We start from the raw sequence: 70,000 nt of genomic DNA, 5'->3' as shown, positions 1-70,000 counted from the left end.
TAAAATAAACAGTATGTGCGACTGTACCCGTAACAAAACCGCTGGTCATTGTGCAGAGGATAATACAGAATTATATTTTTTTAGGAAATGTTGATTTTAAAATGCAGCAGAAATAACACCATGAATATTCCAGCCATTTGAATAAAACATCATTTGAAAGGAAGCTATATGCATGCAACCACCACTCGATTTCTGTTTTTATTTAGGCCGCGTATACATATTCATGCATACAAAGTATCACTTTTTTTCCACGATACGGATATTAAGAGTAACATGGACATTAAATATTTAAATTCATACTTGATGGGAAATGCAAATTGAATAAGTGATCATGGAAAGAAACAAAAGTCATTTATGGATTAGGAAAATACCGAACGATTATTGCGAAGCGATTTTTTTCGACGTCCCTATTAGCGTCCCAGAGCACACAAAATGAAAACACAGTTTGGACAAATATGGAAACATTTTGACAAGAAGATAAATAATAATGAAAAAATTAAATCTTTTCTACTGTGCATGTGTAAAAGGGACCTAATATGTCAACGGGCATAACGTTCTGCTCACATCACCTGAAATCATTTGAATCTGATCAAGCACTTATGATTTTTAATAACAGGCGGCGCCAGCCTCTTCTGCGGTGCTCGAATGGCATCACAAAAGTCGATATAATGTTATTACAAGAGTTGGCTGTTGACAATGATCAACATTTTGTATTTGCAGCCAAGGAATAACAACCATTATGGGTCAGGGAACTTCTAATTCTAGATAGAAAATGAAGTACCATTTTGTTATGCTGAATATCAGGTTTTGCACATGTGTATATACATGTGTATATACATGCTCAAGCTGAACAGTGAACTTATCAGTATTCTGTCTATGTGAGAAGATTACACCGTAATTTATTTATATGTAGTAATTATTTACAAAAAAAAAAAAAACTCTCTAGATCGTTCGCAAATCTCATATTGCTCACAAAATCGTTATTTTGGAATCACTACAAACTTATCATCAGTTACCTAAATTCGTTTTCAATGCAAATGAAAATATCACTCCAAAAAAAATGTAAGTGAATAAAGTTACATGCTCAGGAAATTTCCTGGATTTAATTGTCTCTATATCCAACAATCCTAAATCTTTATCCAAATACAAATATCTAGCAAGATAAATGCTAACGGCATTATAAGGTTTTTTGTTTGTAAATACATTCAGCTATTTATGGAATAGTCACCAACGCACAAATCTAATTTATAAATGTCTACAGCGATTTTTCTAAAATAAATATTGCACTGCAAGAATGTTGAGGATACTGGGCGACCTCGATTTACGCAAATTAGGCATCTGGAATGATGCCTGGCCTCCTGGAAAGTTTTTTCTTGGCTTGTAGTGCTGAATACAGAATATCGGCAAGGCTACGAAACATCAGCACCAGGTTACAGAGTTTGTTTTTCTATATACAGTCATTCCAATAACAAAGCAGTGTCAACTGAACAGACCCCTTAAAGCAAAAGTTATATGTACTGTGATGGCTTTTGTGGAAGTGATATACATTGAGGAAAAATCGAGTAAACTGAAAGATAAGCACATTTTAGTTTTAGCTAAAAAGCACATGGAATTAGTGTTAGCTGCAGAATATCTCGGCTATACTAAAGCTAATTCTTGAGAGCCTAAGCTAAAATCTAAAATCTATTTACAAATTTTCAAATTTATTTAAAAATTTTCTCCATACCATCAAAATCACGCTGAAATTAGACAGCATGGTAACGGCAATTCCTGACTGTGGGTATTTTATGTGCCGTTACGAAGTTAGGACCAAGGTACATTCATTCTACTACTATTACTACTATTACTACTACTACTATTATTATTATTATTATTATTATTATTATTATTATTATTATTATTATTATTATTATTATTAATCAGAAGATGAACCCTATTCATGAGGAACAAGCCCACAGGGGCCACTGACTAGAAATTCAAGCTTTCGAAGAATATGGTCCTTATTAAGAGGAAAGATAAGGTAAAGGGAAATACAGAAAGATCTCACTCATTAAAACAAATTAATTAATTAATTAATAAATGGATAAAAGTGTATTTAAATGCAAGGGGAATAGCATTACGGTACTAGTGCATTGCATCTTCGCGTGAACTTTTGAAGTTCCAATTGCACGACATCCTCAGTAAGGAGACTGTTCCACAACCCAACGGTTGAGGAATAAAATACCTCTGGAACTGAGGAGTTCATTCAATATTTACATTCACCAACAGTGACATAAAGCCAGCTCGGGCTGGACGATTGCTAGTTTAAACGATGAGTTCGTTACCCATAGACTATCAGTATTAAGGACAACAAGTAAAAAATGCGCCGAAATTTCTTCGACGCAATCGATTTTTCCTGTACAGCGTATAAGCAAGGCCACCGAAAACACACCGCTCTTTCGGTGGTCTCGGTATAATGCTGTATGAGCCGCGGCCCTTGAAACTCTCAGTCGGCCGTAGTGGCCTGTTCTATATCGTTGCCAGAAGCACGATTATGGCTAACTATAACCTTGAATAAAACAAAAACTACTTAGGCTACAGGCCTGCAATTTGGTATATTTGATGACTGGAGGGTGGATGTTCAACATGCCAATTTGCAGCCCTCTAGCCCTAGTAGTTTTTAAGATCTGAGGGTGGACAGAAAAAGTGCGGACAGAAAAAAGAGCGGACAGAAAGGTGCGGACGGAAAAAAGGCGGACGGACAGGCAAAACCGGCACAATAGTTTTCTTTTCAGAAAACTAACATGAGAGTAATTATTGCATTTCAATGAACAGGTTATCTTTTATCGCAGGAAAATTAAAAGCATCTACAGAAACTGAATAAAAGCGAAGTGGAGGTGAAATGGAAAATCTTAATTTCACGCACTCTAATGAAAAAAAAAGCCAGAATTGCTTTTGTAAGAAAACTACTGTAAGTTACTCTGCATTGCAAAGCATTACAATGGTCTGTCAACAAACCGCTTATAACCGAGATTCTGATTTAGACTTAAAATCTTCCCAGCGCCATCTCTCGGCCAAAAATGCACTTAGACTTACGACTTGATTACCAAAAGACGCAGAATTAAATGGGCAATCTCATGAGCTATGTAACTCAAAACTTCAAATTTTTGAGTTACGACAGTCTTGTAATGAAGGAGCGAGATGCAAAATATGCTTTACCAATATAAATAAACATTTCACCTCAATTACGAATATTTTTGGAGCGTTTTTACCTGTCGCCATGAAAGTGAATAGTGAACCACTTAAATGTGAATAAAGTTCATAAAGATATATTAAGAGACTAATTCTGAATTATTCTGGTTTATTCCAATAATATGAAAATTATATCACATACAGCCTGATCAAATTATTTGGTCAATGGTGATTAACTGAAATAATATAGTAAAATAACAATCTATAAAAGGGGTATATATATATATATATATATATATATATATATATATATATATATATATATATATATATATATATATATATATATATATATATAGAGAGAGAGAGAGAGAGAGAGAGAGAGAGAGAGAGAGAGAGATTCTCAAGTTTCACGTTACTTTTACGTTTTCTGTAACACACTACCATTTTCTTTTACAGAATTTATGGTATTCTATTATATCTTCTGAGTCTGTCCTATTTACCTTGTTATGCCTCTGTCCTCATTGTTTCCGGAAGGTAAATTTACGTTTAAAAGTAGATGCTATTACCAGCTTAAGCTGCCTCTTTCTCAAGACTGCTCATTAATCCTTCCACTCTTCATTCATGGATCATTTTCCTATCCTATACCAAAACATAAATAGCTACTGTCCTTTCCCTGACTCTCACAACACTCCTTCCATAAGAAAACTAACTGCACAGTTACGAAGAAAATTTTACGTCACACCAGTTACTCTTCCCTCTATACATTCCAGCTCATGCTTCGCCTCAGTCAAAAAACTGAATTGCTCTCTACAACTTCACTTCTGGAAGACATAATCACTTCGCAGTCCGCACTGCCTGCCTCTCGATTATTGTATACGAATCTTTTTCTATGTCAATATAAGACAAATGCAGACTTTTCCTTTAACTCTTAGCAGGGGCGTCATTTAGGGGGGTCTGGGGGCAACTGCCCCCAAAACTCAGTTCCCCAGCCTTCTGCCCCCTCACCCCACCAAGCCCCAAGAAGTAACAGCAGCTGGTTTTCCATTACTCCTACCGAAATTCAAATGTGTAATCACATTAAGTTATATCTTTCTATATCTACCTATTTTACGTGCTTCAAAAAGCACATAAAACAGCTCAAAATAAAAATAAAAACCCAGGTGATTAGGCTCGCTTCGCTCGCCAACCCCCCGCCCCCGTCAAAAATCTGAAATGGCGCCCCTGACTCTTAGGCGTATCACCTTGGCTAGACGATTCACAAAATTACTAGAAAAGGGATCTTAAAATGATACTGCTAATTTTTTTAGATTGACTGATTGACTGATTTATAGATTTGAGGCATGCACGCCAAGCGCTGGGCAACTATGGCCATTCAGCTCTTGAAATAAAACATTGAGCTAAAATTCATTAAAACTATAAATCAATTTAAAACAAATAGTGTAAAAAGTTAATTATTTCCAGGATTATTTCGCCTTAAAACTAAATTTAAAGATTTATAGATTTGAGGCATGCACGCCAAGCGCTGGGCAACTATGGCCATTCAGCTCTTGAAATAAAACATTGAGCTAAAATTCATTAAAACTATAAATCAATTTAAAACAAATAGTGTAAAAAAGTTAATTATTTCCAGGATTATTTCGCCTTAAAACTAAATTTAAAGATTTATAGATTTGAGGCATGCACGCCAAGCGCTGGGCAACTATGGCCATTCAGCTCTTGAAATAAAACATTGAGCTAAAATTCATTAAAACTATAAATCAATTTAAAACAAATAGTGTAAAAAGTTAATTATTTCCAGGATTATTTCGCCTTAAAACTAAATTTAAAGATTTATAGATTTGAGGCATGCACGCCAAGCGCTGGGCAACTATGGCCATTCAGCTCTTGAAATAAAACATTGAGCTAAAATTCATTAAAACTATAAATCAATTTAAAACAAATAGTGTAAAAAAGTTAATTATTTCAGGATTATTTCGCCTTAAAACTAAATTTAAAGATTTATAGATTTGAGGCATGCACGCCAAGCGCTGGGCAACTATGGCCATTCAGCTCTTGAAATAAAACATTGAGCTAAAATTCATTAAAACTATAAATCAATTTAAAACAAATAGTGTAAAAAGTTAATTATTTCAGGATTATTTCTTTTAAAACTAAATTTAACGATTTATAGATTTGAGGCATGCACGCCAAGCGCTGGGCAACTATGGCCATTCAGCTCTTGAAATAAAACATTGAGCTAAAATTCATTAAAACTATAAATCAATTTAAAAAATAGTGTAAAAAAGTTAATTATTTCCAGGATTAAAACCTTTAAAACTAAATTTAAAGATTTATAGATTTGAGGCATGCACGCCAAGCGCTGGGCAACTATGGCCATTCAGCTCTTGAAATAAAACATTGAGCTAAAATTCATTAAAACTATAAATCAATTTAAAACAAATAGTGTAAAAAAGTTAATTATTTCCAGGATTATTTCGCCTTAAAACTAAATTTAAAGATTTATAGATTTGAGGCATGCACGCCAAGCGCTGGGCAACTATGGCCATTCAGCTCTTGAAATAAAACATTGAGCTAAAATTCATTAAAACTATAAATCAATTTAAAACAAATAGTGTAAAAAAGTTAATTATTTCCAGGATTATTTTGCCTTAAAACTAAATTTAAAGATTTATAGATTTGAGGCATGCACGCCAAGCGCTGGGCAACTATGGCCATTCAGCTCTTGAAATAAAACATTGAGCTAAAATTCATTAAAACTATAAATCAATTTAAAACAAATAGTGTAAAAAAGTTAATTATTTCAGGATTATTTCGCCTTAAAACTAAATTTAAAGATTTATAGATTTGAGGCATGCACGCCAAGCGCTGGGGCAACTATGGCCATTCAGCTCTTGAAATAAAACATTGAGCTAAAATTCATTAAAACTATAAATCAATTTAAAACAAAAAGTGTAAAAAAGTTAATTATTTCCAGGATTATTTCGCCTTAAAACTAAATTTAAAGATACGGAAGCGCCAGTAAGATTTTACATCAGCATTTGGAATGGGATGAAACGAATTCACTAGGACTTACCTTAAGACAACTGATGAGGTGACACTATAACATATGGCTGTAACTTAGCTCTTGCCGGTTACAGCGCCTGAAACATTGTGTGGATTAGTTTCAGAATTAAGATCGATTATTATATCATGGTTGACAATCAGTAACCATCTGGTAACCTTAATCACCAGTTATTCTTCTCTAAAAGGAACATATTTACTCTACGGATCGGGGTAAAATTCTCAGAAAAGTTACACTGGTTTAGGTTAAGTTAGTTATATATTTATGTCACATATATGCCTCGCAAATGGTGACAATACCATCAAGTGGATTGTTTGCCCAATACCAAATAACTAATTGGAAAACTGAAAATTTACATTATGATACTTCTGATGTTCTGAATAACTGTTTGCTTCCTCATTTTTTACTAAACAAAAAATTACTACAAGGCAATTTATAGCATCATCATCTCACTCACCTGCAAACTTTTGTTGTTAGGTTGCTAAGCCAAGCGCTGGGCACCCTCGGCCATGCAGCGATTAAGACTGAAAAGAGGTAGTTAGAATTGAAATGAATATAGAATTTAGGCCAAAGGCAAAGCACTGGGACCTATGAGGTCATTCAGCGCTGAAACGGAAACTGACAGCAAAAGGTTTGAAAGGTGTAACAGGAGGAAAACCTCGCAGATGCACTATGAGTCAATTGTTAGAAGAGGGTGGAAAGTAAGACGGAAGAAAGAGAAGATGAAAGGAGGTACAGTAAAAGGAACGAAAGGGGTTGCAGCTAGGGGCCGAAGGCACGCTGCAAAGAACCTTAAGTAATGCCTACAGCGCACCGCATGAGGTGCACTGACGGCACTAACCCGGCTACGAGGAAGAGGCAGTTAGAGTAGTTGGAAATAAAATGAACCAGTCAATGAATGAGATGGCGTACAAGAATCCAAAGGTGGAACTGGAAGAAAACCCCGCAGTTGCACTAAGCAGGAACAGTCGAGAGAGACTGGACATACTAGCGTAACTAACTGAAGAAAATAAGCGGGGTAGGCGGTCAAATAAAAGGCTAAAGAGTGGGGTCAGCTTGGAGCCGAATTGACTTAGCAAAAACCCTTTAGCAATGCCTACAGTGCACCGCGTGGTGCACATACGGAACTTGCTCACTACGCGGCTTTAAATGGATTAGGAATGGAATGTAGAGTTTAGTCAAAAGGCCAAGCACTGGGATTTAACATGGACTATTTTTGCTTATTTTAGGTACTCAGACCACTTTTACCTTTATTTTCACCATTATAATAAAAACTAAAAAGCAATTCCACAGAGTTGTAAACAAGTGTAGCAGAGAGAGAGAGAGAGAGAGAGAGAGAGAGAGAGAGAGAGAGAGAGAGAGAGAGAGAGAGAGAGAGAGAGAGAGAGAGCAAACTACATGTTGAAGAACTTTATTACATCATCTTAATTTCTACTTTGACATTGAAAAAAAAGCAACACCTCCCATTTTTATTCCCAGATTAAAATATAATTATACACTGAAAACCAAAATTATCTCTGTTTTCTTACTTTATATAATATTCTTAATTTATCTTTTGGGATGGCTGGTTGTTAACTACAAGATTCTACTAATGGTGATTTATAAATATAAATAATTTATATTTTACTGTTTCCTCAGCATTCAATTTAATAAACAACCATCCTAGTTCCATGCAAACAGCCTTAATACCTAGTTGGAGTGCGAATTTTAAATCGATAAGTATCGCAAATTCAGGCTTTAAGGCCAAGCATTTTGGCATTTTCAACTATGCAGGCTTAATAGAGCCGAAGTGGTTGGACAGCAAGATAAAGAGAGCCAGTAAAGAAATGAGATGAAGTAAAAGGATATAGAGGTGGAACTGAAGGAAAATCCCACTATTGCACTGATTAAGGAGATCGGACAGTAAGCCGAAAAAAGACAACAGGAATACAAGAAGAGTAAAAGTAGAGCGGGTGCAGATAGATGCACATAAGGAACTAAAAACACATTTCTACCGACATTCGTTCTCTTAAGTTTTCAAAGTATGAAATTGTAATCAGATGAATTACGATTTTTTTTTTTGTAGGTTTGTGAAATCTAATTAAATTCAAAATCAATTTGCGTCCACTAACGAACACACTGATGCAAAACCAACTGTAATGTCAAACAGCTTATCATTGTTACTTCTAAGTTTTTAGATTTCCATTAGTTTTATTATGCTATGTCAAACATTAGTTCTTTTTGACTTACGAATCCATACGAGACTTTTATAAAGTACTTTTGATTAGACCATAAGTTGTGTATGCTGAGGTGTAAAAAGTTCCAATGTAAATCATGGTCGTTTCTTGCAAACTTCTTTGTAACTGGACTTAACCTTTCTTTACAAATAATTTTATTTTCAAACCACACTTCATATAACTCCAGGTGAATAATAAATTAGTACAAATTACAGGTCTCAAAACTTATACAGTCAATTTCTTTGCACCCAGAAAATCCTAGTAAATGTCTTATAAATATTTTTAAGTGCTAATTCAATACCACTGTCTTTTAAATACTCTTATTTATCAAAAGTAATTCTTCTCACGTTAAAAAAAAAGCCAAAACAAAAACTAATAGCTTCAGGGTTCAAAAAACTTAAGTCCATAACTACTTTGCATTACTGCTTTTAGTATTGTTGCCAACTGGTGTGCACATATGAAAGGACTATGTAGGTCCAGAATTTGAAAGTCCTCTCAGCTGTACTGCTCGAAAACCATTAAGTAATTTTAAAACATTATCCTGTCAAGTTCTATCATAGCCTGAGCAGTTCCAACAAACGAGTGAGTATTTGTAAGAGCTGAACATATACAGGATCAATTTTCAATCTGAAACTTTTCTTATTAACCCAACCAAATCTTGAAAACAACACGAAGAAAATTCTGACAAAGCAACATATTAAATGGTAAAAAATGCTAGACACTGATAACCAATTTTTAAAGTTTTATGACCACTGAATATTTAATGGCCATTGGTAACGAAATGCTAACAGATTAGGCAGCCTTCGGAAATAAAAATGCTATCAAGTCAAAGTGGACATTTCCAAATAAAATGCTTACAAGAGGACATCCGTAACAAAATGCTGACATTTAAATGGACAATGGTAACAAAAAATCTAAAATGCCAGCTAACAAGTGGTTAATGGTAACCATAATGCTAATTAACAAGTTAAGAGGCCAATGGTAACACCAAATGCTTTTGTCATGTGCACAAACGTACAGTACACGTTCATTGATCAAAGATTCCAGGAAAAAGTGTTTATGTCAATTGGTCAGGTATAATTAAAATCTACATCAAGCTCTGAGATTAAAACTAGTCAGAAAAAGATAGGTCTGTTTAGTTAACTATTAATGTCAAACTCATTTAGCAATGTCTTTGTGATGAATTAGTTAAGTCAACTCATACTATGAAAAGATAAAAAAAAAAATTATGGCAAGACTATGAAGTCAATTGTCTTACTCTGAAACATGTTTTAGAAGATAAATTCAAGGTAATGAGTGAAGAGGCAAAAGTAAAACTGACTAAAGTTGGAATTCGAAACCGAAAAACCAAAAAGAATTTGAATCATAAACATCCCGAATAAAAAATTAATTTGCATAGGAGCTAACGCCTTTTTTCTTTAGCGATACTTAAGAAGTCCGAAATACTGCAGATCAAAATAGTCACCATATGAACAGTATAAGAATTCGCTTACCATTAAAAGTTACATTAAAATGTTTAAACTCTAAAACCAAATAACAGTCAACTATATTATTATATTCATGTATTGTATGATAGAAATTAAAGATTATTAGTTTTCATTTAAACAATAATAGGTATATTAACTGCTAAAAATACACTTTTCTTGCCAGCCATATGAAAATAAAATTAAGCTGAAACAAAATGAAGGTGAAATAAAATCAAGCTGAAATAAAATTAGCTGCAAGTTAAAAAAAAAAAAAAACACTCTCATGTCCCTCCCCGTAGGGTCAAAAGACCTACAGTCCTCCACCCCTACAGGGGCGGTGGCCCTGTAAGGGTGGAGGTAATAGTAAAAACAGTTTGCATACCCATTCAACAATGTATAGCTCACCTTTTCTTGCATAATTGATCGTGAAGTGCATAATTTTCAATTTTCACTCTTGTAATTCCAGAAGTGTATAATATTCTGTTTTCACTCGTGTAATTCCTGGAGTGCGTGGTATTCACTTTCACTCGTACAATTTGAAAGAATTTGTCCAGGCTCCAAAAGTCAGTTTTCCAGTTCACAGGCATCTAAAAGATTAAAAATGTGAGCATAGTACCCCGTATTATCATGCATACAATGAAGACATTTCTTTTTAAAGTACAATCCATCTCACTTTTACAGTATACAAAAATGATAGATTTTAAAGAATAAAATAATGGGCAAATGTGCACATGGCCACTAAATGATTCGTAGGAGTCCAATAGAAACTACAGCAACACTTTATAATTCTCCAGAGCTTGAATACAAGCTTGAATTTTTGCTGTGGAACTAAATTTGACCTGGCCCATTAAATAAAGATTTATATTGTGTTGCATAAAACAAACGATAAAACATTTTACAGAAAAAAATTTAAGGATTTAGTATTAATTTTATTTTGGGTCATCAAAAACTTAATCGCCTTTTTTCATTAACAAGTTTATGAGGAAGTACATGTAAGAGGGTAACTATAGTATACAAGATACTACCAAAACCAATCTGCAACGAATATTAAGGCAAAATATATTGAAACAAGAAACATTACAAGAATATACATCAGTCGTTATACTATTTTAAACAAAATTCAAGAAAAATTAGTTAGGTCAGTGCCAACCACAACATAAAGCAACAAGAAGACATTGTGATAACCACCAGAAATGTTATGGATTAGCTCAAATCTGACAAACCTGACGCTTAAAAAATAAATAAATGAACAAAACATATTGACACCTTGCGTCTGCCGAGCTTGACAAGGTTTTCAACCATTTTGGTTAACCTTCTACTGCGCAGCTCTTACAGTTCCCACGCAATTATAGAGCAACATTTGTGATAGACTGTAAACGGCAGACTAGCCTGCAGCCTTTTTCCCAAAAGTTTAAACAGAAAATGGACGATGAGATACGTTCCAAAGTTTAACGACCCACGACACCAATGCAGTTACCAGTCCGCTGTGACTGCAGCGAAACCAGGTTTGCTGACGTCACCAGCATGGACAATATAGTAAAAATATACATATATATATATATATATATATATATATATATATATATATATATATATATATATATATGTATGTATGTATGTATGTATGTATGTAGTATGTATGTATGTATATACGTATACATATATACATACATATGTATGTATATATATATATATATATACATATATATATATATATATATATATATATATATATATATATATAGATATATATATATATGTGTGTGTGTATATATATATATATATGTAGGACGATATATATATATATTTATATATATATATATATATATATATATATATATATATATATATATATATATATCCGGACAAAGACGTAAACAAATACGTTGTTTTGTATCTTTGTTTGGGAAACTGAAAAGAATCTATCGATGCTTCAGCACTGGGAGATAGATTCTGGAATTTATGTGTATTTGTGTGTCTATGCCTACCTGAGAGAGATGAAGAGTAAATGAATATATATATATATATATATATATATATATATATATATATATATATATATATATATGTGTGTGTGTGTGTGTGTGTGTGTGTGTGTGTCTATGCCTACTGAAAAAAAAAGATTAAATGAAATATATAATATATATATATATATATATATATATATATATATATATATATATATATATATATATATATATATATAATGTATATAATCAATATGAATTAGGCTCAGCATTGAGAAAATATTCCAGCTTATTATGACATATACTCTACCTTATCTAGTTTAACCAAAGACTGTTCTCATTTCGTTGGCAAAAACATATGATTCAAGTGTGATATGCCCAATCACCAATATAGTAAGTTATGAGCCATCCCAAAACCTTACACTTCTTGTTAATAAGTCCATTAATCACACGAATACGTGCCTTAAATACCATTGAGTTGCTTAATGTTAGCAGTGCGAATTAAGAAAGAGGTACATAAATTTGCTGCTAATTTCGAGGGGTTGCTTTGAAGGCGAGGAAACAAATTCTGAGATACAAGATCGAATGAGTTTTGCCTATAATTTGAGGCAAAGCTATTTAGAAACTATTAACTTACTGTTCCAGCAGCCACTTTGGCGCTCCGTAGGCCTTGTCCTAGAAGACCTAGTTCTGTGTAAAGCTTACATACCACCTTCCGTTCTGTACTTTATTTTATCACTTTGTTTCAGTCAATAATTGAACCTTGGGATTTCGTCAAACCATCAGTCCTAAAGCAGATTTCAAGATTTACTTTTCCTGGTCATGTTTTCCATCAGCTTTCGTGTGAGAACTGTCCTTGCCTTATAATACATGCCAGTGGTGTTATATTTTGATTTGAGTGAACTGGCTCAAAATAATGGAATTGGAATATAGAATTTAGGCCAAAGGCCAAGAGCTGGGACCTATGAGGGCATTCAGCTCTGAGAGGGAAACTGACAATAAGAAGGTTTGAAAGGTGTAACAGGAGGAAAACCTCGCAACTGCACTTTGAAACAAATGTTAGAGAAGGTGAAAAGTCAGATGGAAGAAAGAGAATTTGAACTGAGGTAAAGTAAAAGGGATGAAACAGGTTGCAGCTTGGGACCGAAGGGATTTTAAAAAGAACCTCAAATAATGCCTACAGTGCACCACGCGAGGTGCACTGAAGGCAATACCCATCTACGCAGAATCAAAATAATGGAGGAATACTTAAACGTCCCATCTATCTCTTGTTCTGTTAAGAGCACTATTCTTTATTTCACTGTATACCATCTTACTCTTGAGCTCACGAGCCTTGAACCTTCAAACCACTCAATTAGGATTAACTCACACGACATCAAATAACCAGGTGACAAATTATCACCCTAGAGGATGCCATATGCCCCTGAGAGAATCGAACTCTCGACCCCTGGTTTACAAGACCAGTGCTCTGCCCCTGAGCTAAGGAGGCTATATGTCCATAATAAGATTACGAACATCTGGTGCTTATCAGAGATAATCTAAAGGTACAAGTAACTCCAGTACCCCTCTACGCAGATTCAAAATAATGGAGGAATACTTAAACGTCCCATCTATCTCTTGTTCTGTTGAGAGCACCATTCTTTATTTTCACTGTATACCATCTTACTCTCCAAACCACTCAATTAGGATTAACTCACGCGACAGCAAATGACCAGGTGACAAAATATCACCTAGAGGTTTGCCCCTGAGAGAATCGAACTCTCGACCCCTGGTTTACAAGACCAGTGCTCTGCCCTGAGCTAAGGAGGCTATATGTCCATAATAAGATTACGCACATCTGGTGCTTATCAGAGATAATCTAAAGGTACAAGTAACTCCAATCAATACCCCTATACGCAGAATCAAAGTAATGGAGGAATACTTAAACGTCCCATCTATCTCTTGTTCTGTTAAGAGCACTATTCTTTATTTTCACTGTATAACATCTTACTCTTGAGCTCATGATCCTTGAACCTTCAAACCACTCAATTAGGATTAACTCACGCGACATCAAATGACCAGGTGACAAAATATCACCCTAGGGGATGCCCTTTGCCCCCTGAGAGAATCGAACTCTCGACCCCTGGTTTACAAGACCAGTGCTCTGCCCCTGAGCTAAGGAGGCTATATGTCCCTCAAAAGATTACGACCTTCTGGTGCTTATCAGAGATAATCTAAAGGTACAAGTAACTCCAGTATCCCTGTACGCAGAATCAAAATAATGGAGGAAAACTTAAACGTCCCATCTATCTCTTGTTCTGTTAAGAGCACTATTCTTTATTTTCAGTATACCATCTTACTCTTGAGCTAATGAGCCTTTAACCTTCAAACCACTCAATTAGGATTAACTCACGCGACATCAAATGACCAGGTGACAAAATATCACCATAGAGGATGCCCTTTGCCCCCTGAGAGAATCGAACTCTCGACCCCTGGTTTACAAGACCAGTGCTCTGCCCCTGAGCTAAGGAGGCTATATGTCCATAATAAGATTACGAACATCTGGTGCTTATCAGAGATAATCTAAAGGTACAATTAACTCCAATACCCCTCTACGCAGAATCAAAATAATGGAGGAATACTTAAACGTCCCATCTATCTCCTGTTCTGTTGAGAGCACTATTCTTTATTTTCACTGTATACCATCTTACTCTTGAGCTCATGAGCCTTGAACTTTCAAACCACTCAATTAGGATTAACTCACGCGACATCAAATGACCAGGTGACAAAATATCACCCTAGAGGATGCCCTTTGCCCCCTGAGAGAATCGAACTCTCGACCCCTGGTTTACAAGACCAGTGCTCTGCCCCTGAGCTAAGGAGGCTATACGTCTTTTGTAAGATTACGAACATTTGGTGCTTATCAGAGATAATTTAAAGGTACAAGTAACTCCGCGGTCTAGCCACAGGGTATTCTTTTAGGGGATACCAAAGAAGTGAGTAATATTAAAGGCAGTCTTGACTGGTTGTATAGGGGACTGTCTAGGTTATTCATTAAATAATAGAATTTTCAGTCCTTTCAAGTTAAAATACAGGAAGTGGAGCAAAGAACTAAATAAATCAAAGTAAAATTAAATGGAAAAGCCAAATCAAACAAAACCTTTTTTCATCGTTGAATTTAAGCGTCCATAGCATAGAAACGGGACTTACAAGAAATGCATATACAAAATTCATAACATGCTAAGTAATATAAACACGGAGGTGTCAGATAAATCATAATAATTCAGTTATGTTTTTACTCTTTGCTTTTTGGGAAAACAGACCAAACAAATAAAAGGGAAGTTACTCAAATATCTGTTAAACTATAGTCATCATAATGAGTTAGCTCCTTTTGATTCAAACTTATGTAATGATAGAGCGATCTGAGACCACAGCGAAATGACACCTGTTCTCGCACGAGTTGTACAACACCTGTGTCCTGGATGACATAGGTAAGCTGCGTTTGTCGAAACAGGTGTTCATAGAAACGTATATATGTGCGTATTATATGTTCGGAATAATAATAATAATAATAATAATAATAATAATAATAATAATAATAATAATAATAATAATAATAATAATAATAATACTAATAATAATAATAATAATAATAATTATTATTATTATTATTATCATTATTGTTATATTATATTATTATAATAATTATTATTATTGTTCATAAAAATCTCCTATGGCATGAGTCACTAAAATCGTGAAGAAATCCACAGTGGTGCAAATGTAAATATATATTAGAAATATATATTTCTATATAAATTTCTAATATATATTTACATTTACACCATTATGGATTTCATCACCTTTATTATTATTATTATTATTATTATTATTATTTTTATGTTTATTATTATTTACTACTCAAAAGTGAATTGCTAAATGATTTATTTATTTATGTTTATTTTTGAATCGTGCTAGAAGAGAGACAGACAGAGAGAGAGAGAGGCAGAGAGAGAGAGAGAGAGAGAGAGAGAGAGAGAGAGAGAGAGAGAAACTTGTCTAGTAATTTTTTACATTGTGATTTTACACTGAAGTTGTTCACCTGCTCAGTATTTGAAATGTTTATTAATTCACAGCCAACCATAAAAATGTTCCTCTTCCATTTATTTTTTTTTAATCGTGCTAGAAAGGCTTACAGACATACAGCCAAGCAGAGAGACAGGCAGACATATGAGCTGGTGCATGGTCAGACGACAGCGGACTGATAGAGATTGGAAAATGTGAAACTTTGTCCAGTAATTTTTTCTAAATTGTGATTTTGCCATGCTGGTGTACACTGTGATGAGCATGTTGAATATGGTTAAGCACCTCTCTCTCTCACTCTCTCTCTATACATACAGTATATATATACATATGTATGTATATATATATATATATATATATATATATGTATATAAATATATATATAATATATATATATATATATTATATATATATGTATACTATATATATATATATATATATATATATATATATATATTTATAGGTATATATATATATATATATATATATATATATATATATATATATATATATATACACATATAGACAGATAAATAGATAGATAAAAAAATAGATAGAAAGATAGACAGATATATAAATATGTTATGTGTAGTACTACCTTTTGACTTATCACTGAAAATGATAAGCGACCAAGTACGTACCAGTGTCACGAGGAGGCGGCATCTTTGAAACACTTTGATTAACGACGATAAGTGCCAAGTGTTCTGTACCACTCCACGTAGCCTCCTTAGCTCAGGGGCAGAGCACTGGTCTTGTAAACCAGGGGTCGAGAGTTCGATTCTCTCAGGGGGCAAAGGTCATCCTTCAGGTCGGACCTTTTCTCAAGGTCACATACATCTCCCTCGATTTTAAAGTGTTGGATATTCGGCAAACATGGGCCCATTTGATACGAGAACGAGTTTTGTTTAACATTTTATTACATGCACGCTTGCGCTGAAATTCGAAACTTCTTAGTGAACAGTTACTGTACTTTTTTATACGTAGCCTTTTCGGACAGGCTTTCTATAACACATAAATACGAGATAAAATATATTTTGAATATAAATGGCCCCCTGTTTCTCCCTACTAACTAGCAGCAAATATATACATTTTCTTTTTAATGGACTTGCCAAAACGAATTTATGAATGAAACTACGCATAATGATAACACTATTTAGGCTGAGTTACACCAGTTACGTTAGATTACGAGTGTTCATCTTACAACATACTGCAGGTGACTATATACAGTACTATAAGGCTAATGTGAGCTTATTACTGTTTATTGATTTTAAGGGCATTCCATTTAGAACGAGTGGATTGCTCTTTTATATTTTACCACTTCCTCCTGTCCTATTTGTACTTTGGTGAAACTAATAATGAAACTAATTTATGTATTTGAAATTTCAAACTACCAAGTAAGTAGTAAAATAACTATTTTTATCATGAATGTATCGATTAGAAGGTGTTTCTGTTCAACTGTTTTGAGAAAGTTTCCCTTTTTTCCTTTTATCTTCACACAGCATTTCCTACTTGGAATCCTGATGAAAGCAAACAACGAAACCGATTTAGACATCTTATATTTTAAGCTGTCATACTGTCATCGGTAAAATAGCTACGTTTACCACGAAATACGTTTTCTTTGAACGATTTGTATTAACAGAAAACTGGTAGACGATGCTAAATTACAAATTCATAGTAATTTTTTTTAAATAATAACTTCCTTATCACATTATATAGGCATTACTATCATATGGAGAGAGAGAGAGAGAGAGAGAGAGAGAGAGAGAGAGAGAGAGAGAGAGAGAGAGAGAGAGAGATCAAAAACATTAAATATTTACGTTTCTATAATCAATTTTTAACATAAAAAAGTTTCCTCAGTGACTAAGACATATGCATAGTCTACTGGCCATTGTCAAGCTAAAATACTTTGTGATAACCACAAAAAGCTCTTTATATTCTAATTATCATGCTTATTTTGCTAGTTATATTTCGTTTGCTTAGGAAAGCAACATTGATTCTAATAAGGAAATTAATGAAAACGTCATCTTTCTGTGGTAAATTTAATCACGATATATATATATATATATATATATATATATATATATATATATATATATATATATATATATATATATATATATACATATATATCTATGATACAAAACAGCATCCATTCATATACAGTAAACGACAATGAAAAAAGGGCAAAATGGAAAATTGTAACTGTTACAAACACTCATCTTGAACAAATGTCCATTTCCAGTTATTTCTCTTCCCAAGGCCCCAAAAACGAGGCCACAAAAGATGGAGATAAAAGGAAATCAAATTCTCGCGCAAGAATTTCGAACGAATCTTTTGGGGATTACGTCCAACGCCCGCCTGTGTTTTTGCAGTAATCACAGCGAGGATTCCCCTGGTCGTGGCATGTAAGCCAACGCCTCGTTGGTCTGGGACAACCGCGGGTTAATCAGTCGATGGGGCGCTCTTTCTCTCTCTCTCTCTGCCTGTTTCTCCCTCTCTCTCTCTCTCTCCGGGAAGGTGTTTCTTAACCTTGGAATAGGATTCGTTTGGGTGTGAAATTCTTTTCTCTCCCGTCTGTGTTGTAGCGAATGGGGTTCCCTTCTGGTTATGGCATCCGTTTTGCGCAGGCAGGCACGGTCGTCACGGGCCTGATACGGTTCCAGTGAGTGCGTGTTGCAATATATGTGTAAACAAGACGTGGGTAAAACATCTGTCGTGTGAATCACCTCGGTTATTGAAAATGAGGACGTAGAACTTTACTGAGGACACAAAGAGAACATAATGTACAATGTCTAGAGTTAAAATCTTCCCCTACCCTCTCTCTCTCTCTCTCTCTCTCTCTCTCTCTCTCTCTCAAGTCTACCTTCGTAACCGAATAAACATTACGTGGAAAATAGATAAAACGTATGCGGTTGACATGCCGTAACAATGTAATGATAAACTTGCCTCTGAACTGACGAGAGAGAGAGAGAGAGAGAGAGAGAGAGAGAGAGAGAGAGGTTTTAATATTCAGCCGATTCAATATATAGTTTTGGAGACATAATTTTACCTGGGGTGTTGGAACATTTTACTTTGTAAGTTTATATAGCTGCATTCTCTCTCTCTCTCTCTCTCTCTCTCTCTCTCTCTCTCTCTCTCTCTCTCTCTCTCTCTCTCTCTATATATATATATATATATATATATATATATATATATATATATATATATATATATATATATATATATACATATGTAACTCGTAGGTTCTCTATTTCCTCATAGCCGTTGCATGCGCCTATCGCTACAAACTTTTGGATTCATGCGGGAATATGAAGAATTCCGCACACCCATCGCCCAAAAGTAACTCAGCCCTGTTCACATAAAATAAAAAAAAATAATTGACTGCGTTCACCTTTACAAAAGGTGCCTGTCTGCTCATGACATTGTATTTACAAATCATAACGCTCGCTTCTCAAATCTAGGTAGGTAGAATGATTCAAGGGACACAGAAGTAGGCAGAAAATTCATTACGCTCAAACGGAATGGTATGAAGGACCATTCCAACAAGAATGACCTTTGACCCTGCGACGTCAAGAAAATACCTATATGATTACAAGGATATGGCATAAATAACACAGCTCCTCTTGAGGAATGAACAAAGTATTAGATATGGAACAAACAAGATGGAGAAGAGGTGAACCTTAAAAGATTTTTTATGAAACTGTCCGTTTTCTAGGAGGTTTAGTTTGGCTACAACTAGAATGCGGAATAGTTTGCCTAGTGCAGTGTTAGAAACTTCTGATTTCCAAATAATCAACCAAGAAGAAAATTCACTGCTGCTTTCTGCTGACGTCTCCTGAATCCAGAAGGCATCTGTTTTATTTTCTATTCCCTCATATTTCTTGATTTATCACCTTTTCCTATAACCTGTCTCTCTCTCTCTCTCTCTCTCTCTCTCTCTCTCTCTCTCTCTCTCTCTCTGGGGCTGAATTCCCTTTGGAGCCCTCTTGGGTTTATAGCCAGTTGACTCTGCCCATAAGTGTTTTTAGCTGAAGATTTATGGAAATAAAGGAGAAAAATGAACCAAACGGTTTATAAACACCTCTCCAAGTGTGGAGCATAAAATCACACAGAGAACTATAAGCCTCAAATATATAAGAAAGCGTTGCTTAGTGTAAACATATTCTGAATGTTACCAAAAGCAATAATTTTCTAGAAACAAACTAACTCAAGAACATCATTCCATACCACCAAGATATGATGCTACATAATTCCAAGTAGAGGATACCCATATATCCAAGGGGTTGAAATTCCACTGCGCTAAATCTAAACTTGAATGCTGAATGGAAGGAGCAGGGAAAGGGGAAAGGATAATTTGTGAAGGGAAGACGCCATCTATGAATGTACGAGCAGGAGAATGATGTACTGACAGAGGAACTGTCTGTATGAGAATAATAAAAGAAAGTAGAGCACTGAAGAAACATTAAGACTAATCCTGGTGTCTACGGATGCTTCAGACATTCGCAGAGCTTGCAGACGCCTACATTCAACATATTTCCATGAAAACAGGTAGAAATTGCTAAGATGCAGCCTGGTTAAGAGAGTCAAAACTTTAAAAAATTAGTAAATATGTTGGGAAACATTTGAATCGCATAAAAGAACAAATAAGGATGAAACACGATTTACTCAAGTTAAAAAAGAAAAAGCTCGTCATAAAAAATGTCACTGAGGAAATTGCACCAGTTCATTTCCTTTGGCCCAAGCGCTATGCAGAGAATTATTCTTTACATTATTTTATTGAAATGTATGAGAAATATGTTTCGTGAAATGTAAAAGAAAGGATCATGGCAATGCATTTCTCAGTGAGATAACAAAATTTATAACAAAGTGCAATTTCTTGTCTAAACCATCTGGGAAGTATGATAAACAGAACCTTGAGATTAATGCGAGAGACTCTAGCACTATGGAGAAAATTAAAACTAAAGCCAACAATTAAAAAAACCCAGAATTGTTCGAATATAACGAGTATATACTGTGTATATATATATATATATATATATATATATATATATATATATATATATATATATATATATATATATATATATATATATATATATATATATATATATATATATATATATATATATATATATATATATATATATATATATATATATATATATATAATTACGAATAATGGTTTTGCAACGGAGATACTTTCTTACCCGAGTTATAGCTACATCCAACAGATGGCCAGCATTCATGAACAAGAATGAAACAACCTGTAGGAAACTCACCACAGTTGGTATTAACGCAAGTGCAAGACCTTTAAGGGTGTTTCAGGGAAAAGGGTGAGTGAGCAGTGAGGAAAAAACAGTAAAAGATTATATGTCGACAACTTCCAACACTTGCACTGTACTGGATTCCCGAGACAGCTGTCTTGAATGCAGACTATTGGAGAGTCACAACTGACTTGGGTTTGGCACAGGCAATGCAACAGTCGGCTGTTGGTCATATAAGGAAAAAAGTCATCTGAAATGGATGGGGTGAGAGCGGCTTAGCACCGTTTGACCGGTCACGGCCATGCCTCGATACTGACTGACTCGCTGCCCTCTCTCTGACCGCTAAGGGTCGCCTCCTTGCGGGCAAAATATGAATTGTTCCTTGATGTCCGTTGGGCCTCAGAAACCGGGCAAATCTCGTCCGATCTGCTTTGATGTTTTCCAGATCCTACCTACGGGAGAAAGACAATCGGCAGAGAAAGGTGGGCAGGGAAATGGACACAACAGAGGGTCAATGAGAGAGAGAGAGAGAGAGAGAGAGAGAGAGAGAGAGAGAGAGAGAGAGAGAGGAGAGAGAGAGGCCTGACAAAGGCATACCAAATTTAGCTGTGAAAGTCCTTCCTTTACTGTCCGGGTGTTCAAGACATTCTCCACAGCTCTGTGCTTGTTAAGATGCAATATTTTTCAATGCAGATAGCTGTAAAAAGTATTTATATGAAATCAATACTCCTATATATAAATATATATATATATATATATATATATATATATATATATATATATATATATATATATATATATATATATATATATACATATATTGTTCAAGATTTCCATTCCTCCCTCGTCAGGCAGCTAGGAATTAATTTATTCATGGAGTAATTTCACCTTTCATTTGACTGTTGGGCCGAGAAAACAGCAGGCAAGGTAGACCAAACGTATTTTGAACTAAGAAAGGACAGTTAGCGCCTCTTTAAACTCATGTAGGGGAAAGCTCCACGACAGCCAACCTGGGGTAAAACAATAGCAAACCCCCTTCACCACCATCACGCGATACGTAGGAGCAGCCCGTCCACTAGGGGATGGGAGGCGAATCCAGGCTGTGAGATAGATAGGAACTTAACCTCTACGTACTTAATCATAAGACTCACTTTTCTTCACTCCTTTGCTGGCTGTATGACTCTTTGCAGATTGACCTAGGCCTAGACTCCGCAGCAAACAAGCTGGAAGGCGCGCACTGGGTTTCCTGAGAAGGCAAACACTCCAGCAGAACCTGCACTCGAGACACACGTGCAAATTTTCCTTCCTTTACGCTGGTGAAAACTAACGTTTAGCGCAAAACATCTACAGGCCCCAGGTACGTTGGCCGCAATTAGTCAATAAGCCAGCTCCTCCCCCTTCATGAAATTCCTTGGTTTTCTCATTTCTCCAACCCAAAATTTTCTCCCTCCTAAAAAGCAGCCCCTTTGTTAAGTTACCCTACTTCAAGCAGCCTGTGTATCTCCCCATGACTTGCTTACAAGTCAACCTTATACAATTCAGTGATAAGTATTCAAGTATTCCCTCCATAGTGTAAATTAAGGGCAAATTAATTTAAGTAACTCAAGTGATCAATTCCTCCCTAATGCATAGATTCATTGTGCTTTGTTTAGTAACAAGGGAGGTTTCATTTGCCCCCATGCTTGTACTAACTCTGAAATTCTCTTCCAGGAGCCGACATACCCTGCTCAGTCGCAAATCTATGCCAGGATACCCTTTACTGACTGCCATCCAAATTTCGCAACCATTCCTGGTCGCAGCTTGATCGCAAGAATCCGTTGCCCGCACAGAAATCATCTTGATTAAATAATGTCCATTAACCTGGAATTTACCCCTTTTTATTGTATTACTGCCTGTGAATTTATGCATTATGGCATATCAGAGTTAATTGTTTTAATGGGAGTTGTTGCCTCTGTGGCCCTTCGTATTTACATTGCGTGTCTTTAAATTACTGCATTTAAGATCTATCATACGTGATTTATGTGTCTGTAAATTGATACATCTTTGGTCTCACATACCTGCCCCATTCTCTGTAAATAAATCTCTTTTAAATGTAAAAGAATTCTAATTCTTCCATGGGGGCAAGGGAGGAAAAGCTAACTGTGTGTTGTTATTGTGTCCAAAACCCAACCGTCTTAGCAGCTGATAGGTTAGTGTTAGAGACCTATCCAACAGGGAGGGTTTCACCAGGCCACCTTTAGTTAGGGTGTCCTGTAACCTCATTTTCCTCTGTACTATGTATCGGCGAGTTCTTGTTATTTTTCAGACTGCCCGCAAACTACGAAGGGATCGCTGTTAACGGAAAACAGAGCCCCTCCAATTCCCGACTGAGGTCAGAGAGAGTCCAGCAACCAAACGCAGAGGGCACACAAACAGTAGTGCTCCCGCACCTTTTCTTTTGTATTTTTTTTACTTAGCGGAACACGTTAATTGCATCAACAGACCATGGGCATCAGTTACAAGTGTGCACAAGCATCCTACGTAAGGTAAGTCTGATGATGACAATTATTTGCCGTTCTGCTGTCTCTCCCACTGTGATTATTTTTTTTTTTATTTCTCTCTTCTCAGACACTGACTTAAGATCCTGGTGAACCCATATCCCCGGTATGAAGTCGAGTATATGAAGTATAATTAGTGTTGCCTAGTTAGATTGCATAAGGTATCCTCCATGGTGTTAGCATAATATTCTCAATTCGAGATACACTCCTTGCAGTAATTAAGGGTTAGTGAGAGGACGTATAAGTAATACTCAGGCACGCCTTGGAACCTGATCATACCATTGTTTGGAAGAGGAATAGTCTTTAATAACATAGTGAACTGCTTACGAAAACGTTACTAGAACGATCAGCTGTTGCGTTATAACCTAAAGTGGGGGAAATATAATTGTGTCCGAAGGGGGACGAATTGGGGGAGCTGTTATTGGTTCCTGTAGATATCCTCACGTTAACCAATTCATTTTTTTGTTGGACTAGGTGGGCGATCAATGGGTTTTATTCAGTTCATTTATTCCAGAATAAATCAAAATATTCAGTAACCTAGTTCCAACTGGCGACCTAATCTAATTAAGTTAATTGTCTGTCTTTTGGGGTAACTTCCAGCCTTAACTGATGGGATTACGTGGGTCTTAGGTAGAGCAAGGCTGCATAAATTACAGTAATTAATAATTAAACTCATCCGCTGAATGACCCCGTAAAAATATATATACGTATATATACCTTATATAAATTATATATATAATATATGTTTAAAAATCACAGTAGATGCACGTGACTTCAGTATATAAGCAAATCCCACAGGAAAAAGACAGGCAGAAGTTCAGTACCAAGTGCTTTCACGTTTATTGACGCTTTATTGACGCATCATGCCCTGACGATGCGTCAATAAACGTGAAAGCGCTTGGTACTGAACTTCTGCCTGTCTTTTGGCAAGATGCGTCAATAAACGTGAAAGCACTTGGTACTGAACTTCTGCCTGTCTTTTTCCTGTTTGATTCACTTATATATATATATATATATATATATATATATATATATATATATATATATATATATATATATATATATATATATATATATATATATATATATATATATATATATATATATATATATATATATAATATATATATATATATATATATATATATATATATATATATATATATATATATATATATATATATATATATATATATATATATATATATATATATATATGAAAGAATCTCCAACTTTCAGAAACCCTGTTTAGCATTCCTGCAGTGGTATATTACAAAAATCTCCAAGTGAAAAAATAAGACTAACGCAGTCCCTCGTCGAGAAAGGTACCCTGAGAACCAAAGTAAATATAAATTCGCTCATGAAATGGACCTCGAGAGTTTGAGGAAACCGTAAACGAATGTAAATACTCTGACATACGAAAGAAAAAATAAAAAGAAAATGTTGGCCTTCGAAGAAACGAAATGCTGCCTAAAAATGCAGATGTCAACATAAAACGTACACACATTCTTTCCTTTCAATCTCGTCCTTTGAAGGAAAACCCAAAGATTGGCTTTCTTGGATGGAATCGCCATGTTTTCATTTATTTGTCTTTAAAATAAAACTCTCGTATTTTGTATATTAATTTCTGCGTGGGGAAGAATTTGTTACTTGCATCTTAACTGGCTTTTTCCTTCATTCTTAAAGTCTTGTTTTACTTTTGCCGTTCTAGTTACTGCTGAATTAACGTTCTCGATTTTTTCAAATTCCCTTCTTCCACAGAACTCAAAGTTTTTTTTTAATACTTTCCTTTCCGTGTTGCCTGCCACATGAAGCTTGACTTGACTCTCCAGCATTTCTCGTGCCATAATCAGGCCTGGGCTAGATAGGGACTTTGTGTTGCCCCTCCGTACGGCCTTTGTTTTGGGAATAACTGAAAAATTAATTATTTTTACAAGTCCTGTACAGCGGGGGGGGGAGGGAATTATTCATTCGAAAGAAAACTACTGAGAGAGAGAGAGAGAGAGAGAGAGAGAGAGAGAGAGAGAGAGAGAGAGAGAATGAAACCTATCGTAGGAATCAAAAAAAGTTGTGAATAATTGCCTTGCTTGTCATTGTCAACTAAAGCATTTACCCTAAAGATATCAAACATCAAACAAGCAAACAAGCGCATACGCGTGACAACATAACCTGTACTATATAATTATTTAAGCAATTAACTAAAGGAATGAAGTATTTGATTAATCAGTCACTTGGTAAAGAGTTATTACATATATTGTTTATCTGAAAGACAAAGAATACAATGGGAGCTAAGGAGGAATAAATATATACTAGCAAAATAGCCTTACCGCCTACCTGATAGGAAAATAACAGAAGTTTGAATCGGTGAAAGTAATTTCTGCGTTTCTAAATCTCCCCTTCTTAAATCCGTATACGTAAGGAACCTCTTCATTAAAGAAAAGAAGAGAATGATAAATAGACACCGGTAATAGACAGAGCAAAAATAAAATAAAAAAAAAACATGGAAGACAAGAGAACGAGCACGAATGGTGTCTCTGTAATCTTCCTGTTTCCTCAATAGCTGCCCAGAACAGGCTGACTTGTTTTATTTACTAAATAAACGTCCTTTTTTACTAGTTGCTCTCTCTCTCTCTCTCTCTCTCGTCATTTTTATATTTCTGTTTATTTTCTTGTTTCTTCCTTGCTTATAGTTCTTCCCTGTTTGTCCCAAGTTTATTTGTAGACATCCACAAATATTCACACAAAATTTAACCCATGTGAGACACATCTAAAAAACAAAAATACTGTTCGCTAATAGAATTAAACGGATTTCCTCAAATTGACAAAAAATTAATAGGTTTTTCACGGAATGTACAACAGCCTTTACTCTACTATCATCTGTCTCTCTGTGCGTTGTCTGTCTGGCCGTCTGTCTACCTCTCTCTTTACATGTGTGTGTGTGTGTGGGGGGGGCATTAAAAAACAACAACCGGTTTGTTTTGCTGCGACGGAAACGTTCACAAATTCATGAAGCTTTGCAAGTTTGCACGATCACTCAGGCAAGAGATGAAGCTTTCAACAAAATAAAATACAGCGCTGCGGAAAGATGTCGCAGCATCTCTCTCTCTCTCTCTCTCTCTCTCTCTCTCTCTCTCTGGGTATTTCTCATTTATATATATATATATATATATATATATATATATATATATATATATATATATATATATATATATATACATATATATAAATTATATATATGATATATATATATATATATATATATATATATATATATATATATATATATATATATATATATATATATATATATATATATATATATATATATATATATATCAAAGCCATCTTCTTTCATATTTGTTATTATTACATAGGCTCTCGCTTTCTCTCTCTCTCCATATATATACATATATATATATATATATATATATATATATATATATATATATATATATATATATATATATATATATACATACTATAGAGAGAGAGAGAGAGAGAGAGAGAGAGAGAGAGACAGAGAGAGAGAGAGAGAGCCTATGCAATAGCAAATTTGAAAGGAGATGGCTATGGATATATACTGTATGTACAGGGTGTTTAGAAATTAGAGACCCCCCCCTCTACAGCATAAACTAAAATTGATATGGACAAAAACAAAAGTAATTCAGAACAGGTATTTATTAAAGTTTCTCTCTGAGGGGTATCATTCAGCAAATTGCAAAAATGCTGAGACTCAAACTCCATATTCCTGACCACTTTGGTCACCTCTCTTCGCAGGTCGTCGAGGCTTGGTATACCATCACAGTTCACTGTGCGTGCTTCAAAACGATCCTTTAAGATACTACCAATGTTTTCAGGGGGGCTACCTGGAAATTCACTTGACGAGAGGAAATCGATACCACTGTTTCGAAGCAGCTCCTGTGTTTGAAGAGCCTTGAAACATGATGCCTTATCATGTAAAAATGTGACTTCTTCAACAGATAACACATTTTCAGGATCTTTGAGGAAAGGAAATACTCCACCAGTAAACACAGTTTCTCGGAAGTATTCGCCATTCCATTACTGTCTTCTTCTTTGATGATCCACATTAACAGTTTGGCTGTGAAACAGAGAAAAATTCCCAAACATTCAGGAAATTTCACAACTTGGCGATAGCACACATCATCACTGATATCATCCAGCTTTGCAGCCCAAATGATGTCATTTTTATGATTTGGCTTCCTGACTGTGTAAATGAAGAATTCATCTCATGCGGCAACATGGAGAAAGTCAGCTTCATCTCAATCTTTAAGAAATGAACCACACACGCACAGTCTTCTCTCTGTTGCTGAATGATGCTGGGCTTGCTGATAACATGAAATGGCTTGATACCAGATTTTTTCAACTCATGATATACAGCACTATAACTTCTCTTCTTTTTGTTTCTAGTTCAAGCGCCAATTTACTTAAAGACTTTCTTGGTCTACCCACTGCCTCAGCTATGATGTCATTTGACTCCTGAGAAAGGACTTCAGGCCTTCCAAGATTCTCAGTCTTTTTGCGATGACAGTCATATGGATTTTTGTTCCAGTTTCTTTTAACAAAGGATTCATCTCTTTTAATGTATTTAGCTATCCAGGAACGTGAAATGAAGGATGCGCCAGCATCCCTGACCTCTCTGAAGGTTATAGCCCAGATTCGGTCAATCCATCTGATTTCCTCCAAGTCGTTAGCCATGGCTGTATCTAACTCCGTCACTCAGTCTGAAAATACAAGAAATAGGCTGTAGCAGAAAACTTCATAACTTTCCATTCGTTCTGTGGAGGGGGGGGCGCTCTAATTTTGAAACACCCAGTATATGTTGCATTATTGTGTCTTTTCTCTTCTGTTTGTAGAGGCTTCCATAGTCAGAGAATATGGACATTTACCCTCTGAGATGTGTACCTTCTTATACTGGTATATCCATAGCCTTCTTGCCTAGCCTAGTTTTCAAGAATGCTTTCCTGTCTCTTCTTCCTGCATGTCCATGCCATCTCAATTTTGACTTGACTACTTTCACAAATCTTTGTTATACTTCTTCCATATTGCGCCTTATTCACCCATATTCATGTAACGTTTCTTCACTAAGACCACGATTATAAATTAACTATGATTTATTCACAAAAAATCTTTATCCTCAACGTTATCACAGTTCTTTCCTTGTCTTCCTCGGTTGTTACGTCGTAGCTTTGCATACAAAGCGACTTATCTTAACTTAATATGATCTTTAGATGACGATTTGTTTCCATAAAAGGAATTTAACAACCTATAAGATACTATGATTTATGTCAGCTCAAAACTTCATATCTAGGTTATATTTGTGTTATACGTATATAGGGTTTTTTTTAAAACCACAGCATTCCAGCTTAACACTTCACCTGCTGCTTCTTTCTAATGAGCGCCATATTCTTTGGAAGCTTGAATTCCAGGTCAATGGACCCTGTGGGCTTCTTCCATACGGTTCATCGTCTGAATAATAATAATAATAATAATAATAATAATAATAATAATAATAATAATAATAATAATAATAATAATAATAATAATAATAAACACCTGAAAATCGAAATAAGAAGGATATGGAATATGCCAGTGGAAATTGTACCCATAATCATAGGAACACTAGGCACGATCCCAAGATCCCTGAAAAGGAATCTGGAAAAACTAGAAGCCGAAGTAGCTCCAGGACTCATGCAGAAAAGTGTGCTACCAGAAACAGCGCACATGGTGAGAAAAGTGATGGACTCCTAAGGAAGCAGGATGCAACCCGGAACCCCACACTATAAAAACCACCCAGTCGAATAGGATGACTGCGACAGACCAAAAAAAAAAATAAATAAATAAATAAAAAAATTAAATAAATAAAATAATAATAATAATAATAATAATAATAATAATAATAATAATAATAATAATAATAATAATAATAACTGATGGTGAAATGTCAAGGTTACAACAAAAGTCACCACTGCGTAAAAAGGAGAGGCAGAACTTGAGGATATTACAACTAACTGATTATAGCTTATTTGATCCAATACTCAGTTATATATAAACATTGCAATTTAAAATTTCACGCTTAGTCACGATATTCAATAAAGAACACATGAACTTGAATGAAATGTCAGTCAACAGCAACTTATTATTTTTTTATGATTTTCGATATATTAATAATTTACCGTGCCTTAATTGTCGAATAATCAAAGTCGGCTGTTTATTGCTTCCAAATCAAGGACCCAGGTTCGAATCATGGCCGTGGAAGAAACACTTATCAATTATAAATCCCCTAGAGCAGAGAGAATTGGATATTGAGCGATATTTGTCGTTTAATATTTCTGAATATAACAAAGTCACAAATTTGTAATACACTCATAAATAACATATTTTTTTCCTGAGAAAGAAGAATCTATTTTCATACATAAAGAACACATTTTAGAGAGAAGTAAAGAGAGAGATTTTGTGGGTACGAGAGAGAGAGAGAGAGAGAGAGAGAGAGAGAGAGAGAGAGAGAGAGAGAGAGAGAGAGAGAGAGATCGCCCCAGTACCCCCACTCTCAATTCCAGAATCTGAATCCAAGTCCTCCTCCATCTCTGTCAGCGGAGGAAATGTCTCTCCCTCGAGAGGAAAATCGAATTATTATCACGGCGCGGGAGATTTATGTCCTCTGGGGCGAAGGACCCCGGAATGAACTGGGTCTGGTGGATGATTATCAAGAGAAGCCTCGCAGACACTGGGCTCTGTATATTCGGCGATATCGGCTTTGTCTCTGATGAGCCACGCGAGTATATATTTCCAGAGCTGGTAATGTTATGGATCCCTGAGGAGATAGATGACTGAAGTATACAAAACAACGTTTTGGTTGTTTTGTATATGAACAAGACAATGACTGAAAAATTTCTTTTCTAATATCTCCTCATGGTATACAGTTCGTAGTAACATCTTGTCGAGTGTATGACAGCTATTGTACCTCGTCTTGCTCTATCCTGTTAGTCGTAGCCAAGATGGAGAAGGTTATACACATACACGTACACACACACACACTCATATATATATATATATATGTGTATATGTGTGTGTATATATATATATATATATATATATATATATATATATATATATATATATATATATATATATATATATATATATAAATAAATGAACGTAAATTATATATGAGGGGGTGTACGTTCCACATACACTCTGAAACGCATCGAGCAATTTCAACTAAACTTGGCATACATATGACTTATTATCTTTAAAAGAACACTGTGGAAGTAAGACATCACTGGCACCAAAGGGGGTGGTGAAGGAAGGGGGTGATATGTAAAAGATAACCGAAAATAATAGATATTAGTGTCTAATCCATAGTTTTTGAGGTCGCTGAGATGAATAGTGATACTCACAATGCACTCCAAGTCTCAGTTCAGCCCTGATAGGAAGTAGGGTGAGAATGGTGGGAAGGGGGTGGCATGTCAAAAATAATCGAAAACGACTGATATTTATGTCTAATCCGTAGTTTTCAAGCTCGCTGAGATGAATAGTGACACTCCCAATGCCCTCTAAGTCCAAGTTCAGCCCAATAGGACGTGGGAGTGAGGACGGGTGAAATATAAAATGTCAAAAATGCTGGGCAATGTAACTGAAACAACTATCTTAACAGGAAAGGGAGGAGAGAGAGAGAGAGAGAGAGAGAGAGAGAGAGAGAGAGAGAGAGAGAGAGAGAGAGAGAGAGAGAGAGTTTATAGGTTGTAATTCACAGTGTTCCTGGGTAGCGCCGGGTTGGTTAGCTAGTATATCTATATACATGAGTGTTTGTGTGTGTTAGCACGTGTTCATTCTTTTCTGTCACTTTCTATTTATTTTCTTCTAAGCGGCATAAATCCCATAAGAAAAAAATCCGCTCATCAAGAAAGGTGAGTGACGTCGTCCCCTGACAGCGAGGACGAGAGGAAGGGATCGATTCCTCAAGGCAACTCGTTTGTTTCCGAGGCCTCGAAGCTGCTGACATAAGGACTGCCATCTTGGAGCTGAGATCTCGCACCAACAATGGATGTTGTTGTTGATGATGATAATGATGTTATGGTCGGAACGTTGGGTTGTTGTTGTGCATTCGGACCGTCAGATGGCACTCAGGTCAACTTATACCTGATATTATTAGACTGCCTTATCTGCAGCTTCAGAAATTCATGTTATTTAATGCAAATGCCGAGGGGGTAGGGGGCATGTTGACCATATCTATCCTAGAATTGACGATCATAAAACAATTCACATTGTTGATTTAATATACTATGCTTCTCTCCCTGAGATCTTTATTTTATTCATTTTATTATTTTTTTGTTTAAAAAAGGCCTTTGTAGCAATATAGCAAAAGTGGATAAACAATTCCTTTACCATGTCGAAATTAGCTAGAAGCTGCTTCCAGTTGATCACGTCGCTCAAATGAATAAGAGTGACTTCCATGATATCTGAGCTCGGAAATCGGCGTTTTGCAAGGTGTCAGTTGCTTATGAATGGTTTATTCGCTTCCATGTATAAATTTCTCGTGCATATATTGCGTTTTACGAAAAGCACATTCACAAGCATAAAAAATAAACGAATGAAACTCGATTCCAGAGGTGTGGAAAACCAGAAAGCGGATACAGTATACAATTTACTTTGGGGTCAATGACCGACGCAAAAAGACCACTAATTGTGGCAACTGCGATTTAACAGCTTTCACAAATAGTACCTTCAGATGCTTAGTACACAATATGATTAAAGGGTAGGGGATTTTGATTCTGAGATCTGGAATCAGTGAGAATTGCTGAGGCGCCAACGACGTTAGTCAGTGGGGTCGATGAAGAGAGGCAAAGAGCACACACACTAGGTATACACTACACAAACACACACACACACACATATAAAGGTCGACGTTATCATTTAGTATCAAATGACAGGACAAACGTAGAAGAATGTCACATATCTTCGTTTATTTTAAATTCACCCATCCAATAAGAGATGCCTCCTTCCTACAGGTTTAAGCTGCAGTTTTTTTTAAATTTAATACTAATTACATATGTAATATTACTAACAATACTATTACTATGTATCCGGTCAGTTCAGGATCAAGTACCTATAAGGAAACTATTCTATTTCCTAAGAAATCTCGCTTGAAAACTGAACGATGAGGATATTAAAGAAGACATAAATACACATCTACCTTTCCAGTGGGTCGACTTGGTTGTTATACGGAGCAGAGGCCTTGTTGGGACTTCTTGCTCGAAGGTTTTGTCACATTTCAGGCGAGGCAGATATCCTTCCCGTGGAGGCTCTAGGGACACCCTGCGGAGTAGAAAATGATGTAGGGCGCGTAAGGAGAGAGAGAGAGAGAGAGAGAGAGAGAGAGAGAGAGAGAGAGAGAGAATCCCCAAAGATCACTTTTTCATGTAGCACTCTGCCTCATTGTTGCTTGGTAACTAACTCGTAGAGGTCTTCCTAATCTTAATTGTATGGTGACACATATTTGGATCGAGCACTTACGGGCTGTTTATTTTTTACTATATTCTTTCTCTTTCTCTAATCGTGGATACGACCAGTTACAGTCGACTGTCCGCCAACTACTTTTGCTGGGGCCACGCGCATGAAAGAATTTACTTTATGAGTAGGGAACGAAATCTAAAATTAAGGTTAGGATCTGAAATGCGACTTTATGCCTTGTTCCTGTAATTCTCTCAATCAGTACCAACCTTTCCACTCACGCACACTGTTTCAAAGGTTGCAGGCGTTTTCAGAAAACAAATAAAAGTTTTCTCTTATATTCACAATTAAAATATCCTTTCCTTTTTCCACAAACTTAAACTTACATTTAAATCGATTCTCACCCTGCCACTGAAATAAATTTTTCATTTCACAGACATTCAAACATTTATGTAATATGGCATTACACAAAGAGCTTCTTCCAATTCCTTTCTTTTACTTCTTTCTGTAAATATTATTATTATTTCATTAAACTTACGAAAAAGACTTTCTGGATGACGCCAAAGTCAATATGAAAGACGATGGGTTTAGCAAACTCGATTGATAGTCATCAAGGAGGACCTTCCTAGAGAGGAGGAGATAATCATAAGCCAATCCCAAGGCAGAGCAACAACATCTAATGAGCTTCAGTGGAAGGAACAGCTAATCATAGCAGCTAAAAACACGTCTTTCAGGGACGAAGGGGAGAGTTGACATTCTCTACGAAGTATTAGATACTGGTTGTTAACGCATGACTTTAGAAACTAAGTTCGAAAAGGAAGATATAAACCTGGTTTTTAATCTGAAGTATGAAAAAATGCCTGCGTAATAATAATAAAAAAAATGCCTGCGTAATAATAATAATAATAATAATAATAATAATAATAATAGTAATAATAATATTAATAATAATAATAATAATGTATTATCATTATCATAACAGTATTCTTATATGTTATCTGTCTACAATCATACACATACACACAGACACAAACATAAATAATATATATATACACACACACACATATATATACATATATATATATATATATATATATATATATATATATATATATATATATATATATATATATATATATATATTATTTTATTAAGATATTCTCCATCTAATTAAGAGTTCTAGGCTTAAATGAAGCCTTCAAGTGCAATAAAACAATGAAACATGCACTTGTAAAGAACTCGCCTAACAATACTGAAAGATGCGTCAACCAAATTCCTATGAGCTTTGTGGTAACTTTTATATTGGCCAAACTAGAAAAACACTGGAAAAGAGAATAGATCAGCACAAAAGATGTGTACGGAAAAGTTGTGCGGGGATCCCGGGAGGCATTTTCCTGATGGGTAACCCAGCTCAGGGACCTTTTCCTGGAAAGAGCGGGGCGCCACATCTCAAAAACTATCCACAGAATTTTCTTGAAAATAATATCATTATGTTTCCCACACCCAAATTACTATCGGGTTAATAACCTAACCTTACCCAGCCTAACCTAACCTAGGGGCATGGCAAAAAGACCGAGGCTGGTGCAATTCTAGCATATATCTCGGTAATCTGCTCCCGGGAGGTCATCTACTTGCAAAAGTTTACCTGTCACTGATGAGGGTGGGACTCCACCATCAAACACCTGTCAGGTGCAGATTCTTGTTTTCCAATCGTCTGTATGTTCGTATATACGAGGGTAAAAAAAGTTCCAGGAAAATTGTTGAATGATGTAGCACAGGAATGAAACAACCCAAATACTTGGTAAACAATTATCTGTCATGTAGTGATCCATATAGACTTGTTACCTCAGTCATTCTCTTGCTATGTGGTGTTAACATCTGCTTCAGAAAAGTAGGACTTCTTGAACCCATGGAAAATAAAAATTTTGAGATGAGAGCTAACATCAAGTTCTGAAAGCTTGATTGGAAACCAGAAAATTATTGAAGCTTTGCAACAAGTTTATGGAGATTCTTCTCCATCTAAATCAGTTGTTTATGATTGGATAAAGCGATTTAAGGATGGTCGGGAGGACCTCAAAGACAACCTAAGAGAGGGAAGACCATCGACTGCAAAAAATGAAAGAATTGTGGCTTTGGTGCAGAATCTAGTGGATGAAGATCGTCGGATTACTATCGATATGATAGCTAATGAAACTGGGATCTCCCATGGTTCCGCATTTTCAATTTTGAATGAAAATCTTGGTTTTACCTTTCACGTTGGGTCCCAAAAGCGAGGAAGACCAACTGGGACTGAACTTTCTCTTGCAGTTTTAACAAGATTGAACCAAATGAATCAGAGGTTTTTGACCGGATTGTTACTGGAGAAGAAACTTGATCCATCAATATGACCCAGAAAGTAAAATTCAATCAAAGCAATGGTTACCAAGAGGTTCAGCTGCACCAGTGAAGTTCAAAGTGGCGAGATCTGCCCAGAAGGTTATGGCAACAGTATTTTGGGACTCCAAATAGTGATTTTGATTGATTTCCTTGAAGGACAAAAAACAATCACCGGGAACTACTACAAAGGTGTTTATCAAAAACTGAAGGCTGCATTGGCTAAAAACGTCGAGGAAAGTTGCACCGCAGAATTTTGTTCCTTCATGATAACGCTCCAGCACATTCATCAAGGGTTGCAAGAGAAGTCCTACGGAAATTTAGGGGGAAACTCTTCCACATCCTCCTTATAGTCCTGATCTTGCTCCTTCAGATTTTTTCCTGTTCCCAAAACTCAAGGAACACTTAAGAGGAGTGTTTGAATCTTTGGATGCTGCTAAACATGCAGTTTCAACATGGTTTAATAGAAAGGCCCCAAATTTCTACAAAGAAGGGTTGCAGAGGTGGAAACAGCGCCTTGAAAAGTGTATAGAGTTAGATGGTAGATATGTAGAAAAATGATGTTTGAATTTCCTTAAATAAAGAGTATATTGAATTTTTCCTGGAACTTTTGACTTACCCTCGTACTATCTGGCTAGCATATATATGTTGGATTTCTACCGCTTTGTATCATTCATTCGAAGATGGCTTAGACATGAAGAGAAAACAAGTCAGGATTTACAACGGTGTTTCTTTTCTTCCCTGTGGTGTTTGATATATCAGTCATGTTTCTAGAGTGACTGTAATCACACATACACACACACATACATATATATATATATATATATATATATATATATATATATATATATATATATATATATATATATATATATATATATATATATATATATATATATATATATATATATATATATATATATAGCGACACAGGAACAGGGAAATACTCCAGGAAGCATAGCCAGAGGAAGACGGACGAAAACCACACATCACTAGGCTGTCTTATTTATTTTAAAACCAACGTTTCGTTATCTTGTACTGAATTACTTCTTCAGGGCTGTGCACAAGAAAAGATAAAAACATAGAAACAGTTATAAGTACAGTCTTAGAATATACTTAAAATGTTACAGTAAAAATGAAATAAATAAGAAAAAAAACACAACCAACCTAGAGGTGAAACAGTAAGGAACTAAATGGAAAGAAGCCACCACACTAAGGAGTTAAGCTAAATATAATTGACCAGCGGATGTATGAGTATTTAATGATGGTACGAGTTGTTTTATAAATAACGACTCTAAGATTGTTAAGTCTTGAGGGTTGGCAGTATGAAAGATGACGCTAAAATCTTTATTCTCAATGTAGGTTTTACATTGTTTTGAATGGTTCCTGATGTTGGAGTGCTCTGGGTTCGAGATTCTGCTACCTGTGCGGAAACTAATTCCCCTATGTGAATCAATGGATTTCTCTAAAAGACCTGAAGTCCTAACAGTACAAAAAAATGAATTTCTTTGCAACCTTTCCATATATCAGTGACTTAACCTTTCAAAAAAGATTTACGAAAATTATCCATGAACATTTCCCGGCCATATCAGCTAAATTAATTCCCAAAAATCCTCTGAGTATTGGCTCTTTGTTTAAGATAAAGAATCAGCTGTGTCCTTATATGTCTTCTGGTGTCATCTATAAATATACTTGCCCAAAATGTATTTCAGGGATTTACGGGATCCACCAGTAGGCTTCTTAAGGTGCGCATTGATTCACACGGGAATTAGTTTCCGCACAGGTAGCAGAATCTCGAACCCAGAGCACTCCAACATCAGGAACCATTCAAAACAATGTAAAACCTACATTGAGAACAAAGATTTTAGCGTCATCGGTCATACTGCCAACCCTCAAGACTTAACAATCTTAGAGTCGTTATTTATAAAACAACTTGTACCATCATTAAATACTCATACATCCGCTGGTCAATTATATTTAGCTTAACGCCTTAGTGTGGTGGCTTCTTTCCATTTAGTTCCTTACTGTTTCACCTCTAGGTTGGTTGTGTTTTTTTTCTTATTTATTTCATTTTTACTGTAACATTTTAAGTGTATTCTAAAACTGTACTTATAACTGTTTCTATTTTTATCTTTTTCTTGTGCACAGCCCTGAAGATGTAATTCAGTACAAAATTACGAAACGTTGGTTTTAAAATAAATAAGACAAGCCTAGTGATGTATGGTTTTCGTCCGTCTTCCTCTGATATATATATATATATATATATATATATATATATATATATATATATATATATATATATATATATATATATATATATATATATATATATACAACTCCGCAATCTGCCACACAACGACACACTAAGAGGAGCATTACGTAAAAGCTGTCGATGCTGCAAATCTTGGGAGGAAACAGTACCATTATAACTGGCGGAGTCTAACCAACGGCTACAAAACTTTTTGACGGCTCATCCATCGCTAATGGTGTCCCTGACGCTGAGGTTGGCGAGACACAACCCAGCTGATCAGTTATTTATGACTTCCATCAAGGTTTCTGCTTCCTTCATCCTGATCTTTGGCCCCGTTTCGTATTTTACTCTCAGAAGATATTTATGGATAGAAGGGAGGGACTGCTGTTATTAGGATATGTGAGGAAACTTAGTATAAATTAATCACTGAAATTGTTTTATAACAATTTACACACACACACACACACACACACACACACATATATATATATATATATATATATATATATATATATATATATATATATATATATATATATAAATACATATATATTTCTGAACAGTTAACTAAAATGTTTCTCAAATGGGAATCTGTTTTGATGGAAGCTTCTCGCTCTGCCATGATAATGTATATTCACTAAAATTAGACGAATTAATACTATAGTATTGTTTTACTAGTATGGATATATCAAAATAGGCTTTGAATATTTTTCTTTTACTTTATTATTAGGCATTACCCCTTTTCTAGAGAGGTCTTAGAGAGATTTTGTTTTATTTTTAAAGAGAGAAAATATGACAAATCAGTCAAAAAGAAAATAAAATTCTTGTTAAAAATCTGCCCCTAACTCAAAAGCCTTGAAGTGAGTAAAAAAAGTATACCTTAGTTTTACCAAACCACTGAGCTGATTAACAGCTCTCCTAGGGATGCCCGAAAGATTAGACTTATTTTACGTGATTAAGAACTAATTGCTTACTTAGCAACGGGACCTACAGCTTATTGTGGAATCCGAACTACATTATAGCGAGAGATGAATTTCTATCACCCGAAATAAATTCCTCTAATAATTCATTAGCCGGCCGGAGACTTGAACTCGGGCCTAGCGAGTGCTAGCCCACTACTCTACCGACTCACCCAACGAGGAATTATTGTAATATCCTCTTCACCTGGGTAAACACCTCTCAACCGCCATTAGCCTTCCAATCGCCCTCAGGCAAAATGTATCATGATCTAATCGATGGCACAGAGTTACCTGCTGAATTTCATCGGCTTTACCTTGCCGTCAGGGAGGTAACGAGGTGTGTACCTTGTTAGCTGGCCAAATTGGATGGCCCGGTTATTGAATTGTAAAGCGCATTGCATGTCATCAGCCATTGTCATGCTCGATGTTGGAAGACGCGAGTTTTAAAGCAAATAGCACCAAATGGCCACTTTTAGTACATATTTCGGGGTGAATGAGTGTGTGTGTGAATATATATATATATATATATATATATATATATATATATATATATATATATATATATATATATATATATATATATATATATATATATATATATATATAGAGAGAGAGAGAGAGTAATATATATATATATATATATATATATATATATATATATATATATAGAGAGAGAGAGAGAGAGAGAGAGAGAGAGATAGAGAGATAGATATATATATATATATATATATATATATATATATATATATATATATATATATATATATATATGTATATATGTAAGATGCGTAGGACCAACTTTTCGCTTGCCCTCACCTTCGTAAGAACAAACCACTTTTAAGGCAATATTCAGCGGCCAATGAAACTTTAACCACGGCTTGGTGGTGGTCTATCCTATATCGTTGCCAGAAGCACGATTTGGGCTAACTTTAAACTTAAATGGATTAAAAACTACTGAGACTAGAGAGCTGCAATTTGGTATGTTTGATGATTGGAGGGTGGGTGATCAACATACCACTTTGCAGCCCTCTAGCCTCGGTGGTTTTTAAGATCTGAGGGCGGACAGAAAGAGTGCGGACGGACAGGCACAAGTTTTCTTTTACAGAAAACTAAAAGCAACGACGGAGGAAGAGACGACAAATGAATGAAAACGAATTTCCTTATTAACCTCCTACGAAAGAGGCTTCGAGAGGTTGGAAGAGACCAGAGGATTTGGTGTTTTCCTGCTTCCGCGAAATTGATTGTTCTGAAAATGAGAAGTTCACTTGGAGTCGTCAGGAGAAAGAGACGCCCCACTGTCAGGGTCAGATTCACAGGGGAATCCGAGTTCGGGAAAAGGATCGATCTTTGTTGACGTGAGTGTCATTAGACGCTCAAATCAGAATGATTTCATTGCCTTTGTTTTTACCCGTCACCAAACACTGATGTCAACATGTAAGAGAACCGACTACAGTTCATACAATATGATAATGTCGACACAAAGCAGGGCAAAAAAAAAAAAAGGGGGATTTCTGTTTTCAAGTATAAAGAGTATACATGAAATCAATAGCTGATTTTATGGAAAACAGTCATTATATCAGTAATAATAATAATAATAATAATAATAATAATAATAATAATAATAATAATAATTTTATTTATTATCATAATCATTTATCATTCTCTGAAAACGACACTAATAAACAAAATCGACAGTTGTAACAGTATGACAGATGATTAAAACAATCACTATTACAATGATGCTGTTAATAATAAAGGGAGAGACAGACAGACAGACAGAGAAATGATTTCCTTTACACATTTTTCCGATTCCAGATCATTTCCCACCCATGGAAAGTCATTTCCGTAATGAGCCCGCCATTATTTCAGTATCAGAAGGTTATTAATGTTGATTTCCCAGCATTTACCGGGATTTATCACGTCATTAAAAGGCTACACGGCCGTAATTAATTCAGCTCTAATGGTGCTCAACTAGTTTTTATTAAGAGTAAGTCAGACATGAAAATTTTACAGTGTTAACAAAATCATATTATGAGTTTTTGAGTTGGATTGACATAAATTATTGAGGCGTTAGAAAACTGATGTGTATTCTGCCCTCCTGGACGCCAAGCATTTTGCTCATGAATATTTTATATCATAATTTAAATCTTCATGGCAGGAAGGGATTCAGCTGCTAAAGACAATCGTGTGCAGTATCTTAATTCGTTTAATATAAATCATATAATTTACTTTCTTTAACGAAATTATGACATAACGAAAACATTCTTCTGTGATTTACGGTTTCTTCTGATAAATCTGCTTCGAAGTATTCCACGAGATCTTATCTCCTTGACATGATCACTATATTTCTTTGTTATCAATATAAGAATCTAGATTATTTTACCCATTATTTTCTGTAAAATAAATTATGATTTTCGTGTCTAGTCTGTTCTTGGACTTTTTTTACCAAATATATACCGTTCCTTACATTACGCTATTCTAAGTCCTATGACCTACTATGTTCAATTACAAGAACACTGAATGAATTTGAACTGTCCAACAAAAATTATTCTGTTGTTCAAAAATTATGATCTTTGATTTATCTAGTAAAGACATTTTGGTCAAAACATTATCTAATGCGTTTTGATTTCTTGAACCTAAAATAAGAGTAATGTAAAAATAAAAATGCAATTAAGATTCAACTGGACATGCAAAACAACAGAATTCAATTTCAGCCCTGCTGATGATGGGTTGATGGGTAAAGCAATTAGAGCACACCTTATAACACCATTGGAAGGGCCTGAGGCCCGGAAGTTCCAGGCGCCTTCAATGCAGAGGGTTCACGGCTCTTCATTTATGGCAGAGATCGAGATATATTCAATGCGATCTATTACGTTACCGTTCTGACCCAATATTTGGGGCTTTAAAGATTAGTGATAAAAAAATGTTAAAAGATCTTGTAAGGATGGGAGAGAGAGAGAGAGAGAGAGAGAGAGAGAGAGAGAGAGAGAGAGAGAGAGAGAGAGAGAGAGAGAGAGAGAGAGAGAGAAATATCGCGCAGAAAATAAACAAAGATTGTGAATAATTGCTTTGTTTGTCCCTGCCAACGAAAACATACCCGGAGATCTTAACAGATAAACAAGCAAACATAACATCTACTCAATCATTATTTAAGCAACTAACTAAAGAAATAAAGTATTCGATTTATCAGTCACCTAATGAAAGTTATTTTTTATTAAGCTGTTTACCTGAAAGACAAAGAATCCAACTGCAGCGAGTGGGGAATCAATATACACTTGCAAAATGGCCTTACCGCCTGCCTCTTAAGAAGGCAATAGAAGTTGGAAGGAGTGAAAATAATTCTTCGTTTCTCCATCCTCCCTTCTTATATCTATGTTTGTAAGGAAACTCTTCATTAGAGAAAAGAAGAGAATGAAAAAAACACATCGGTAATGGATAGATCTGAAATGGAAAAAAAAATGGAAGACAAGAGAATAAGTAAAAATGGGGTCACTGTAATTTTCCCGTTTCCACAATAGCCGCCCAGAACAGGTTGATTTGCTTTATTTACTAAATGAACGTCCTTTTATACTCTCTCTCTCTCTCTCTCTCTCTCTCTCTCTCTCTCTCTCGCCAATTTTATATTTCCCTTTATTTTCGCTTGTTTCTTCCTGATGCTCATAGTCACACGTTTTCTTCCCTGTTTGACTCATGTTTATTTGTAAACATCTACAAATATTCACACAGGTTACACCCACACGAGACAGGTCTAAAAAAATAAATTAAAAAACAAAAATATTGTTCGCTAAGAGAATTAAATGAATTTCCTCAAATTGAAAAACATTAATAGGTCTTTTTCACGGAATGTACAACACCCGTTACTCTACTACTCTCTGAGTGTCTGTGCGTCGTCTGTCTGTCTCTCTCTTTACATGTGTGTGTGTGGGGAAGCATGGGGGAACATTAAAAACAACAGCCGGTTTGTTTTGCTGCGACGGGAAGCGTTCACAAATTCATGGAGCTTTGCAAGTTTGCACGATCACTCACGCAAGCGATGAAGCTTTCAATAAAAAATATCGCTGCAGAACGTTGTTGCAGCATATCTCTCTCTCTCTCTCTCTCTCTCTCTCTCTCTCTCTCTCTGAGTATTTCATGTTTAGAGCGAAATAATGAGAGAAAGTTTGTGAGAGAGAGAGAGAGAGAGAGAGAGAGAGAGAGAGAGAGAGAGAGAGAGAGAGAGAGAGAGAGAGATCGCCCCAGTGCCCCCACTCTCAATTCCAGAATCTGAATCCAAGCCCTCCTCTATCTCTGTCAGCGGAGCAAATGTCTCTCCCTCGAGAGGAAAATCGAATTATTATCACGGCGCCGGAGATTTACGGACTCTGGGGCGAAGGAACCCGGGCATGAATTGGGTCTGGTGGATGATTATCAAGAGAAGCCTCGCAGACACTGGGCTCTGTATATTGGGCGATATCGACTTGGTCTCTGATGTGCCAAACGAGCATATATTTCCAAACCTGGTGATGTTATGCATCCTGAATAGACAGATGACTGAAGTAATGCGTTTTAGTTTTTCTTGCATATGAACGAGACAATGACTGAAAAATTTCTCTTCTAATATATAATTATGGTATACAGTTCGTAGTAACATCTTGTCGAGTGTATGATAGCTTTTGTACCTTGTCTTGCTCTATCCTGTTAGTCGTAGCCAAAAGGGAGACGGTTATATACACACATACATTCATTTATATATATATATATATATAAATATATATATATATATATATATATATATATATATATATATATATATATATATATATATATATATATATATATATATATATATATATATATATATATATATATATATGGACGCAAACAAGCAATTTCAACTAAACTAGGCATATATATGACTTACTATCTCTAAAAGAAAACTGTGGGGGTGAGACATCCCTGGCAACAAAAGGGGTGGTGAAGGAAGGGGTGACGTGAAAATATCCGAAAATGACAGATATTAGTGTGTAATCCATAGTTTTGAAGGTCACTGAGATGATGGTGACACTCCTGGTGCCCTTTAAGTCCAAGTTCAGCCCCTGACAGTAATTGGGGGTGAGAAAGGGTGGGAATGGGGTGACATGTAAAATAACCAAAAAGACAGATATTAGTGTCTAATCCACGTTTTCAAGATTGCTGAAATGAATAGTGACACTCCCGATGCCCTTAAGTCCAAGTTCAGACCCAATAGGAATTGGGGGTGAGGAGGGGTGAAATATAAAATGTCAAAAGTGCTGGATAATGTAATTGAAGTAACTATCTTAAGAGAGAGAGAGAGAGAGAGAGAGAGAGAGAGAGAGAGAGAGAGAGAGAGTTTATAGGTTGTAATTCAGTTTTCCTGGGCAGCGCCGGGCTGGTTAGCTAGTATATCTATACATACATGAGTGTTTGTGTGTGTTGACACATATGTTCATTCTTTTCTGTCACTTCCTATTTATTTTCTTCTAAGCGGCGAACGGTTCCCCGTACACGCATAATTACCATAAGGAAAAATCCGCTCATCAAGAAAGGTGAGTGACGCCATTCCCGACAGCAAGGACGACAGGAAGGGATCGATCCCTCATGGCAACTCGATTGTTTCCGAGCCCTCAAAGCTGTTGACATAAGGACAGCCATCTTGGAGCTGAGATCTCGCATCAACAATGGATGTTGTTGATGATGATGATGATAATGATGTTATGGTCGGAACTTGCGGTTGTTGTTGTTCATTCGGATCGTCAGATGGCACTCAGGTCAACTTATACCTGATATTATTAGACTGCCTTATCTGCAGCTTCAGAAATTCATGGTATTTTATGCAAATGCCGATGGAGTAGGGGGCATGTTGACCGTACCTACCCTAGAATTGACGAATATAAAACAACTCACTTTCTTGATTTAATATACTATGCTTCTCTCCCTGAGATCTTTATTTTATTCATTTATTTTTTGCTTACAAAAGGCCTTTTGAGCAATATAACAAAAGTGGATGAAAAATCCACTTACCATGTCGAAATTAACTAGAAGCTGCTTCCAGTCGATCAAGACGCTCAAATGAATAAGAGTGACTTCCATGATATCTGAGCTAGGAGTTCGGCGTTTTGCAAAGTGTCAGCTGTTTATGAATGGTTTATTCGCCTCTAGGTATAAATTTCTCATGCATATATTGCGTTTTAAGAAAAATACATTCACAAGCATAAAAGATAAACGAATGAAACTCGATTCCAAAATTGTAGAAAACCAGGCAGCGGATACAGTATACAATTTTCTTTGGGGTCAATGACCGACGCAAAAGACCACTAATTGTTACAACTGCGATTTAACAGCTTTCACAAATAGTGCCTTCAGGTGCTTCGTACACAACAAGATTGAAGGGAAGGGGATTTTGGATTCTCAGATCTGGAATCACTGACAATTGCTGAGGCGCCAACGATTAGTCAATGGGGTCAATGTAGAGAGGCAGAGTACACACTAGGTGTGTGTGTATGTATATATATATATATATATATATATATATATATATATATATATATATATATATATATATATATATATATATATATATATATATATACATATATATATATATATGTGTGTGTGTGTGTGTGTGTGTGTGTGTGTGTATTTGTTTGATTTACTATGCAAAGACATCTTCAAACGTCCAGCGATCCCTAAGAACGATGCAAGATCTATACTTAGCCCCTTAATAACCGTTTTCATTGCAGATATTTACCGACGGCAGTTGTACATAGAATGATCTAACTAATATTCACACCAATGTCGTCATTAACTGGAGCCGAACATAACAAGTGTGGAAACTAAATCTGTAAATGAGTGCACACTCACAAAATGCAACTCCGGCCGTTGCTTTGTAAGCCATACTACTGAGGACATTGCTTACCTTAGGTATGGCGGCCATGGCTACCCGGACATAATATGGCTATCAGCTTTTTACCATTAGGCTGAATGAACGATTCTGACCTTTTCAGTCTACAACTCTCTCTCTCTCTCTCTCTCTCTCTCTCTCTCTCTCTCTCTCCCCTGAATCAGAAATCATAGCCCCTAAAAGATGGAAGCCGATGGAAAGGGAATTCATAATGCTCTTATCTTACTAAAATATAATGAACACAAAATATCTGGAAAAGCGACTGAATATGATCTAGAGATCTAAACCGTTTCGTAAAAATGGGAACAAGGAAGCGAGTAGAAAATTCCAAAAGCTTAGCTATACGGTGCGAGAACCGGTGACTGGAATGTTCTAACAAAGGATTAATTTCCAGGGTAAATGTGAGAGGGTGTACCCTAGCTGGTGTCACGAGACTTGACATAGCATGAAGAACTAAAATACACAACTATTTATTTACAGACTGTAATTATAATTTCAGTATCATTTCTGTCCCGTTAGCAGCTGGTAAATTGTTAATTGGTAGAAATTGTTGGGAAAAAATTATGCTAATTTAGTTATTCATTATCTCTTCCATCAAACCGAAACCCCTGAATGCCCGATATAACTCTTTTGATGTCATTAAGCTTTCATTAAGAGGAAACTCGCAAAATTAATATATGTTGATAACGAATTATTTTTCTGCGATAATAAACCTCAAAAAAACTTTGCGGCTGATTAAAGTTGAAAGCAAAGGTCTATCAATACCAAATCTAATATTTGTATATTCTTGGGATGATTATCTGAGTGGAATTCGAAATGAGCTGATCTGAATGAACCGCATCAGACACAAACATACAAACTCATACACATACACGCATACATACGCACATACCAAGGCTATTCCGGTTATCTCAAAGGGAGGTGCAGAGTCATTATACTGTAGTTTCTTTTATTTTAACAAATGGATAAATATTTATCATTATTATTATTATTATTATTATTATTATTATTATTATTATTAGAAGGAAATACAGTAGACCTTCTGTTAAACATTTCATTTGTGTTCTCATCTTTTTAATATGAATTCTCTTTTCACTTGACTAATAAACCATAACATGAAGTTTATCAAGTCCCCAATATACTCCCTGATCTTTCTCTTAATGGAATAAATCACACCATTTGATAATAAAAGTCTACTCTCCTTTCTTCACAAAAATGACGCTAAATCACGCTGATAATACATTTGTTCTTGTTTCCAAGTCATTACTTTCTCCATTAAGAAGTGATACTTTTCCTCTGTGTGTACTCGCTTCAGGAAGCATCACGTCATGCATTCTCGTAAATCATATAAGATTTTTACCTGTAAATGTATATATGTATGTGTGTATGTGTACGTGTGTGCGTATATATGTAAGTACGTATGTGTGTATATATATATGCATACATGTATACATATATATATATATGTATGTATATATGTAAATATACATGTATAATATATATATATATATATATATATATATATATATATATATATATATATATATATATGTGTGTATATATTCTCGTTTCAACCAAAATGTGAAGCCTCTCCATCACGTTTTAAATGACTTATGGAACTTTCGTCCTCTTTATCTAAATCAATATTGTTTGGAATAACAATACCACTATTTATCCTATAAGCAGGTACATCAGCTACACACTAAACCCCACTCTCATATCCGGATAGGATATGAAGCCAAGAGTGAATGATCCAATGCTTCACTTAGGCTTCCGCATCCAGAACTTTAGCAAACTAACAGTGGAGGTAATTTAGTTGTTTATTTATATTGGACGAAAATTATTCATATAGTGGAAGGTTCATTCTTTACAAATTGGACATGAGCACTTATTTGATTTATAAATGAAAAATTAATAATCTTACATTCTGTCTCCCTATTTCTCATTCAGATTTAAATATCTTTTCTTATTATTTTTTTTCTAATCATCATCATCTCTCTCTCTCTCTCCGTTCCCCCCAAAAGCGAAGACAAATATTGGGGTAACAAGGGGAGAAATAATGTATGATGAGAAAGAGGGAGAAAGTGGTTATTAGACGGAAAGAATGGGAAAGAAGGAAATTAGGACTTTTAGAGAGAGAGAGAGAGAGAGAGAGAGAGAGAGAGAGAGAGAGAGAGAGAGAGAGAGAGAGAGAGGATATTTTATTTATTAATTATTAGGTAAAGGAAGCAAAGACAAGACTGACAAAAGTTAGCTTTCTTATCACTGTAAAGATTGACTGAGACGAAGGAAATATCACCAGAGAAGACACATCATGACCTTTTATGATGAAAACATCTTACTATAATGTTGTGTTAGGTTGCCTGAACTGCTGAACTGGTTTCATTTCACAGCATGTCGAGGGAAAGATCCCACAAAATGGTGTCTTTTGGTTTGAAAAGGTCGACCTTATCATTTAGCATCAAATGACAGGACAAACATAGAATAACGTCGTACAGGTTCATGTGTTTTACATTCTTCTATCCAATAGGCAATGCCTCTACCACTTCCTCCAGTTATGCTACAATTGTTATTTAATACTATATACCTAATATTACCTATAATACTATTACTACTTATCCAATCAATTCACGCCCAAGTACCTATAAGGAAACTATGCTACTTCTTAAGAAATCTCGCTTGAAAGCTGAACGATGAGGATATTAAAGAAGATATATATACACATCTACCTTTCCAGTGGGTCGAGTTGGTTGTTATACGGAGCAGAGGCCTTGTTGGGACTTCTTGCTCGAAGGTTTTATCACATTTCAGGCGAGGCAGATATCCTTCCCGTGGAGGCTCCAGGGACACCCTGCGGAGTAGAAAATGATGTAGGGCGCGTAAGGAGAGAGAGAGAGAGAGAGAGAGAGAGAGAGAGAGAGAGAGAGAGAGAGAGAGAGAGAGAGAATCCCCAAAGATCACTTTTTCATGTAGCACTCTGCCTCATTGTTGCTTGGTAACTACCTCGTAGAGGTCGTCCTAATCTTAATTGTATGGTGACGCATATTTGGATCGAGCACTTACGGGCAGTTTATTTTTTACTATATTCTTTTTTCTTTCTCTAATCGTGGATACGACCAGTTACAGTCGACTGTCCGCCAACTACTTTTGCTGGGGCCACGCGCATGAAAGAATTTACTTTATGAGTAGGGAGCGAAATCTAAAATTAAGGTTAGGATCTGAAATGCGAATTTATGGCTTCTTCCTGTAATTCTCTCAATCAGCACTATTCTTTCCACTCACGCACACTGTTTCAAAGGTTGCAGGCGTTTTCAGAAAACAAATAAAAGTTTTCTCTTATATTCACAATTAAAATATCCTTTCCTTTTTCCACAAACATAAAATTACATTTACATCGATTCTCACCCTGCCACTGAAATAAATTTTTCATTTCACAGACATTCAAACATTTATGCAATACGCATTACACAAAGAGCTTCTTCCAATTCTTTCCTTTTACTTCTTTCTGTAAATATTGTTATTATTTCATTAAACTTACAAAAAAGACTTTCTGGATGACGCCAAAGTCAATATGAAAGACGATGGGTTTAGGAAACTCGATTGATAGTCATTAAGGAAGACCTTCCTAGTGCGGAGGGAGATAATTACAAGCCAATCCCAAGGCAGAGCAACAACATCTAATGAGCTTCAGTGGAAGGAACAGCTAATCATAGCAGCTAAAAACACGTCTTTCAGGGACGAAGGGGAGAGTTGACATTCTCTACGAAGTTTTAGATACTGGTTGTTAGCGCATGACTTTAGAAACTAAGTTCGAAAAGGAAGATATAAAACTGGTTTTTAATTTGAAGTATGAAAAAATGCCTGCGTAATAATAATAATGTATTATCATTATCATAACAGTATTCTTATATGTTATCCATCTACACATATACACATGCATACAGACACAAACGCAAATAAATGAATATATATATACACACACACATATATATATATATATATATATATATATATTATATATATATATATATATATATATATATATATATATATATATATATATACACACACACTATTTTTTTAGATATTCTCCATCTAATTAAGAGTTCTGGAGTTAAATGAAGCCTTCAAGTGAAATAAAACAATGAAACATGCAATCGTAAGGAACTCGCCTAACAATACTGAAGGATGCGTCAACCAAAATCCTACAAGTTTTGTGACGAATTTTATATTGGTCAAACTAGAAAAACATTAGAATAGAGAACAGATCAGCATAAAAGATTATGCAAAATATTCACAAGGAGCGCTGAATTTTATTACATGTGTGTGAAAATAATCACACAATCAGCTGGGAAGGAGCAAAAAGAATAGTTTGCTCTGAAATTGCACTATGAAGAACCATCATTGAGTCTAGTATTATAAAAGAAAGTTTCTCTAAGAAAATAATAGAAAACAGTCAAGGCATCTATGAACTTGATCTGACAGTTTCCAAAGAAAAATGCAAGACAAACACATTTTAAGAAAGGTAGATGAGAGACTGGAAAAGGAGAGTGGGGTTCCCAGGAGGCTTTTTCCCAAGAGGTAACCGAGTACTGGGACCTTTTCCTGAAAAGAGAGGGACGCCATATCTTAAAAACTGTCCATAGAATTATCTTGAAAACAATCTCATTATGTTTGGATATACACCCAAATTACTGACACTGTAGTAATCTAAACTTACCTAACACAACCTAATCCCTAATACAAGGGCAAGGCAAAAACCGAGGCTGGTGCAATACATCTCGGTAATTTATCCCATACTTACATGTGTGTGTGTGTATATATATATATATAATACACACACACACGCACACATAAATACACACACACACACACACATATATATATATATATATATATATATATATATATATATATATATATATATATATATATATATATATATATATATATATATATATATATATATATATATATATGTACATAACAAATTACATAACTTCGTAAAACCACACACCGACACACTAAGAAGAGCATTAGGTAAAAGTTGTCGATGCTGCAAATCTTGGGAGGAATCAGTACCATTACAACTGACGGAGTTTTACCATCCGCTACAGAACTTTTTGACGGCTCATCCATCGCTAATGGTGTCCCTGACGCTGAGGCTGGCGAGACACAACCCAGCTGATCAGTTATTTATGACTTCCATCAAAGTCTCTGCTTCCTTCATCCTGATCTTTGGTCCTGTTTTGTATTTGACTCTTAAGAGATAATGGATGGAAGGGAGGGACTGCTGTTATGAGGATACGAGAGAAAACTTAGTATAAATTAATCTCTGAAACTGTTATAACAATTTACATATACATATATATATGTGTGTATATATATATATATATATATATATATATATATATATATATATATATATATATATATATATATATAATAATAATTTCTTAACAGTTACCTAAAATGTTTCTCAAATGGGAATCTGTTTTGCTGGAAGCAATTCTTCATTGAGAACTTGCCATGATAATGTCATATGCCAACCCTCACTAAAATTAGATGAAATACTATATTGTTTTACAACTATGCATATGTCTAAATAAGCTTTGAATACTTTTCTTTTACTTTATTATTGGGCATTACCTATTTTCTAGAGAGTTCATAGATTTTTATTTTTAGAGACAGAAAATATGACAAATCAGTAAAAGAAAATAAAATTCTTGTTAAAAATCTGCCGAAATCAAAAGCCTTGAAGCGACTAATATCCTCTCCATCTGGGTAAGCACCTCTCAACAGCCATTAACCTTCCAATCGCCCTCAGGCAAAATCTGTCATGATCTAACGGACGGCACAGAGTCACCTGCTGAATTTCATTGGCTTTACCTTGCCGTCCGGGAGATAACGAGATGTGTACCTTGTTACCTGGCTAAATTGGATGGCCCGGTAATTGAATTGTTAGGCGCATTGCATGTCATCATCCACTTTCATGCTCGATGTTGGAAGGCGCGAGTTTTAAACAATTTACACAAATACTATATATATATATATATATATATATATATATATATATATATATATATATATATATATATATATATATATATATATATGTGTGTGTGTGTGTGTGTGTGTGTGTGTGTGTGTGTGTGTGTGTGTGTGTGTGTGTGTAGTGTGTGTGTGTATGGAAGAACATGAAAGACCAACATTTCATTTGCCCTCATCTTACGTAAGAACAAATCACTTTTACAGTAATATTCAGTCAAGATCAAACAGTGCATGACAGACATAGACCTTAGGTGTACAAGAGCAAGGAATCTAATCATTTCTAGGATGAGGTATCATTTCAGAGACACCCGGCGATCCCTCAAACTCCATTTATATGTCACAGAAGGAGAGCCTCTCCTTAGTTTTCTAACTTAGGATAATAGGTCGAAGGCCTAGATGGGAGAGAGGAAAGTAATGCCTTAGGCTGGGAGTCTTCTTCTTGCTGGAGGGAAGGGAGGCAGGGAGGGGGAGGAGGAGAGGGGTCAGGGAGGGCCTAAATGTCGGAAGAGGAGAAATTTCAAGAGATAAAACCGGTTGATTAATGTGGGAAAAAGTTTTCGAGAAAGGAGGAACAAAACGCGGTCAGATCTCTATATCTCGCCTCTTGCCTAGAGGAGGTAGAAAAAAAAAAAAAAAAAAGAGTAAAAACTGCGCCAAAGTTTCTTCGGCGCAATCGCGTTTTCTGTACAGCGTATAATCAAGGTCACAGAAAATAGGTCTATCTTTCGGTGGTCTCGGTATAATGCTGTATGAGCCGCGGCCCCATGAAAATTTAACCACGGCACGGTGGTGCCCTATCCTATATCGTTGCCAGAAGCACGCGTATGGCTAACTTTAGCCTTAAATAAAACAAAAACTGCTCTAGAGGGCTACATTTTGGTATGTTTGATGATTGGAGGGTGGATGATCACCATACCAATTTGCAGCCCTCTAGTCTCAGTGGCTTTTAAGATCTGAGGGCGGAAAGAAAAATTGCGGACAATATAAAGTGCGGATGGACAGATAAAGCCGGCACAATCATTTTCTTTTACAGAAAACCTAAAAGGAACGACGGAGGAAGAGACGACAGATGAATGAAAATGGCTTTCCTTATTAACCTCCTACGAAAGAGACTTCCAGAGGTTGGAAGAGACCAGAGGATTTGGTGTTTTCCTGCTTCCGCGAAATTGATTGTTCTGAAAATGAGAAGTTCACTTGGAGTCGTCAGGAGAAAGAGGCGCCCCACTGTCAGGGCCAGATTCACAGGGGAATTCAAGTTCGGGAAAAGGATCGGTCCTAGTTGACGTGAGTATCTTTAGACGCTCACATCAGAATGATTTTATTGCCTTTGTTTTTACCCGTCACCAAACACCGATGTCAACATGTAAGAGAACCGACTAAAGTTCATACAATGTGATAATGTCGACACAAAGCAGGGGAAAAAAAAAGGGGGGGGAGAATTTCTGTTTTCAAGTATAAAGAGTATACATGAAATCAATAATGATTTTATGGAAAACAGTCATTATATCAGTAATAATAATAATAATAATAATCATCATCATAATCATTTTATTTATTATCATAATCATTTATCATTCTCTGAAAACGACACTAATAAACAAAATCGACAGAGTTGTGACAGTATGACAGATGATTATAACAATCACTATTACAGTGACGATGTTAATAATAAAGGGAGAGACAGACAGACAGACAGAGAAATTATTTCCTTTACACATTTTTCCGATTCCAGATCATTTCCAACCCAGGGAAAGTCATTTCCGTAATTAGCCCGCTATTATCTCAGTATCAGAAGGTTATTAATGTCGATTTCCCAGTATTCACGGGGTTTATCACGTCATTAAAAGGCTACACGGCCGTAATTAATGCAGCTCTAATGGTGCTCAACTAGTTTTTATAACGAGTAAGTCAGACATGAAAATTTTACAGTGTTAACAAAATCATATTATGAATTTTTGAGTTGGATTGACATAAATTATTGAGGCGTTAGAAAACTGATGTGTATTCGGCGCTCCTATACGTCAAGCATTTTGCTCATGAATATTTTATATCATAATTTAAATTTTCATGGCAGGAAGGGACTCAGCTGCTAAACAGAATCGTGTACAGTATTTTAATTCATTTAATATAAATCATATAATTTACTTTCTTTAAAGAAATTATGACATAATGAAAACATTTTTCTATGATTTGCGGTTTCTTCTGATAAAACTGCTTCAAAGTATTCCACGAGATCTTAGCTCTTGGACATGATCATTATATTTCTTTGTTAACAATATAAGAATCTAGATTATTTTACCCATTATTTTCTGTAAAATAAATTATGATTTTCGTGTCTGGTCTATTCTTGGATTTTTTTACCAAAAATATACCGTTCCTTACGTTACGTTATTCTAAGCCCTATGACCTACTATGTTCAATAACAAGAACACTGAATGAATTTGAACTGTCGAACAAAAATTATGCTGTTGTTCAAATAGGCTACTATTATAATCTTGGATTTACCTAGTAAAGACATTTTGATCAAAACATTATCTAATGCGTTTTGATTTCTTTAACCTAAAATAAGAGTAATGTACAACCAACAAAGCAATTAAAATTCAACTGGACATACAAAACAACAGAATTCAATTTCAGCCCTGCTGATGATGGGTTGATGGGTAAAGCAATTAGAGTACACCTTATAACGCCATTGGAAGGGCCTGAGGCCTCGAAGTTCCAGGCGCCTTCAGTGCAGAGGGTTCACGGCTCTTCATTTGTGGCAGTGATCGAGATATATTCAATGGGATCTATTACGTTACCGTTCTGACCCAATATTTGGGGCTTTAAAGATTAGTGATAAAAAATGTTAAAATATCTTGTGAGAGAGAGAGAGAGAGAGAGAGAGAGAGAGAGAGAGAGAGAGAGAGAGAGAGAGAGAGTGAAATATCACGCAGAAAATGAACAAAGATTGTGAATAATTGCTTTCTTTCCACTGCCAACGAAAACAGATAAACAAGCAAACAGGCAAATACCCGTGACAACATAACATCTAATCAATCATTATTTAAGCAACTAACTAAAGAAGTAAAGTATTCGATTTATCAGTCACCTAACGGAAGTTACTTTTTATTAAGCTGTTTACTTGAAAGACAAAGAATCCAACTGCAGCGAGTGGGGAATCAATATACACTTGCAAAATGGCCTTACCGCCTGCCTCTTAGGAAAGCAATAGAAGTTGGAAGGAGTGAAAATAATTCTTCGTTTCTCGATCTTCCCTTCTTATATCTATGTTTGTAAGGAAACTCTTCATTAAAGAAAAGAAGAGAGTGAAAAAAACATATCGGTAAAGGACAGATCTGAAATTAAAAAGAAATGGAAGACAAAAGAATGAGTAAATTTGCCGTTTCCACAATAGCTGCCCAGAAGAACAGGTTGACTTGTTTTATTTACTAAATGAACGTCCTTTTATACTCTCTCTCTCTCTCTCTCTCTCTCTCTCTCTCTCTCTCTCTCTCTCTCTCTCTCTCTCCAATTTGATATTTCCCTTTATTTTCGCTTGTTTCTTCCTGATGTTCATAGTCACACATTCTCTTCCCTGCCTAACTCATGTTTATTTTGTAAACATCCAAAAATATTCACACAGATTAACCTACATGAGACAGGTCTAAAAAAAAGGTAAAAAACAAAAATATTGTTCGCTAAGAGAATTAAATGAATTTCCTCAAATTGAAAGAAAAAATTAACAGGTTTTTGTTCACGGAATGTACAACACCCGTCACTCTACTACTCTCTGAGTGTCTGTGCGTCGTCTGTTTGTCTCTCTCTTTACATGTGTGTGTGGGTCATTAAAAAACAACGGCCGGTTTGTTTTGTTGCAACGGAAAACATTCACAAATTCATGGAGCTTTGCAAGTTTGCACGATCACTCAGGCAAGAGATGAAGCTTTCAATAAAAAATATCGCTGCAGAACGCTGTTGCAGCATCTCTCTCTCTCTCTCTCTCTCTCTCTCTCTCTCTCTCTCTCTCTCTCTCTCTCTCTCTCTTTTCTCTCTCTCTGAGTATTTCAGGCTTAAATGAACTTAAACGTGAGTTTTGAACTTATATGATATAATTTATATATATATATATGTGAGTTTTGAAAATATATATTTATATATATATATATATATATAATATATATATATATATATATATATGTGTATATATATATATATATATATATATATATATATATATATATATATCCCGGGATTATATATGTAATCAACGGATAGGTTTGCTTAAAAAGCAAATGGGTGTTACAGACTAAATACACACACAAAACAAAGCCACTACAACACCTTCTAAAAACATATCTATCGAATATACCCGCGCAACAATATGAAACATATATAAGCGATGTCAGGCAGGGCAGCCGATCGAGACTACAGGTCTACCTCAAAGCCAAATCAAAAGTCCTTCAAAAGAAGGCATCGTGCTTACCCCATACAAAAATGGGAAAAAAGCACGTTAAAAGAAGAAGAAGAAGATGATACTTTGTGTGTGTGTTATATATAGTATATATATATATATATATATATATATATATATATATATATATATATATATATATATATATATATATATATATATATATATATATATATATATATATATATTGAGAGAGAGAGAGAGAGAGAGAGAGAGAGAGAGAGAGAGAGAGAGAGAGAGAGAGAGAGAGAGAGAGAGCATATGTAAAAGCAAATTTCAAAGGATATGGCTATGGATATGGATGTATATGTTGCATAACTGTCTTTTTCTTCCCTTTGTAAAGGCTTCCATACTTAGAGAATATCGACATTCACCCAAATTGCTGTGTACCTTCTTATACTGGTAAATCCTTAGCCTTCTTGCCTAGCCTAGTTTTCACGAATGCTTTCGTGACTCTTCTTCCCGCATGTCCATGCCATCCCAGTTTCGACGTGACTTCTTTCATAAATCTGTTTTATAGTTCTTCCCTACTGCTTCTTATTCACCCATATTCATGTAAGGTTTCTTCACTTGCACCACGATTATGAAATAACTATGATTTACTCACAAATAATATCTTTATCGTCAACGTTATCACAGTTCTGTATACAACGTGACTTATCTTAGCTTAATATGATCCTTAGATGACGATTTGTTTCCATAAAAGGAATTTAACAACCTATAACATACTATGATTTATGTCAGCTCAAAACTTCATATCTAGGTTATGTTTTTCTTACATTTCGAAAGAGGCTTTTTAAAATCACAGCATTCCAGCTTAATCCTCGCCACTTCACCTGTTGCTTCCTTCTAATGAGCGCCATATTCTTTCGAAGCTTGAATTCCAGGTCAAGGGCCCCTGTGGGGCTTCTTCCATACGGTTCATCCTCTGAATAATAATAATAATAATAATAATAATAATAATAATAATAATAATAATAATAAAGACCTGAAAATCGAAAAAAGAAGGATATGGAATATGCCAGTGGAAACTGAACCCATATTCATAGGAACACGATCCCAAGATCCCTGAAAAGGAATCTGGAAAAACAAGAAGCCGAAGTAGCTCCAGAACTCATGCAGAAAAAGTGTGCTACCAGAAACAGTGCACATAGTGAGAAAAGTGATGGGCTCCTAAGGAGACAGGATGCGACCCGGGACCCCACACTATAAAAACCACCCAGTCGAATAGGATTAGTCCTGCGATAAACCAAATAAAAAATAAATAAATATATAAATAAATAAATAAATAAATAAATAAATAAAATAATAATAATAATAATTGATGGTGAAATGTCTACGTTACAGCAAAAGCCACCGCTGTGTAAACTGGAGACAGAACTTGAGGATGTTACAACCGATTGATTATAGCTTATTTGATCCAATATTCAGTTATATATAAATATTGCAATTCAAAATTTCAAGCTTTGTCACGATTTTTAATAAAAAACACACATGAACTCAAATGAAATGTCAGACAGTTAAAAGTTATCATTTTTTTGTGATTATTTTCGATATATAATAATAATTTACTGTGCTTTGATAGTCGGAGAATCAAAGTCGATTATCTATCGCTTCCAAATCAAGGGGCCAGGTTCGAATAATGGCCGTGAAAGAAGCACTTATCAATAATAAATCCCGTAGAGCAGAGTGAATGGGATACTGAGCGATATCTGTGGTTTAATATTTCTGAATGTAACAAAGTCACGAGTTTGTAATAAATTCAAGAAAAAAATATATTTTCTTGAGAAAGAAGAATCTATGTCCATACATAATCAACACAATTTAGAGGGAAATGAAGAGAGAGAGAGAGAGAGAGAGAGAGAGAGAGAGAGAGAGAGAGAGAGAGAGAGAGAGAGCCTCCACTCCCAGTTCAAGAATCTGAATCCAAGTCCTCCTCCATCTCTGTCAGCGGAAGAAATGTTTCTCCCTCGAGAGGAAAATCGAATTATTATCAAGGCGCCGGAGATTTATATCCTTTGGGGCGAAGGAACCCGGGCATGAATTGGGTCTGGTGGATGATTATCGAGAGAAGCCTCGCAGACACGGGGCTCTGTATATTGGGCAATATCGGCTTTGTCTCTGATGAGCCAAGCGAGCATAAATATTTCCAGACCTGGTGATGTTATGGATCCCTGAATAGACAGATGACTGAAGTAATGCCTTTTGGTTTTCTTGCATATGAAAGAGACAATGACAGAAAAATTTCTCTTCTAATATATCCTTATGGTATACAGTTCGTAGTAACATCTTGTTGAGTGTATGCCAGCTATTGTACCTCGTCTTGCTCTATCCTGTTAGTCGTGGCCAAGATGGAGAAGGTTATATACACATACATACATTCATATATATATATATATATATATATATATATATATATATATATATATATATATATATATATGTGTGTGTGTGTGTGTGTGTGTGTGTGTGTGTGTGTATCTATATATTTATATAAATGGATGTATGTATGTGAGTGTATGTTTCACATACACTCTGAAACCCATGAAGCAATTTCAACTGAACTTGATATAAATATGACTTATTATATCTAAAAGAACATTGTGGGGGTAAGACATCACTGGCACCAAAAGGGGGTGGTGATGGGAAGGGGGTCACGTGAAAATAACCGAAAATTACAGATATTAGCGTGCAATCCATAGTTTTCGAGGTCGCTGAGATAGTGATAATCCCGATGCCCTTTAAGTCCAAGTTCAGCCCCGATAGGAAGGGGGGGGGCGGCGTTAGAAGGGGTGGGAAGGAGGTGACATGTAAAAATATCTGAAAACGACAGATATTAGTGTCTAATCTATAGTTTTCAAGCTCACTGACATGTATAGTGACACTCCCGATGCCCTTTAAGCCCAAGTTCAGCCCCACTAGGAAGGGAGGTGAGGAGGGGTCAAATATAAAATGTCAAAAATGATGGGGAATGTAACTGAAGCAACTATCTTAACTGAGAGAGAGAGAGAGAGAGAGAGAGAGAGAGAGAGAGAGAGAGAGAGAGAGAGAGAGAGAGAGAGAGAGAGAGTTTATAGGCTGTAATTCACAGTTTTCCTGGGCAGCACCGGGCTGGTTAGCTAGTATATGTCTATATATACATGAGTCTTTGTGTGTGTTAGCACGTGTTCACTCTTTTCTGTCACTTCCTATTTATTATCTTCTAAGCGGCAAACGATTCCCGTACAAGTGAAATTCCCTTAAGAAAAAAATCCGCTCACCAAGAAAGGTCAGTGACGTCATCCCCGACAGCGAGGACGAGGGAAGGGATCGATCCCTCAAGGCAACTCGATTGTTTCCGAGGCCTCAAAGCTGCTGACGTAAGGACTGCCATCTTGGAGCCGAGATCTCGTACCAACAATGGATGTTGTTGATGATGATGATAATGATGTTGTGGTCGGAACTTGAGGTTGTTGTTGTGCATTCGGACCGTCAGATGGCACTCAGGTCAACTTATACCTGATATTATTAGACTGCCTTATCTGCAGCTTCAGAAATTCATGTTATTTAATGCAAATGCCGATGGAGTAGGGGACATGTTGACCGTATCTACCCTAGAATTGACGATTATAAAACAATTCACATTGTTGATTTAATATACTATGCTTCTCTCCCTAAGATCTAATATTCTTTTTGTTTATTGATTTTTTTACAAAATGCCTTTGTAGCTATATAACAAAACTGGATAAACAATCCACTTACCACGTCGAAATTAACTAAAAGCTGCTTCCAATTTATCAAGTCGCTCAAATGAATAAGAGTGACTTCCATGATATCTGAGCTAGGAGTTCGGCGTTTTGCAAGGTTTCAGTTGTTTATGAATAGTTTATTCGCCTCTAGGTATAAATTTCTCATGTAAATATTGCGTTTTCAGATAAGCATATTCACAACCATAAAAAATAGACGAATGAAACTCGATTCCAGAAGTGAGGGAAACCAGGCAGCGGATCCAATATACAATTTACTTTGGGGTCAATGACCGATGCGAAAGACCACTAATTATGACAACTGCGATTTAATATCCGTCACAAATAGCACCTTCAGATGCTTCGTACACATGAAGAGAGGCAAAGAGCACACACACTAGGTATACATATATACATACACACACACACACACACATATATATATACATATATATATATATATATATATATATATATATATATATATATATATATATATATATATATATATATATATATATATATATATTTATATATATGTGTGTGTGTGTGTTATACTATGCAAAGATATCTTCAATCGTCCAGCGATCCCTAAGAATGATGCAAAATCTATATTTATCCCTTCATAAGCGTTTTCATTCCAGATATTTACTGACGGCAGTTGTACATAGATTTGTCTAACTAATATTAACACCAATGTCGAAATTATCTAGAAACGAACATAACAAGTGTGGAAACTAAATCTATAAAGGAGTGCACACTCACAAAATGCAACTCCAGTCGTTGCTTTGTGAGCCATACTACTGAGGACATTGCTCGTCTTAGGTATGGTGGCAATGGCTACCTGGACATCATAATTATGGCTATCAGCTTTTTCGACCAGTAGGCTGAATGCGCTTACAGCAATTGTTTATTTCTCTCTCTTGGTCTCTCTCTCAATGAATCTCTCTCTCTCTCTCTCTCTCTCTCTCTCTCTCTCCATGAATCTTTCTCTCTGTCTTCCTATCTCGCCTTGAATCAATTAGACAGCTTTGATCTTCACATCTAGAACATTTCGTAAAAACGGGGAACTAGGAAGCAAGAATAAAATTCCAAAAGCTTAGCTGCACAGTGAGAGAATCATTGACTAGAATGTTCTAACAAAGGAGTAATTTCCAGAGTAAATGTGAGAGGGTGTACCCTAGCTGGTGTCACGAGACTTGGCATACCATGAAGAGTTATAATGCAAACCAAAATATGCACAGACTGGAATTATAATTTCAGCATCATTTTCTGTCCCGTTGCTACATTGTTAATTGGTAGAAATTATTGGGAAAAAATTATGCCAATTTAGTTATTCGTTATCTTTCCCATCAAACGAAAAACCCTGAATGCCCGATATGATAGCTCTTTTGATGTCATTAAGCTTTCATTAAGAGGAAACTCGCAAAATGATATATGTTGATAACGAATTATTTTTCTCCGATATAAAACCCCCAAAAAAGCCTTTGCGGCTAATTAAAGTTGAAAGCAATGATCTATCAAAACCAAATCTAATATTTGTATATTCTTGGGATGATTATCTGAATGGAATTCGAAATGAGCTCATCTGAATGACTGCCCTGCCTGCTCAAAAAATGAACCGCATCAGACACAAACATACAAACTCATACACATACACGCATACATACGCACACACAAAGGATATTCCGGTTATCTCAAAGGGACGTATAATGCCATTATAGTTTCTTTTATTTTAACAAATGGATAAATATTTATTATTATTATTATTATTATTATTATTATTATTATTATTATTATTATTATTATTATTATTATTATTAGACGTAGACCCTCTCTTAAACATATCATTTGTGTTCTCTTTCTTTTAATATGAATTCTCTTTTTACTTGACTAATAAACCATAACATGAAGTTTAGCATCTCCCCAATATACTCCCTGATCTTTCTCTTCATGGAATAAATCACACCATTTAGATAATAAAACTCTAATCTCCTTTCTTCACGACACTGACGGTAAATCACGCTGATAGTACATTTGTTATCTTTTCCAGGTCATTACTTTCTCCATTAAGAAATGATCTTTTCCTCTCTGTGTACTCGCTTCAGGAAGCATCACGTCATGCATTCTCGTAAATCATGTAAAGTTTTTATTTGGTGTATATGTGTGTGTGTGTGTGCGTGTGCGTATACATATATATGTGTATATGTATATATATATATATATATATGTGTGTATATATATATGTATATATATATATATATATATATATATATATATATATATATATATATATATATATATATATATATATATATATATATATATATATATATATATATATATTCTTGTTTCAACGATAAATTTTATGGTGTTCCATCACATTTTCAATTATTTTATGTAATTTTCGTCCCCTTTAACCAAATAAATATTGTTCAGAATAAGAGTACCACTATTCATTTTATAAACAAGTACATCAACTGCACACTAAACCCTACTCTCATATCTGGACTGGATGAGAAACCAAGAGTGAATATTCTAGTAATTTACTTAGGCTTCCGGATCTTTAACAAACTAACAGTGGGAGGTGACTGAGCAACTTATTTGTTTATTTATATTGGACCAAAATTATTCATATGGTGGAAGGTTTTTCTTTTCAAATTGGACATGAACATTTACTTGATCTCTAATTGAAAAATTATTAATCTTTCACTCCGTCTCCCTATTTCTTACTCAAATTTAAATATCTTTTCCTATTCAATTTTTTATCGTCATCATCATCATCATCTCTCTCTCTCTCTCTCTCTCTCTCTCTCTCTCTCTCGTTGCCACCCAAAACGAAAACAAATATCGGGGTAACAAGAGGAGAAATAAACGTATGATGAGAAAGAGGGAGAAAGAGTTATTAGATGGAAAGAAGGAGATAAGGACTTGAGAGAGAGAGAGAGAGAGAGAGAGAGAGAGAGAGAGAGAGAGAGAGAGAGAGAGAGAGAGAGAGAGAGGATATTTTACTTTTTAATAATTAGGTAGAGGAAGGAAATACAAGACTGCCAAAAGTTGGTTTTCATATCACTGTAACGACAGATTGAGACAAAGGAAATATCATTTGCGTACACACACTATCACCATTGACATATCACTGCAATAACTGATTGAGACGAAGAAAATATCACCAGAGAAGACACATCATGACCACTGATGATGAAAACATCTTACTATAATGTTGTGTTAGGTTGACTGAGCTGTTGAACTGGATTAATTTCACAGCATGTCGAGGGTAAGATCCCACAAAATGGTGTCTTTTGGTTTGAAAAGGTGGACCTTATCATTTAGCATCAAATGACAGGACAAACATAGAATAACGTCGTACAGGTTCATGTGTTTTACATTCTTCTATCCAATAGGCAATGCCTCTACCACTTCGTCCAGTTATGCTACAATTGTTATTAATACTATATATCCAATATTACCTATAATACTATTACTACTTATCCGATCAATTCATGATCAAGTACCTATAAGGAAACTATGCTACTTCTTAAGAAATCTCGCTTAAAAGCTGAACGATGAGGATATTAAAGAAGAGATACATACACATCTACCTTTCCAGTGGGTCGAGTTGGTTGTTATACGGAGCAGAGGCCTTGTTGGGACTTCTTGCTCGAAGGTTTTATCACACTTCAGGCGAGGAAGATACCCTTCCCGTGGAGGCTCTAGGGACACCCTGCGGAGTAGAAAATGATGTAGGGCGCGTAAGGAGAGAGAGAGAGAGAGAGAGAGAGAGAGAGAGAGAGAGAGAGAGAGAGAGAGAGAGAGAGAGAGAGAGAGAGAATCTCTAATGATGACTTTTTCATGTAGCACTCTGCCTCATTGTTGCTTGATAACTACCTCGTAGAGGTCGTCCTAATCTTAATCTTATGGAGACATACTTGGACCGAGCACTTACGGGCAGTTTATTTTTTACTACTCTATTCTTTTTTCTTGCTCTAATCGTGGATACGACCAGTTACAGTCGACTGTCCGCCAACTAATGTTGCTGGGCCACGCGCATGAAAGAATTTACTTTATGAGTAGGGAGCGAAATCTAAAATTAAGGTTAGGATCTGAAATGCGACTTTATGCCTTGTTCCTGTAATTCTCTCAATCATTACTATCCTTTCCACTCAGCAAGCTGTTTCAAAGCTTGCAGGGTTTTCAGAAAACAAATAAAAGTTTTCTCTTATATCTACAATTAAAATAGTTTTTCGTTTTTCCACTTTGCCACTAAAATATATTTTTCATTTCCCAGACATTCAAACATTTATGCAATAAGGCATTACACAAAAAGCTTATTCCAATTCCTTTCTTTTACTTCTTTCTGTAAATATTATTGTTATTTCATTAAACTTACAAGAAAGACTTTCGGAATGACGTAAAAGTCAATAGGAAAGATGATGGGTTTCGCGCAAACTCGACTGATAGTCATCAAGGAGGACCTTCCTAGAGCGGAGGGAGATAATTACAAGCCAATCCCAAGGCAGAGCAACAACATCTAATGAGCTTCAGTGGAGGTAACAGCTAATCATAGCTGCTAAAAACAAGTCTTTAAGGAACGAAGGGGAGAATTTACATTCGCTATGAAGCTAAGTTCGAAAAGGAAGATATAAACCTGGTTTTTAATTTGAAGTATGAAAAAATGCCTGCGTAATAATAATAATAATAATAATAATAATAATAATAATAATAATAATAATAATAATAATAATAATAATTATTATTATTATTATTATCATCATTATCATAACAGTATTCTTATATGTTACCTATCTACACACATACCACAGACACAAACATAAATAAATAAAATATATATATATATATATATATATATATATATATATATATATATATATATATATATATATATGTATATATATATATATATATATATATATATATATATATGTATATATATATATATATATATATATATATATATATATATATATATATATATATATGTATATATATATATATATATATATATATATATATATATATATATTATTTTTTAAGATATTCTCCATCTAATTAAGAGTTCTGGAGTTAAATGAAGCATTTAAGTGCAATAAAAGAATGAAACATACTTGTAAAGATCTCGCCTAACAATACTGAAGGATGCGTTTACCAATTCCTATAAGTTTTGTGGTAATTTTATATTGGTCAAACTAGAAAAACACTAGAAAAGAGAACAGATCAGCATAAAAGATATGTACGGAATGTGCGAGAGAACGATGGAATTTTATTACAAGTGTGTGAAAATAATCACACGATCAGCTGGGAAGGAGCAAAAAGAATAGTTTCTTCTCAAAAGGCACTATAAAGAAACATCATTGAGTCCAGTATTATAAAAGTAAGTTTCTCTCAGAACAAGGAAAACAGTGAAGGCGTCTATGAACTTGATCTGATAATTTACAAAGAAAGATGCAAGACATTCAAATTTTAAAAAAGGTAGTTGAGAGACTGGAAAAGGAGAGCGGGGTTCCCGGGAGGCGTTTTCTCGGGAGGTAACCGAGTAACAGGACCTTTTCCTGACAAGAGTGGGATGCCATATCTTAAAACCTAACCACAGAATTTCTTGAAAATAATCTAATTATGTTTCCCACAACCAAATTACTTCTGAATTAATAATCTAACCTAACCCAGCCTAACCTAACCTAACATAGGGGCATGGCAAAAAAACCGGGGCTGGTGCAATACTAGCATACATCTCGGTAATCTGTTCCCAGGAGGTCATCTACATGCAAAAGTTTACCTGTCACTGATCGGGGTAGGGCTCCACCAACAAACACCTGTCAGGTGCTGATTCTCATTTTCCAATCGTCTGTATATTCGTATATACTGTCTTGCTAATATGTATATGATGAATTTCTACTCATGCGAAGATGACTTAGAATGAAGACAAATCAAGTCATGATTTACAACGGTTTCTTATTTTTCCCTGTGGTGTTTGATATATATATATATATATATATATATATATATATATATATATATATATATATATATATATATATAATGTTTTTAGAGGAACTATAATCACACACACACACATACATACATTTATATATATATATATATATATATATATATATATATATATATATATATATATATATATATATATATATATATATATATATATATATGTATATATATATATATATATATATATATATATATATATATATATATACAAGTGTATATAAATATATATATACATGTGTATATATATATATATATATATATATATATATATATATATATATATATATATATATATATCTTTTTACGATTTTCCCTGGGGTTATATAATTTCTAGAGATTTTTACTGGCCGGCAACGAAAACTTTATTTATTTGGCCTTGGAGTTCTGACTTACGTAAAGGTAAATCATAAAAAACAAAGAACAAGGGATGATTTTAGGAGCTAAAGGCTCTACTTCATAAGGAAATGTTACGTAAACACTCGGGATAAATTAAGGAATTATATTTACAAAAGAAAATCATTAGAAGGGAAAATGGGTAATTAAATTGTTAAAGGGCTTGCTATGACGGAAGACCCTAACCCTGGAGTCTTGAATAAGGGCAAGGCACAGTCCAAGATGAGTCCACTGCGAATAGGTCCCTCTGCAAGAGAGATTTACACATTACATGCCAGTAAAGGAAAAATATAACACAGAATATGACTCGAGTCTGCACTGAGGGTGCCAAGGACTCAAGGAATAACTGAACACTTTACAATGGAACACGAAGCACTGCAAAAGGCACCGAAGAAATGACACAAGGATGAGAAAACAATACTGGCACTCGGTAACACTTCCAAGGGTAAACTGTCGAGACTGAATTGGCCTCCACTCACACTTTACCTTAAGGGGGTTAGGGGCGGCGTAGAATGACGGCGGGCATTCACACACGTGACGTCGTACTCAGGTTCCTGGGTAGGTCCTTTCGAGGATGACTATAGTACTGGGTCAGCGGTTGGAGGTGGACTGTAGATTGGGGCCTAAGTTCGAGGAGGGCTTGTAGTACGGGGCTCACGTCAAGAGTCTGGTGTGGACATCTGGGTGGAAGGGTAACCTCTCAGCGTCTTGTATCACTCACCCGCCTGTATGGCTAACTGCAAACTACCATTACTGACTGCCACAGATCCTCCTGTCCTGGCTCCTTTTAAGGCATCTGCTGAGAGTAAGGGCCCTGATGTCGGGCCCGTATGGTGACCATGCCCAAGATGTGTCATCTTCCAGGTGTCTTGACCATCTGTTTGCATCTCCCCAGGTGTCCTGTGGAAAGACAATCCAGCCAATTCAATCTGCCTTTAGAAAGCTTGTTTTAAGCAGCTTAGTTGGGCCAAGTTGCTTAAGGGAGTGGCACCCAGGCTCTCATCTTTGCCCCTTTCGACCGTGCCATCTAAATGTCTGTTTCAAGAAAAGGAAAGGGATGGATCGAACTGCTGATAACTTTAATTGTTTTGGTATCTAGGTACACTAGTACTGGCAAAGCAGTGACGATTCTACTAGTGCAGTAGATATGTGGAGAAGATCAGAAGAATTGTTCCTTTTGGTATAGAGGCATGAAATTTTGCATACAGATAGATAAATATAAATAGTAACACCTCAGATATAGACCCATTCTCAAAATTGCCCGTAACCCCTGTGGCAGCCTTATTTGTTCGGCCATTACCGAAAATTTAAATTTTCTCGATATCTGGGGAACTAAGGAAGATAAAGGCTTCATAACTCTGTCTGTAGCCATATTTTAAGGGTCTGGCTATAGATGGGATGATATAAAAACAGTCTAAATTCACTCAGTTTCTTTAAAATGCGGTCATATCATATTTTAGCAAATTATGCATCGAAAAATCGGTATCAAAAGTTTTAATATATCTGCAAAAAACTACATTGGTTACTTATAAATATAACAATATTGATCATCAATTTGTATCAGTATGAGGTACCAAAATGTCTCTTTTTTACCTGTCTTAGATTAATACTGTATACTGGCTTTGCTGGCAAACTAAATTCAAACACAGTGATAATCAAAGAATCTCGCCACACATCCTATATATACTAAATAGTATACATGACTGACACAACACTGAACTTTAAATGATCCAGGAAGCAATAATCTATATTAATTCGCAATTCAATTTAAAAAAAAAAAACTCGTTTATCTGCATGAGAAGAAAAGTCAGTAATATCTAATCGATCATGAAGCTGCTGAAGCAACAGTGACAATAACGATACAGTAGTATTCGCAGTCACCATCACACTTGCATAATCCAGTACATAGTAAAGCAGCTTTCTTGCATTTGCAGTTTCCTCTACATCCTTTGATGCACCCACATTTCAAAAGTTCTTGAACTGCTTTGCTTGCTGGTGGTAGAGTGGTCCACACAGGTTTCCATTCATCAGAAATTGTCCATCCCCACTCCTCTGGTGATGGATACAATGGCGGTGCCTAAAGAGCCTTGCTCCAGATATGACCCCCTTGGTACACAGCTAGGCGAATATGCAAGATCAGAGCATCCTTTGTGGGAGGTATGTTGTCCATACCTCTGCCTTTCTTCACAAACAATTCATAACGAGCCTCGTTCACAGCTAAAGCATGCTGGTTCTGTCATACAACAGGATCACAAAGCGTTCAATAGCTGATATGCTCTCTTCTGAAAGAAACTGGGTTAATGGCTAGATTCCTCAAAATTGGTGATAGGTCTTGGTATGCTTGCCATGTTTCCCAGGCTGACTTCTTGCCACGATTTGCAAAGGAGGAAACTGTGTCACAGCCTGTCAATGCATGAAACATGGGCAGAGCTTTAGCTTTTTCAGAACCCAGTTTGGCTGCAATTTCATGTGCTGGAATATACCTCAGGTGCTGACCAGTCCCAAAAGCAATCCACAGCTCTGTGAGGTTTACCTGATGAATGACCGATATTGACAAAATTACATCTGCATCCACAGTTCTGATCAAGACCTTTTTGAAGCCTTTAGTTACAACTCCACTTACATGCAGCAGCAGCCGAGTGCCGGCTTCCTCATGGTTACAAGGGCAAAGGTGTGACAGGTCATCAACAGTGGTTGATAACACTTGTTTCTCAATAGTGGTCACAACTTGTTTTTCTGTCTCAAAACTCACTATCTTCTGTGCCAGAAATTTGAAGAGGTTAGTCTTGTTCTCACTTGAACGCAGGAACTGCTGCCAGTTCGAAGGCACCTTTGTTGAACCATTAACTTCCCGGAAACATTAGATAACTGAAACTCCAGTTTTTCAGTTTCTTTTGAGCTAACATCTCCCCTGGAAATATTTTGGAAGATAGATAGTCCAGTTCCATGAAAAGATCCTGTGGCAGTGCTGGAGCTAGGATTATGATCGATATTGTCGACCACAGCTGTTGTAAATAATCCATCTTTCAGGTTAATAGGGCAAACCACATTCTTTTCCAGATAGTGTTGGCAAACTTGGTTACCCATTCCAGCAATGATGTCCATGACTCTGTCATATGAAACTGAAATGCCAAGTTGAAACAAAATGTCTACTAGATCACGTCTACGGGTTTTTGCATGAACAGTGAGTCCAACAAATAATGGAAGTGGGGTTTCCCTGTCTAAGCTGTGTTTCATTTGCTTACTATTGCTTCGGCGCTTAACACTACTGTTAAAGAGTAGTAGCTGAGCAATGCTCATGGATGCTTGTGACATACCATCAGACTGAGATTCAATGTCAGGGCCATGCAAGATCATATTTGTAAGAGTAAGAAGTTCTTTTGGGACTGACTGCATCTGACAGCCCTCAGTACGGGAGCCGATGAATATATTTTTCTGGGTTATCATTTCTCGTCTGATAATTTTGGCTGCCTTGGCATGTATGAGAGCCTCTTCTTCATAATTTCGTTCACATGCAGATTTTACAGCTGGTCCAAGATCTTTGTTGGAAGCTAAAAGAACATCTCGACCTTCTCTATGATCACTCATATCAGGGAACTGCGCTAGAATTCTATTTTTGAGTCTAGTGTTGTCTACTTTCACTGGGCTCTGA

The 70,000-nt window shown here is 35.6% G+C and overlaps 5 non-coding genes across 5 annotated transcripts; 1 reads left to right on the top strand and 4 right to left on the bottom strand.

Annotated features, from left to right (window-relative positions):
- Positions 1–13,295: 13,295 nt before the first annotated feature.
- On the bottom strand, positions 13,296–13,373 carry TRNAT-UGU (transfer RNA threonine (anticodon UGU)). Its single transcript has one exon. It is a non-coding gene; the product is annotated as a tRNA-Thr (tRNA).
- Positions 13,374–13,976: 603 nt separating this feature from the next.
- Positions 13,977–14,048, bottom strand: TRNAT-UGU (transfer RNA threonine (anticodon UGU)). Its single transcript has one exon. It is a non-coding gene; the product is annotated as a tRNA-Thr (tRNA).
- A 277-nt stretch (positions 14,049–14,325) lies between these two features.
- On the bottom strand, positions 14,326–14,397 carry TRNAT-UGU (transfer RNA threonine (anticodon UGU)). The gene has a single exon. It is a non-coding gene; the product is annotated as a tRNA-Thr (tRNA).
- Positions 14,398–14,676: 279 nt separating this feature from the next.
- TRNAT-UGU (transfer RNA threonine (anticodon UGU)) lies at positions 14,677–14,748 on the bottom strand. Its single transcript has one exon. It is a non-coding gene; the product is annotated as a tRNA-Thr (tRNA).
- Positions 14,749–16,664: 1,916 nt separating this feature from the next.
- Positions 16,665–16,736, top strand: TRNAT-UGU (transfer RNA threonine (anticodon UGU)). The gene has a single exon. It is a non-coding gene; the product is annotated as a tRNA-Thr (tRNA).
- Positions 16,737–70,000: the final 53,264 nt, after the last annotated feature.

The sequence above is a fragment of the Macrobrachium rosenbergii genome, chromosome 7 (genome assembly GCF_040412425.1).
Source record: "Macrobrachium rosenbergii isolate ZJJX-2024 chromosome 7, ASM4041242v1, whole genome shotgun sequence".
Classification (NCBI taxonomy): domain Eukaryota; kingdom Metazoa; phylum Arthropoda; class Malacostraca; order Decapoda; family Palaemonidae; genus Macrobrachium; species Macrobrachium rosenbergii.
The sequence above is the reverse complement of the archived record's forward strand: the minus strand, read 5'-3'. Positions and strand labels throughout refer to the sequence as shown.